The sequence below is a fragment of the Hemiscyllium ocellatum genome, chromosome 16, assembly GCF_020745735.1.
Source record: "Hemiscyllium ocellatum isolate sHemOce1 chromosome 16, sHemOce1.pat.X.cur, whole genome shotgun sequence".
NCBI classification, from domain to species: domain Eukaryota; kingdom Metazoa; phylum Chordata; class Chondrichthyes; order Orectolobiformes; family Hemiscylliidae; genus Hemiscyllium; species Hemiscyllium ocellatum.
In genome coordinates this window covers 6,922,924-6,995,012 of record NC_083416.1, presented here as the reverse complement: position 1 = coordinate 6,995,012, position 72,089 = coordinate 6,922,924, and the positions used below count along the sequence as shown (strand labels likewise).

Sequence of the window (72,089 nt, the reverse complement as noted above, 5' to 3'; positions counted from 1 at the left end):
TTAGAGTAGAATAGAGAGTAGCTGTTTATTTGTCATTTCTACCATATACAACTGATACAGTAAAAACGAGACAGTGTTCCTCCAGAACCGAGGGTGCTACATGGACAGCACAAATGATATAATCATACACAGCATAAAGTGCATAAGAAGTGCAAAACATGCAAGCTCCAGTATAATAGAAAAATGATAAATAATAGACATTTTTCTAGCAGCAATTCAAACTCGTGCAAAGAATTTCAGATGGGAAAGAGTCCAATCACACTGTGTTAAGGAGCCTGATGGCTTGGGGGAAGAAACTGTTGCACACGTTCAGGTGATTAGAATTCAGGACCAGCATGTTCCTGTGAAAATGTAGGATTATGGATGACAAGATTTGGGAATCTTGGATAAGAAGAGAAATTGAGAGCTTAGCCAATATGAGAAAGGAGACACACGTGAGGTTGAGAGAACTGAAGACACACTGAGCCCTCGTAGAGTACAAAGATAGCAGGAAAAATTCAAACATGGAATTTGGAGGGCGAAGAGGGGTCAGTAAATTTCTTTGGCAAACAGGATTAAGAAAAACCCCGAGGTGTTTTATCCATGTATAAGGGCCAAGAAGGTAGCTATGGAAAGAATAACTCCACCTAACGACAAAGGAGGGAATTTATTTGTGGAGCTTGAGGAAGTGACTCTTAACAAATATTTTACATCAGTATTCACTATGGAGAAAGTCATGATTGATGGTGAGCCTCCAGGACAGTATATTAACATAGGGCATGTCAATATAAAAAAAGAAAGAGGTGTGGGGTATTTCAAAAAGCATTAAAGTAGATAAGCCTCCAGATGAGATCTACCCCAGAATGCTGAGGGAGACAAGTGAGGCAGTTGCTGGGGCCTTTGTATCCTCTTTAGTCCCAGAGGATTGGAGAATAATGAACATTGCTGCTTTATTTAAAAAGGGCAATAGGGATAATCTGGGAAATTATAGACCAGAGCCTTACCTCAGTGGTAGGGAAATTATTGGAGAAGATTCTTAGGGACAGGATTTACTCACATTTGGAAAAAAGATGGATATATTAATGATAGGCACCATGGCTTTTTTTTGCGGGGAAGGTTATATCTCACAAACTTGTATATGACTAAATGACAAGGATGCTTGATGAGGCCAGGGCGGTAGGTATTGTCTATATGGGCTTTAGCAATGCCTTTGACAAGGTCCCTCATGGCAGGCTGATATAGAATGTGAACTCACGTGGGATCCATGGTGAGCTGTTAAGATTGACACAGAGTTGACTTGGTCAAAGAAGACAGACAGCAGCAATGTTTTTCTGACTGAAAATCGGTGACCGGTAGTGTTTCACAGGGATCAGTGCCAGGACCCTTATTGTTTGTCATGGTATATAAATGATTTTGATGAGAATGCAGATAGTCTGATTAATAGGTCTGTTGATGACACAAGGACTGGGGGAGCTGCACATATTGAGAAGGATTGCAAGAGGATACAGCAGGATGTAGATGGGCTGGAGACTTGAGCAGAGAAGTGGCAGATGGAGTTTATACATGGATAAAACACCTCTGGGTTTTCCTTAATCCTGTTCGCCAAAGAAATTTAATGACCCCTTTTAGCCCTCCAAAAGCAAGGTGATGCATTTTGGAAGCTCTAATTCAGAAGGGCAGTATACATTAAATGGCAGAACGCTTAATGGCATCAATATGCAGAGAGATCTGGGTGTACAGGTCCACAGTTTCCTGAAAATGGCAACACATCTGGATGAGGTGGTCAAGAAGTCGTACGGCATGCAGGCCCTCTTCAGTATAAAAATTGGCAAATTATATTGCAACTAAACAGAACTTTAGTTCGGCCACATTTGGCATTTTGAAAAGCATTCTGGTTGTTGCACTGCAAGAAGGATGTGGAGTCTTTGGAAAGGAAACAGAAATGGTTTACTAGGATATTATCCAGCTCAGAGGGTATTAGCTTTGGGGAGAGACTGGACCATCCCGGTTTGTTTTCACTTGAACATCAAAGGATGAGGGAGAGACCTGATAGAAGCTTATAAAATTATGAGAGGCATGGATGGAATGGGTAGCCAGAGTCTTTTTCACAGGGTAGAAACATTAATTACTAGGGGATATAGGTTTAAGGTAAAAGAGGGTAGGTTTAAAGGACATGGGAGTGACAAATTTTGTTCATTACGTAGAGGTTGTTAACTGCCTGGAATGCATTGCCAGTGGAAGAGGTGGAAGCAGATATGACATCAACATTAAAGAGGCATCTTGACAGACACATGAATAAGCAGGAAATACAGGGAAATGGACTGTGTAGAGGCAAAAGGTTTATAGTTTAGAAAGGCATCGTGTGTTGGTGTAGTCTTGGTGGGCCGAAGGGCCTGTTCCTGTGCTGTGCTGTTCTTTGTAAAAGACAATGTTGTTATAGATGGAGAGGGAAAAAATACAAGGGAAACAGTTCAATGGCACCAGTGCTCGTGATTAAATAGAGGGTATAGTTTTGCTTTCTAAGTCCTTTAGTTCTCCACGTTTTGCCTTGAAGTTTTTCACTACTTCACAGGAGGCACAGAGTGACTGGATCACGAATTATAAAGTCTCTGATTTAAAGGTTAGAAGTAGCAGCTTACAGCAATGGTGGTGGGAAGAAACGAGCATTATTACTGGAGAGAGACAGAGGCAGTCAAACAGAGAGACACAAAGACCACCTCCACCTCTCGAGAGACCAGAGGCTCTCATTGTAACATACACAGCCACAAACTGTTCTGCTGCCCAGGAGCCAATCAGAATGTTGTCATCAGGCTGATGACCGCTGGTACCTACAACTTATTACAACACCACATAGCAATCAGAAACATATTGCTGGCTGACTCTCACTTTGTCTGCACACTCTGGCACCATGCCGCCTCCTCTTACATCCACTAGCGCCCCCACACTTTGCAAAGCACCACCCATGAGTTTCAGTAACTTGCTTTATTTTAGAAAAAAATACAGCAATCCTTTCTTTTGTCCTTTGTTGCAAAACATTTGCACTCAAAAATCAAGTAAATTGTAAAAAATATTTTCTTGGATTTGTACTGAGCGTAAAGTCACTTGGCAGTACTGAATTAGAGTACAGCTTCTAAGCAACATAAGCTGACCAAAGAGCTTGTCTTCAGCCCATGAGGATAGAATTCCAAGAATACAAAGGAATTAAATCCCACCCAGGGAATATGTGAATTGCTTGTCAGAAGAGCAACCCTCCCATCCATACCCACTGACATAAGCACACTCGGACTTCATTAGGTTCTGACGTGCATATCTCTGGCTTGAATGATTCAGAGACTGGGAAGTTTGGACCATCATATTCGGATGGATCTCCCCATTCCCAAAGGAAACGCTGAAGCAAAACTCTTTACTCAAACCTTTTTGCATTGGAAACAGCACCGTTCAAAAAGCAGGCTGAAGGCATAATTATATAAAAACACACAAGGGTAACAGCAATAATTTTCAATGGCGATTGGAATTAAATACTTAGACTTGTGGCTCTTTACATTGTATAATATGAAAGCAGGAACATGAAAAAGCAGAACAAGCAAGTTCTCAGACCAGCTGTGCATCAGAAAGCTTGTGGTTATAGTGTGGGGACATCTACTGTGGCATGTATTGCATTGCAGCAGAGAGGGAACAAAATTCTTATACACCTCTGTTCAATCAAGTGTCAGTTTTGCTGCTGGCATCTAATGCAATCCAAGGCAGTATCTTCTTCAAAGTTATTGATAATCTGTTCCAGCCAGAGGCAGCACATCATCTCAAGCATAGGTTAGTAGGTTTGTAGATGACACCACAATTGAAGGAGAAGTGGATATCGAAGAAGATTACCTCAGAATACAACCGGATTTTGATAAGATGGGCCAATGGACCGAGGAGTGGCAAATGGAATTTAATTTACAGAAATGTGAGGTGCTGCATTTTGGAAAGGCAAATCAAGTCAGGACTTTTACGCTTAATGATAAGGTTCCAGGGAGTGTTGCTGAATAAAGAGACTGTGGAGTACAGGTTCATAGTTTCTTAAATGCAAAGTCGCAGGTAGATAGGATAGTGAAGAAGGTGTTTGGTTTGCTTGCCTTTATGGGTCAGTGCATTGAGTATAGGAGTTGGGAGGTCATGTTACGGTTGTACAGGACATTGATTAGGCCACTATTTGGATTACTACATGCAATTCTGGTCTCCTTCCTATCGGAAACATTTTGTGAAACTTGAAAGGATTCAAAAAAGATTTACAAGGATATTGCCAGGGTTGGAGGATTTGAGCAATAGGGAGAGGTTGAATAGGCTGGGGCTGTTTTCCCTGGAGTGTTGGAGGCTGAGGGGTGACCTTATAGAGATTTGTAAAATCATGAGGGGCATGGATAGAGTAAGTAGACAAGGTTTTTTTCCGAGGGGTGGGGGAGTCCAATTCTAGAGGGCACAAGTTTAAGGTGAAAGATTAAAAATGGATCTAAGGGATAGCTTTTTAACACTGAGGGTGATGCGTGTATGGAATGAGCTGCCAGAGGAAGTGGTGGAGGCTGGTACAATTACAACAGCGAAAAGGCATCTAGATAGGTATATGAATAGGAAGGGTTTAGAGGGAAACGGGCCAAATGCTGGCAAATGGGACCAGATTAATTTAGGATATCTGATTGGCATGGACGAGGTGGACCAAATGATCTGTTTCTGTGCTGTACATCTCTATGACTTTATAACCTGGAACACGAGAGAGACAAAAAATAGGATTCAAATGCCTGATTATGTATAAAAATCAAAGATCTTTTGCAGAAGGAAGCCATTTAACTTGTTGTATCCTTGCTGGCTTTCTGCAAGAACAATCAACCTATTCCCACACTCCAGTCTTTCCCCATAATCCTGACCAAGTTTTATTTTCTCTGCAGAAAATATTTTCATTTTTGAAGTTCCAAATAAACGTCACCAGAGAACACAATTTGAATTTATCTGTGATATCTTGTATTGTTAAATGACCCATCTAACCACAAATTCAAACTTGCATAAGATGTTGGAGAAGATTTTTAGGTGTTCAAACTTGTACCAGCACCCAGTGCTCTCACTATTACTTTCATGTTCCTGTCCTTTCCTCATATCTTTTAGACTGCCCATTTAAACAACTGATTATTCCAGTTAACACTGTTGTAGACATGGAATCAGGCAATTAAATATGGGAAATCTCCCGGCTTGTCAAACACACATTGGGGAAAAAGTACCGAACAACAAGATCTTCACTCTGGAGGAGGGGTGCAGATGAGTTGGTTTCACAATCTCTATGCTACCTTGATCCCCCCATCCACACCTAATAGTCGCTCATATGTCTGTGCTAATCCGTGAGTCCATCCATCACCATACCCTCTTACAGCCCAATGCCAACCTAGGGAAAACGCAGGACCCCAAGCCACAACCCTTTGTCTTTATAGTTTCTATGTCAACTGAACATCTATTATGGATAAATGTCAGGAGCCATGCCAAAATGAAACATAAAACATTCTAAGTATCTAACGTAGTTCATCATACCCAAAAAAGTTCTGTTCATAAAAGTTATTCAAAACAGTTAAACCGTAAGTACTTCTAAAAAAAAACTTGAGTCAACAATCCAACAATTAATACGTACATAACTTCTGAGCTGTCAACTCTGATATTACAACCCAATTCTCTCTCCTCCCCACTCTGATAATAACGGGCTGTGGGAAGCAGCCAAGCTTTAATAATACTATGATCTAGGAATGTGTTCACAAACAGCTTTTAACTGCTAAGGAAGTTTTCTTTTAGTTTTCAGACACAGTGAGCATTGTTCAACTTTTAAAGGGCAGAGGATTTAAATAAGTTGATAATTTCTATACAATGTATTGCTCTTCAAGAACATTGATGACTTCTCTAAATATTTGTTACTCCCGCATTATGGGTTATTTTCTCATGCGAATATAATGCTGAGTACAAAGAGATGTTAATTTAACTCGCCTCACTGAGTCAGGATTTACAGATATAGGAGTTACTGCCTGTCCCAATTTCCTGATTCAGTTCCTACCCACCATTTTGGAAGATCTTTGAGTCTTCATAGTTTTTAGTCATATCTATTTCAAAAGTCACCTCTGGCAATACATTCGATATTCTAATAAAATTTTCGGACAATATTTCTCCCTTTGTTTCTAATTTAAGCCAAAGTATAACCTTTATCTATTTGTTGCTGATCTTAGAGCAAAAATACTGATTGCAATATTAAATGTCATGAGAATGTAAACTACACTGCAACAAATTAACATTTGCCCATTCAATGTGATACAGGAAATGCAGTGTCATTGTGCATTTGTGACCACACTATTCATTGGCGGTATACATTAACAGGATGCTCAGAATTACTTATGATTAAACTTCTGACCACTTCTTAAAGGAAATAGATATTGTGACTGGAAAAGGTATGGTAATTGTACTGGAATAGCGTGGCTAGGGGCACAATTTTTCAATACTATTTCCTGCAGGCTTCAAGAACCCATAGTCTACAGTGCTTCCAGCTGTTTCTTGGTGTCACATGGTATGTATCAAATTGGCTAAAGGCTGGCATCTGTGATACTGGGGACATCAGGAGACCAGATTGGTTAATCTACTTAGCACTTGCGGTTGAGAACTGTTGCAATTACTTCAGCCTTGTCATTTGGACTGATGTGTTGAGTCCCTCCACATTACCGATGGGATCTTTGTGGAGTGTTCTCCTGCACTGAGGTGTTTAATTGGGGCCGCAACGAATTGTGGATGGATTGCAGATCTTAAATCTGATCTATTGGTTGTGCTTAGCTCAGCCTTTAACTTGCTTCTTGTGCTGAGTCGCACACAAGTACTTCTGTGTTGTAGCTTCACGGGGTTGGCTAATCTCATCTTTAGGTACAAGGACAGAAATTGTTAGAAAAGCCCAGCAGATCTGGCAGCATCTGTGGACAAAAGTCAGAGTTAACTTTTCGGGTCAAGTGACCCTTCCTCAGAATCTTGTTTTTTAGGTACACTGCTCTTGGCATGCCCCCTGCACACTTCAGGGAGGAGAAGGTGAGGACTGCAGATGCTGGAGATCAGAACTAAAAACTGTTTTACTGGAAAAGCGCGCAGCAGGTCAGGCAGCATCCAAGGAGCAGGAGAATCGATGTTTTGGGCATAAGCCCTTCTTCAGGAATGAGGAGGGTGTGCCAAGTAGGCTAAGATAAAAGGTAGGGAGGAGGGACTTGGGGGAGGGGCGTTGGGAATGCGATAGGTGGAAGGAGGTTAAGGTGAGGGTGATAGGCCGGAGTGGGGTGGGGGCGGAGAGGTCGGGAAGAAGATTGCAGGTCAAGAAGGTGGTGCTGAGTCTGAGGGTTTGGACTGAGATAAGGTTGGGGGAGGGGAAATGAGGAAGCTGGAAAAATCTGCATTCATCCCTTATGGTTGGAGGGTTCCTAGGCGGAAGATGAGGCGCTCTTCCTCCAGGCATCGTGTTGCCATGGTCTGGCAATAGAAGAGGCCAAGGACCTGTATGTCCTTGGTGGAGTGGGAGGGGGAGTTGAAGTGTTCAGCCACAGGGCGGTTGGGTTGGTTGGTGCGGGTGTCCAGAGTGTTCTCTGAAATGTTCCGCAAGTAGGCGGCCTGTGTCCCCAATGTAGAAGAGGCCACATCGGGTGCAGCGGATGCAGTAAATGATGTGTGTGGAGGTGCAGGTGAACTTGTGACGGATATGGAAGGATCCCTTGGGGCCTTGGAGGGAAGTAAGGGGGGAGGTTGGGGGGCAAGTTTTGCATTTCTTGCGGTTGCAGGGGAAGGTGCCGGGAGTGGAGGTTGGGTTGGTGTGGGGTGTGGACCTGACGAGGGAGTCATGGAGGGAGTGGTCTTTCCGGAATGCTGATAGGGGAGGGGAGGGAAATACATCCTTGGTGGTGGGGTCCGTTTGGAGATGGCGGAAATGATGAAGGATGATACGATGTATCTGGAGGTTGGTGGGGGAGTAGGTGAGGACCAGTGGGGTTCTGTCCTGGTGGCGATTGGAGGGGCACAGTTCAAGGACAGAGGAACAGGAAGTGGAGGAGATGCGGTGGATAGCACCGTCAACCATGTCTGAGGGGAAATTGCGGTCTTTGAAGAAGGAGGCCATCTGGGTTGTTCGGTATTGGAATTGGTCTTCCTGGAAGCAGATACGAGGTAGGCGAAGGAATTGGGAATATGATGGCATTTTTACAGGGGGCAGGGTGGGAGGAGGAGTAATCTAGCTAGCTGTGGGAGTCGGTCGGTTTATAGTGAATGTCCGAGTTGAGTCGGTCGTCCAAGATAGAAAAATGGAGTGGTCTAGGAAGGGGAGGGAGGAGTCTGAGACGGTTCAGGTAAATTTGAGGTCAGGGTGGAAGGTGTTAGTAAAGTGGATGAACTGTTCAACCTCCTCGTGGGAGCACGAGGTAGCGCCGATACAGTCATCGATGTAACGGAGGAAAAGGTGGGGGGTGGTGCCAGTGTAGCTGTGGAAGATGGACTGTTCCACATATCCGACGAAGAGGCAGGTATATCTGGGGCCCATGCAGGTGCCTATGGTTACTCCTTTGGTTTGGAGGAAGTGGGAGGACTGGAAAGAGAAGTTGTTCAATGAGGACCAGTTCAGTCAGTCGTGGGAGGGTGTCAGTGGAAGGGTACTGGTTGGGTCGGCGGGAAAGGAAGAAGAGGAGGGCTTTGAGGCCTTCGTAATGGAGGATGGAGGTATATAGGGACTGGATGTCCATAGTGGAGATAAGGCGTTGGGGGCCGGGGAAAATAAAATCATGGAGGAGGTGGAGGGCGTAGATGTTATCCCGAACGTAGGTGGGGAGTACTTGGACTAAGGGGGACAGGACAGTGTTGAGGTATGCAGAGATGAGTTTGGTGGGGCAGGAGCAGGCTGAGACAATGGGTCGGCCGGGGCAGTCAGGTTTGTGGATTTTGGGCAGGAGGTAGAAACCGGCAGTGCAGGGTTGTGGGACGATGAGGTTGGAGGCGGTGGATGAGAGATCCCCTGAGGTGATGGGGTTATGAATGGTCTGGGAGATGATGATTTGGTAGTGGGAGGTGAGGTCATAATTGAGGGGCAGTAGGAGGAGGTGTCCGTGAGCTGGCGTTTCGTCTCAGCAATGTAAAGACTGGTGCGTCAAACTACTACTGCGCCACCCTTGTCTGCCGGTTTGATAGTGACGTTGGGGTTGGAGCGGAGGGAGTGGAGGGCTGTATGTTGCGACGGTGAGAGGTTGGAGTGGTTAAGAGGAGTGGACAGGTTGAGGCAGTTAATGTCACGGCGGCAGTTGGCTATGAAGAGATCGAGGGCGGGTAAGAGGCCAGCATGCGGTGTATAGTTGGATGGGGTATATTGGAGGCGGGAGAAGGGGTCATCAGAGGGTAGGTGAGAATCCTGGCTGAAGAAGTAGGCACGGAGGCGAAGGCGGCGGAAGAATTGTTCGATGTCTTGCCGCATGTTGAATTCGTTAATCCAGGAGCATAGGGGAATGAAGGTGAGGCCTCTGCTGAGGACTGATCTTTCATCCTCAGAGAGGAGGAGGTTTGGAGGGATGGTGAAAATACGGCAGGGCTGGGAGCTAGGACCTGGTGTGGGGCTGGAGCTGGGAGTGGGGCCAGGGTTAGGCATGGGGGCGGAGTTGGGCATGGGGGCAGAGATCGACATGGGGGCAGGATTAGGCGTGGGGGCAGAGATTGGCGCGGGTTGGGAGACATATGCAGCATGGTCATTGTGTAGGCGAGTGACTTCACTGGGGGCGGAAGTGGCTATGGCGATGGCAGAAACGGTGTTGTTCCTGGTGGCTGTGGACCCCGCGGAGGCCGCAAACCCCGCGGATGTCGCAAATCTGTCGGCGATGGTCTTCCTGGCGATCGTGGAGGCGGTTGTCTGGGTGGCGATTGCGGAGGCTACATGGTCGGTGGGGGCGGAAGTGACGTCATGGTTCGCGGCGGCGGTTGCTGCAGCGGCCGCGTGATTAATAGCACCCGAGCGGTCCAGAGGCCGATGGAAGATTCTGGAATGGTTGAGGAATCCAGAGTGTGTGGGTAAGTACATGAAAGTTTTTGGTACTTACTGTCTTTAATTTCCGATATGGCGAGGAAGAACTGTTTGTTTAGTGTATGGGTTCTTCTGTGGATGAAGAAGAGTAGAGGTCCTTTGCAGGTCTGTGAGAGTGTTGTCCTGAGCTGGGGCAGGGCTGACTGCAGGGAATATAGGTAACGGTGCATGGCTGCAAGCGTGGAGTGGAGGATCCAGAGGGAGGTCTGTTGCTGGAGGCTTTGGATTTGTTGTAGATACTGGTTGTCCTGGTTGGGTCTAAATTTTGTTGGTCTGAACATAGTCCGGAGTCCATGCGGGGTCAGTCGGTTCCATAGACAGGTGCTGAGGAAAGAGATGTGGCTGTGGTAGCGAGTCTGCTTGAGAACGTGGCTGAAGAGCTTCAGGGCAGAGAAGATGACCTGGGTTGTGCAGTTAGAGAGGGACTCACTGAAATCTTTGTAGAGGGAGGAAGAGAGCTTCTTCAAAGAAGGCATCCTTGCAAGAGGATTCGCAGTAGGTTAAAATCAATTAGGAGAAAGTGAGGACTGCAGATGCTGGAAATCAGAGCTGAAAAATGTGTTGCTGGAAAAGCGCAGCAGGTCAGGCAGCATCCAAGGAGCAGGAGAATCGACGTTTCGGGCATAAGCCCTTCTTCAGGAATGAGGAGGGTGTGCCAAGCAGGCTAAGATAAAAGGTAGGGAGGAGGGGCTTGAAGGAAGGACGTTGGGAATGCGATAGGTGGAAGGAGGTTAAGGTGAGGGTAATAGGCCGGAGAGGGGGTGGGGGCGGAGAGGTTGGGAAGAAGATTGCAGGTCAAAAAGGCGGTGCTGAGTCCGAAGGTTGGGACTGAGATAAGGTGGGGGTAGGGGAAATGAGGAAGCTGGAGAAATCTGCATTCATCCCTTGTAGTTGGAGGGTTCCTAGGTGGAAGATGAGGAGCTCTTTCTCCAGGCGTGGTGTTGCCATGGTCTGGCGATGGAGGAGGCCAAGGACCTGCATGTCTTTGGCGGAATGGGAGGGGGAAGTTAAAGTGTTCAGCCACAGGGCGGTTGGGTTGGTTGGTGTGGGTGTCCCAGAGGTATTCTCTGAATCATTCCGCAAGTAGGCGGCCTGTCTCCCCGATGCGGAGGAGACCACATCGGGTGCAGCGGATGCAGTAAATGATGTGCGTGGAGGTGCAGGTGAAGTTGTGACAGATATTGAAAGATCCCTTGGGGCCTCGGAGGGAAGTGCACACTTCAGTAAATGTTTGAATATAGTTCATCTGCAATATTTTCTAATCTGGCAAACAGTCCACAGTTGAACCCTTAACTCACCTACTTTCTCCAGTCAAATTATCTGATGTACTCAGTATTTCCAACATTTCCATTTTGTTTTACTTTTACTGCACATGCTCATGAGTTGATTAGAATGCAAACACAGAATAACAAAAATACTTAAAGGAAGATCCACATTTATTCTTGAATGACATCTAAATAGATAACATTACAGCAGAAAGAATACAAAGTAGATGAACATTTTCACAAGATAGCCAACATGAAGAACTATTACTGTTAATTTTCTTTATAATCAAAACTTGGGGTTTGTAAGATAACCTCATTTAACTGTTTTAACTTTGGTACTGATCCGATATTTCTTTATGATGCTTGTAACTTTCTTCACCATGTTTCACTGCTTCAGCGTTTACTGGAGAATTGAAGCATATAGTCAAGTCACACAGGAGAAGCTGGGTCCGCACTGAAATGCAATATGATATCAAAAGGGTTAAGCACTGAACATGAAATTCCTAATAGTTTCAATATTCTAAATTTGATTGTGAAAAATATTAATAGTTATTTGCATTAGTAGTAATTTATTTATTTAGTAATTTATTTTTGCTCTTAATAGTTTGAATATTTTCAATAGGGTTCTTGAAATTCTAGTTTAATTAGTGTAAATACAAGGGCATTGCTAGTATTATATAGAAACATGTCCTTCGTGGATGGTATTCAAATGGTGCTGACTGGACCAGGAGGAGAACAACAATCACTTAGGTAATCCTTGGTCTCACATTAATCCTTAGAATACTAAGTCATTTATACTTGTCAAAAAATCTTAAGCTTCCATATGCTAAGATTTTATGAACCCTATGTTAATATTTTAAGTATTATAGAAGAGATATAATAATAAGTACATGACAATTTCTGTAAAAAGGAATATGCTGTTGGACCTTTTTGTCTTGTACTCAGTAGGTACGTGTATGGAATGCATTGCCAGAGGAAGTGGTGGAGGATAGTACAATTGCAATATTTAAAAGGCATCTGGAATAGATATATGAATAGGAGGGACATGGGCCAGAGGCTGGCAGGGGGACGAGATTGGGTTGGGATATCTGGTTGGCATGGACGAGTTGGACGGAAGAGTCTGTTTCCATGCTGTTATCTCTATCACTCTATGACTGACTTAAGAATGCCACATGTTAAAGACTGCAACTTATGAAGTATAGACAAAAGGTTGCATTGGTTAGCAAGCTGACTCTGCTTGGTAGAGGTGTTACCATGGAGAATGTGAGGGGAGTTATTGTCCCCTATATTTTTGTTCAATTTAAAAGAAGTTGTAATAGCTGGATACATTCCTGTTGCCTTCACAGAATAGATACCTGCATCCCAGAAAGCTTTTAGCAAGCCAAACTGAGCCATATTTGAACTTAAATGATAATCTTAACTCAATTGTTAGTATAATTCTGAAAATATTCAGCAAAAGCTATCCAATAAAGAAATCAAATTTGGAATTAATAAGAACAGCAAAGCATGAAACCTATGTTCAGTTACCAATGGAAACATATTTAAAACAATTTTTACCACTTCTTAACTTTGTGGTAGGAAGCTTGACAAAAAAATGCTGCTGTTGAGCGACATCACAAAAAATATATAACTTGGAGGCATTCTTCCAACTTCATGACAGCCATATTTGCAAGATGTAAGGTACCACCAAGAACATGAGGAACAAGATAATGGGAACATTATCACCTTTGGTGATTTATAATTCTTCTGAGTTCATCCCTTCTTTTCATTTACTGAATTACAGCTATTTGTGGGATGTTACTTTTGTTCTATATCATGGAGATGATTGCAAAATACCGTTCAATTCATCTGTGACGTCCTTATTTTCACTATTAATTCCCCTGACTAACTTTCTAAAGGACCAATGATTACTTGATTGATTATTTTCTTTTTAAAATATTTTTAGAAACTTTTATCATGTTTTATACTTTCGGCTGCTTTTTCTTATATTCTGGTATTTCCCTCCTTATTAAATTTTTAGTCATTTCTTGTTTATTTTAATATTCTGTCCAATCTTTTGATGTGCCATCTGTCTTTTGCACAATGGGAAACTTATCTTTTAAGTTTGTTGCTATCTTTACCCAAGCTTCCTATCCAGTATTTTTCAATATTCAGGTGTGAATCTATATCATTCTACAGCCATATCTCTATAATGGCTACCAGAAGACAATTATTTATTTCTAGGTGCACTCTCAATTCACCTGTACATTCCAATAGACAGTTTTGTTTCATCTTTATTCTTTTTGTGAATTACAGTCTTATCTGCTAGTTTACTTTGTACTCTCTAACTTCCGGTCATGGTATTTCAATCTCATGTTTTACAATTTTCTCTTTTGCCTTGTCTGTGCTCTTTGATTCAACAAATCTTCCCAAATATTATTTAGTTTAAAATCCTCTCTACTTCCTGAGTTATGTAATTTGTAAAATCGCTGACCTCAGCAGGATTCAGGTGGAAACCGTCCTAATAGTACAAATCACACTTTCCTCTGTATTGGTGCCAGCATCCTATAAACTGAAACCCGCTTCTTCTACACTGGGCTTAGAACCATTCATTCATATCCTATTTGACTGGCTCTGTGCCAACTGGAACAAGACTCAAGTAATATCCAGAAATGATGCCCTTTGATGCTTTGATTCTTAACTTGGTGCCCGTTTACTCATACTAACTTTGCAGAACCTCTTTCTTTTTCCTGCCTAGGTTGATGGTACCTACATGGAACATGACCACTCGATTTTTGGCCTCTCACTGCACCATCCTCTTCAGCCTTGAGCAGCTCTCCATAATTCTGGCATCTAGCAGGCAACACAGCCCTCTGGATTCCAGCTCTTCACTGCAGAGAACAGTGTCAATCCCTCTGACTAGTCTGTCCCATACAACCACCACATTCCTTTCTGAATGGCTTCCTGCATCATCTGTTGGCTCGTCTCCAAGCCAGTCCCCACTCTCTCTAAACAAATGGGAGCATTCCTGGTAAGGGCTTTGGCTGGGAAATGGATGCATTAGAGTTCTGTGAGTGAAGTTAAAAATCCCTGCTGGGTAAGAGGAACTATCTCAAATAAGTAGTGCAAAAAAACAGAAAGATGAAGCTGGAATCAAAAAAGGGTACATAAGATTCAAAATAAGCATTACCATCTTAGTGGGAAGATGTGAGGCACAGCTACAGTCGGGAAATCAAGGGCCATAAAGGTAATTTAAACCAAGATCACAGCATAAGGAGCCTTGCAAAGCATAATTAAGGTGACAAAAGGAACAATTTTAAAAAATACAGAGTGTAGTAAAAGGTAGTTAGAAGAGCAGGAAATGCATAATTTAAGCCACAGCTCTGATGACAAGAATTTCTTAAGATTTCAGAAATAATGATATATTTAGAAATGTGTGAAAAAGAATGGACTTCATTTATTAGGCCTGAAAAGCAGGAAATTATAAATTTTACCTGCAAGGAGGTGGGAAACCATTACTGGATTGCAGAAAAAGCAGGAAAGCCCTCATTAAGTAGTGTAAATATGCAGCATTATTATTTAACAGAAGTTAACAAAACATCAAAAGAAGGAAAGAAGACAGCATTGTTTATTGCACAAAAGGAAAGTAAAGCAGCATTGCTATTTGCAAAAGCAAATGTACTCAAAGGAAAGTGATGACAGCAGCATTGCAGAATTTAAAACTTTGAAAGTAAGAATAAATAATTACATTAGGAGGATATAGCAGGAGAAATAATGCAACCTGAAAGTTATAGTATCTGATGGACCAAACAGCACACAGGATTGGGCGTCTTGGAGAAAATAGTTTTTAAGATATAGAATTGTTTCAAATTTAAATACAAAAACAGAAGCTTATAAAATGAATGCACAATTGTATTTAATAGAACCTACAGACAATGGTTTTATTAAGCACCAAAATATAAAGAAGGCACAATTCTTTACAATAAGTTCCACAAGCTTTTGACAATTACTTTAAACTGAGGACAATTTTAAAATCTGTCTAATTATCCAGATAAGTATGTCAGAATTGTGCAAAGTCTCCAATTTTAAATCAGAGACTTTTTCATAACGCCTAGGAACAGGCAACTTGCTCATCAGAAGTTCAAAATTCCCAGGCATAGTCCATGTGTCTAGAATCCTGCAGAGTCTGGACATGCATCTTTGAGGGAATGTCTGATCTCTGAGCCACAGAGTAGAAAATCAAGGCCATAAAGCATGTAGAGACTTACTTGATAGAATAGTGGGGAGGAAGATGTTTCTCTTGTCTGGGGTATCTAAAGCAACGGTCTCCCAGAATCAGGGAGTTATCAATCTAAGACAGCAATTAAGAGAAATTCCTTCATTCAGAGGGTCAAGAATCTTTTGAATTCTGTCTCAAACAGCTAAGGATACTCAGTCATTGAAGACAGAGAGAGATTCTCTTAGAATCAAAAACAAATTATCAGAGATTATGAGGATTGCAAGGAACTTGAGTTGAGGTGGAATGGTGAAACAGGTTCAAAGGACCATGTGACTACTCTTGTTCCTATTTCTTACATTCTTAAGTAGTGACTTATATGAAATAATGGAAAGCAAGTGCTGTCTAGCAATCATATGGGTGCAAGTTATCAACACCTTAAGGAAAGATAGGGAAGGGTTAACCTCAACACAGAAAGGAAAATAGTCTAGAAAATGCAGTTGAAATGAAAATCTATTAGATTAGGCAATGGCATCGCCTTCAGAATATCATAGTTACCATACAGTTGGTTCATATCTTCAAACATTGTGCCCAAGTAGTTAATCATGTCATCAAGTATTTTCTGGTCTTCAGCCATGTAGGAATTACTTACAGGTTCCTTGTTCACCTAATTTAACAAATAAATATAAATTACTACCCAAAAAATTTGATGCAATTTTTTTTATGGATAATCATCAATTTTGTAAATGTGGAGAAAAAATATCATGAATATTATAAACACATATCTCAAATTCTCAAGTGTACAACTCACTGTGTGCCAGACTGGAAATAGTGTAATCCAATAACCTTACTGAGTTCAACTTCAATTGTAAACAGCTTACGTTTATGCTATTAATGCTATACTGAGTTTTGAAAAGGTAACAGAGAGCTGATGAGAGGAAGACTGTTGATGTGGTGAACATGGACTTTGAAAAGATGGTTTATACTTGCGACAAAACCGACTTCCGAGGAAAGTAATAAGTCACGGCATAAGAGGAATGTGGATAAAATATTATCTGAGAGATATAATATAAATATTAGTACTTAATGGGCATTTTTCAAGTTAGCAGAAGGTTTGTAGTGAGTCAGTATTGGATAGGGATCCTTGCTCTTTCTGATGTAAATCACTGATCCAGATCTGGGGATGGAGGATACAATTTCAAAGTTTATGGATGACTTGGGTTGAATTGTAAAGCATGTAGAATGGGGTAGAACTTAAAAAGGCATAGATATGTTTGTAGAGTGGAAATATATGCGTGGGTTCAATTCCCACACCAACTGAAGTTACTGTGAAGAACTCTCCTTCTCAACCTCTCCCCTCTCCTGAGATTTGAATATCCTCAGGTTAAACCACCACAAGTCACCTTGCTCTAATCAGAGAGCAGATTTTACTGTTTACCTTAGCTATAGTATGGAATGCAGTGCCTGAAAGTATCATAGAGACAGGTTCAATTAAAGTATGCAAGAGGTCATTGGATGAGTATTTAACCAGAGGCAATATACGGGGTTGCAGGATAAAAGCAAAAAAAAATGAGATTGGTCCCAAGTTACAAAACTCAGAAAGCCAGTGTGTTTCTGCATCTAAGCAATTCTGAGATTCTTTGGCATATTGATTAATTTTAATCATTCAGAATATGGCCTTTATTTTCAATTGAGCATTAAGATTTGTCAAGAAACTGAACTTAGGGTGGCATGGTGGCTCAGTGTTTAGCACTGCTGCCTCACAGTGTTGGGACCTGGGTTCAATTCCACCCTCAGGAAACTGGAGTTTGTGTATTCTCCCTGTGTCGGCATGGATTTCCTCTCATAGTCCAAAGATGTGCAGGTTAGATGGACTGGCCATGTTAAGTTGCTCATCATGTCCAGGGATGTGCTGGTTAGGTGGATTAGCCATGGGAAATGCAGGGTCACGGGTGTGGGATGCTCTGTGGAGGTTTGGTGCAGACTCAATGGGTGAATGATCTGTTTCCATACTGTATGGATTCTGACTGTCGTTTGAACAGTATAACATAGGGAACCCACAGTTTGAGGTTTTTCCATTACATCATGGATATCTGACATCTGTGTGCATCTGACATTAACAACTTGTTCTATGCCCATAAGTCATTGGTGGACATTCTGTCAATTAGGTGGCCAACAATCTGGAGAAAAGCGTAGGCCATTAGCCAATAGTAATGCTTGCAGAAATTGATCCCAGCACCCTGTGGGCCAATTTTCAGGGAAGAGCTCAGAACTGTTGAAGTTGTCAGATTCAAAACATTAAGTGTTTCTTTCTCTGCAGATTCTTCCAGATGTACTGAGTTTCCCCACACTCTGTTTTTATGTCTGTCCTTAAATGCCCTTGAGAAAGTGGTGGTGAGTCACACCCTGAACTGCTGCAATTTGTGTGATAAAGGTACTGTCACAGTGCTGTTAGGGTGGGAGTTCCAGGATTTAATCCAGCTATGTAATTTAGTTCCGAATCAGGATGCTGCATTAGGAAAGGAACTGCACTCAGTCAGGCAAGTGGAGATTATTCTATCCTGACTTGTGTCTTGAAGATGATAGATGGCCCTTCAGGAGTGAACAGCTGAGTCAATTGCTTCAGAAAATTCAGTCTCTGACATGTTCTTGGACAGTACTTACAAAAGTGACTCAGTTAAGTTTCTAGTTAATGGTACCCTTCAGGATGTTAATGCTGAGTATTCAACAAAAGGTATTTGTATTTAATAGATAAATGTAGTTGCAGAAATAAATAAGGTAATTTCAAGACCACTGCATTGGTTTTCTACTTTAAGGAGACTATGAAACAAGAATGCGGAGACATTGTCAAATGTACAGAATAAAGAAATTGCATTTATATTGTGACTTTTACATTCACACTACATCTCAAAATGCTTGACGTCTTGTCATTATTGTTATGTGGGCAACTGTGGCAGATAATCTGCACAAAGCACCACAAATAATAAAGTTTTATTGATCTGTGTTGGTAGTGAAATAAATGTTGCCTGTAAAACCAGAAGAATTCCACACTGGTTTTTGAAAGTGAAATATAAAGGAAGTTTTACATCCAAGCAGACAGTTTACTGTATCTTCTGAATAAACACTAGCTCTGATAATCTCCTGCTGCACCAGTGCCACACTGAGCAAATCTGAATTAAGAGCTGAATTCAATTTTAAAGTCTTTCAATCCACAACCTTCAGAGTCAAAGACATAAAATGTAACCATCTAGCTAAACTAGCACGAAACATTTTAGCTCAGGATCTTCACTTGTTATAATAGTTGTGAATAGCCTGTTTTTAAGAAGGATTTAAAGGTACTGGAAAAGACTATGTAGATTCATTAAAATGTTTTCAGGGATGAGGAATTACAAGTAGAGAACTTTTATTTCATTGAACTGGAAAAGCTGATGAATAACTTTGTAACATTCTTGCAGATTATGAACGGTTGTACTATGTTACTGTGTCACACAAATGAACATTGTGTTGAATATGTTTTTGTTATTAGACTCCAAAATGGTTAGAGTGCTCTACCAAAAACCATATTTAATGGGTGATATTGATCACGAACTTCCTGATAGTCAGACAGCATAAACTCCTCAGGAGCCATGATGCAGGGAGAATTGTCCCAGAAATTTAAACTTTCAACAGGTAAATCCATGTTCCATGAAACCCTCGTAAAATTCTCAAGTTCTGAGTTGGCATCAGTGATTTGAGACAGATCAGACTTGCTTATCTGGACAGTTAAAATATCAGATTAAAACCATGCATAACTCCTGGGTAACGATGCAACTGACTAATCCCACACCCACTCCCTCGAATAACCCTACTCCTGAATCAACCCAGATCCTCCAATTGACAGCCAGTCCTCCAACTCCCCTCCCCTAACCCTCCAATGCCATCCTGAAACCCCCAACCGAACTTCAACACCTACCTCAGCCTGCTGCCTAACACATTATCACTGTGCTACCCTACCCACTTACCTCAATCACTTCATTAATTCTAGCATTGAAAAGCTACTAGAAGCAACCAAAGCTTTTCATTCTGTTTGTGAATGAACATGCTCAAATATAGCAGTTCATTAAATACTTTTATTAGAAAGAAAAATGTGAAGAGTGCAAGAATGGGATCGAACTAAATGACATATGGAAAAAATATCAGTGCAGCTTGGAATCAAACCTGGGTCCCTGGTGCTGTGAGGCAGCAGTGCTAACCACTGAGTCATCGTGCTGCCCCTTTTTTTGCATGTTTCCAGTTTAATAACATCCTTTCTATAGCAGGGAGATCAGAATTGTACACAGTCCTCCAAATATGGCCTTATCAATGTCTTGATAACATGACATCTGAACTCCTGAGCTCAATGCTCTCACAGATGAAGGCAAGCATGCCAATCACCTTCACTATCCTGTCTACCTGTAATGCCACTTTTAAGGAACTATGTAGCTTCACCCCTAGATGTCACAATGCTCTCCAGGGTCTTACCATTAACTAGGTCAGTCCTGCCTTGGTTTGTCTTACCAAAATGCACCTTGCATTTATCTAAACTCCAAGTGTCAGTCCTCGGTCCACTCGCTTAGTTGATTGAGATCCAAATGAATAGGATTTGAGAAAATTCCAAGCTTTGCCTGCCTGCTTCGGGAAATACTAACATTGGTGGGATCTTCTTTGTCTGAGCCTGGATGACAGCTGAAACTGATCCAGTCTGTCTCCACAAAACATTTAGAAAGATGGCAGAGGGTATCACTGCTGTGTGGGCAAACTGTTTAAAATGATTACCTTGGTGTTATGGCACTATGCCCCAGCTGTAAAATAAAACACAGAAAAACCATTCAGGTCTCACCAATGAACCCTCCCCCTCACACATTCACTCTCTCTCCATACTTAATGTAGAGTATCTCATGCTGTCTGAGGACCCTGATTCCAAGGTATAACACTCCCATACCTATCCATCCACTGTACACTGTATTGACTCATTGAATCCTTTTGGGTGGAATCTTCCCAGCCTGTGAATGACATGTGCAATAGTGATTAAGTTAGAAAATTGCGTGAAATGGCCAGTGAGGAACTTCTCAATATTGAGAACAAACAGTCCCATTTTTCCAACCAATGTTAAATGACAAGGTACGATTCTCATTGGTAAGTGGCAAGAGACTTATTTGGATGCACTAACATCTCACTATTAGTTAACCTTGCCTCATTATTGTATAATTTCCAATTCTCCCTAACACTGATTAAGAACCAAGTGGTGTAAATTCCTGACTTTGAGCCTACTTGGATTTTCATGGTGGCTCTGCCTTGCTCGTTTGTCTTTCCTCCCTCAGTGAAGACCTCAAAGGTTCATAGTACTTCTATCTTGACACAAAGCCAGGCAACTTGTCCTGTTCATATGCAATTGGTCAAGGTATTGGACACGTTTTTATACATCACCAACTTTCATTTTTTCTCACATTTGCAGCAATTCGTGCCAAAAACATTGTATGTACTTTAAACAAATGGCCATATTTAAAGGGAATAGCTCTCGGTTAAGAGAGAAACTTTTCAGTTAGAAGGTCCTGGCAGAGTTTGTTAACAGCAACCATAGGATGGTTACAGTGAGGGGAACCGCCAATTTGGGGAGCAGGCCATGTTCAGCCTATAGACCCAGTGCAACCAATCTAGGGATTTGTGGAAAGTCATTTGGGGAGCTGTACAGATATCAGACAAGGCCCTGATCACTCATTGTTCAGAGTTGCCTGGCGAAGTTAGTCAAGTGAATGACAGTCAGTCCTAGGGATGCACTCGCTAACAGTCAGAAGGGAGATTTTATCAAGCCAGTGTTACAGAAGGGAAGCTGAGGAACTTCAGTTTTGGGGATTGAAGTCAGCATGCTGGGGTAGCATGGGTTGGGCTATTCAGTTATGAGGGGGAGGCATTACAGTAATGAAAAGGGTAATGTGTGAGGGGGAGTTCATTGAAAAACAGTAACACTCTGGCTTCAACGGGGGACAATGGATTGCTATATCTGGCACATTGACTTGATTCGCCTGAAGATAGGGGATAAATTAGGAAGTTGAAGGTTTAGACAGACAATTTAAGCGGAAATGTGGGGATGTTCAACCAGAAGATGCGACTGATGGGGAGGACTACCAAGAAGCAACAATATATTTCAGTGTTCACTCAAGGTAAGAGGCTGAGCCTGAGACTCACTGCATGAGGAGCAACCGTTGTTTCCACCCATGGTGCTGTAACTTACAATTGTGATGTGGAACTGAAATTGACTGCTTTGACATTAGGGCTGTTTCCTTCTCAAAGAGAGGGGGCCTCACTTTTCAGCAAAGGGTGTCCCTTCAAAGGTCAACAGAATTACTCAGATACATATTCAGTGAAACTGAAAGACATCTGCAAGCATTACAATCAATATGTGAATCTTAGGCGTGAACTTATTGTGTGGAGTCCAAACCTTGGTCCCAAGCTCTCTTAACCATATTATGCAGCATCAAGAATCAATACTTGCAATAAGTGTGATACATAAGAAGTGTACAACAGCCTGAAAAGATTCATTCTAGATGTCAAAGTAACAAGTCCGTTCCAAGTTTCTATTCACTTCACTCCTTGAACTATAGAACCCTGCACAGCACTCAGGTTGCTAGGTTCTATACTTTCAATGCTGTCATTGTAGCTAGACAACAGATAATGAAAAGTAAACATACATATTAACAATGTAGCATTGTGCATGCCATCTCTGTGCCCTCAGAGGTCATCATCTTCCTACTCCTCCCATTATGTCTCAGTCCCCATAGCTTTGCTGAGTACTAATGGCTACAGTGATGGGGTGCAGGTCTGTGTGTATATTTTGCTGGATGTGGCTCTCCATGGCAGCTGCCAACCTGTCCATGGTCGCAGCCAGAAGTACACACGCAACAAGGGATACACGGGAGCAAGAGAGCAAAATCTCAATGTCAATGCTATCATGTTGCAAACCTTTGTGTTAATTTGTTCAGTCTGCCAGACAAACATGCCCACTACTTCCTGTGTCTATCTGTGCATTTCATGAAGTCATGAACAGCAAACACGTTGGGATTCTCTCTTGCCTACAGCTGAGGAGATGTGTGGTTTCTAGCAGTCCTGAGTGATCTGGAATATTTCCTCAGTCAACTGGGAAATAGTGGCAGCAGTAAGCTCATTAGAAAGTGCTCTCAACTCCAAACTAACTAATGTCCCACCAAGGTGTCAATATCTGATCTGGTGAAGGGTACAGGATGTAGCTTTGGCCTGAATGCTATGAGGCATCCTGCTTATGGCTGTAAGAGACAAAATAGAGAACATGTCCCCAATAAGAGGTAGATGCTCTGTCATGTTAAGAGTATATTCACAGTGGTGATAATTGGAGAGCAATGCAAAAGTGGAAAATACTTCTTGCTTGTTTATGGAACTTTGATATTTTGGTATTCGCACAGGACGAATCCCTGTCCTGGTTGGTGAAGCAAACTTCATATGAGGGTGAGGAAACAAATGTCAGGTGTCCCACCATCCATAGTAACACTTTGAAGCCTGTTGTGTCAATTTTCTCTTCAAATGAAAAGGAGGAAAAAAGTGAGATAAAAGTGGCTAGCTCAACTGTTTGTGCTGGTGGAGTAGAGGAAAGGCAATGAGGTGTCCCATGAGAAGGCAGCACAAAGGTCATGCAGGATTAGTAATGTGTGGGTTTGAGATGAATAAGTAAATAAGGGAAGATATTGAACAGTAGTGAAAGTGGTAACCTTGGTGGAAGATAAAGTGAGTGTGAGTTTGCACAGAGAAGTTAGTGGCACTTACCCTGGTAAAGAAGGCATTAGACAATAGACAATAGATGCAGAAGTAGGCCATTCTGCCCTTCGAGCCTGCACCACCATTCATTATGGTCATGGCTGATCATCCTCAATCGGTATCCTGTTCCTGCCTTATCTCCCTAACCCTTGATTCCACTATCCTTGAGAGCTCTATCCAACTCTTTCTTAAATGAATCCAGAGACTGGGCCTCACTGCCTTCTGGGGCAGAGCATTCCACACACCCACCACTCTCTGGGTGAAGAAGTTTCTTCTCATCTCTGTCCTAAATGGTCTATCCCTTATTTTTCAGCTGTGTCCTCTGGTTCGGGACTCACCCATCAGCAGAAACATGTTTCCTATCTCCAGAGTGTCCAATCCTTTAATAATCTTATACGTCTCAATCAGATCCCCTCTCAGTCTTCTAAACTCAAGGATATGCAAGCCCAGTCGCTCAAATCTTTCAACATAAGATAGTCCCGCCATCCCAGGAATTGACCTCGTGAACATTGGTAGCATGAGAAGAATTTTCTGAACTTGCTTTTCAAAAAGTTCCCTCATGCACACTGAAATGCCAGGAACCAGAACTCTTTTAAAAACCTGGCCTGACTCAATTAAAATTATGGAGGAGTGAGACTTGTTTCCTCCACAGCACAGCTAGCCTGGTCAAGAGTGCTAGGTACAGACTTGCAATCCAAACTAGGTTGCACCTTTAAATAAATAGCGTTGGTGAAAATCAGAAAGCCCTGGTGTCGGGTAAGGATTCTTGAATCAGGCTGCCTCTTTAAAGGGTTTCCAAGTCAAATGAATTTGGTGAAATTCTGCACAATTTTTCTATTTTTTCCTTACAATACAAACATTTCCCTGTGCTTCTATTCCTCCAGAGCAAGATAACAAATAAGCACTGACACAACATGACGGTGACATTATTCCTTGCTGAAGAGCTAAAGTTCTTTCTATTTGACATTAAAGCTGAGACTGAGTTGACTTCTCTCACTCACTACTGCATGCAGAATTTCAGTAACATTGCCAGCTAATTTAAGTGTAATCAATTTCACGTGTGATTCAAACCACTTATTATCTAGCTATCTCGACTGATTTATCTAGATATGGACAATCATAGCAGGCCATGGAGCCAACCTTCCAAATACTTGACATATGACAGGCAATGTCATTCAGTTCTACCACTCAAGTCCATTTCAGATATATTCAACCCAAGGAATTATGTAGTAATAATGATGAACATGCACTCGGTAATTCACAAATAACAGCAATGTATGTTTGATGAAATGATTTAGGTCCAGGAACCTATTGCCTTCAGGGACAAATCATAGCCTCATTCATGAGGGAGTCAAGAGATCCAAACCTCGCAGAGACTACCATAAAAAGAACTTTTCTGAGTGCAGTTAGATTATAAAGTCAGTGGAGACTAGCCATACACATGGAATACCAGCAGAGTATAGTGAAGGAGCGCTAAACACATTATGTTGTACCCTAGATAATGCAGCAAGTCCAAGTAACTCTGCTGTAGAGACTCCATAAACGTAACCGTACTACTGCACGACGTGGTCTCTGTTCCAGATGCTGGCAGTTTAGATTGACAGGGTCATCATAGTTCACATAGTTGTCACCAAATGTGTTATTCCATATCCAGACTCTCCTACAATTTCTTTCTACTGTGTACACAACAGAAAACAGACAGAATCATGTAGTTGTTGCATTATTTAAGATAATATTAAGTTGCAACTACTGCATCATGTAACTCAAGCAAATAGATCGACTTCAGTCCCACAAGGTTCCAGCGGACAGTCAGAACAGCCTCTCAGAAACTGCGAGAAACAGAATAGTAGTTAATTATATCCCAGAGTGCATAAATTGCAGTTAGCACTTAAACATAGAACATTACAGCTCATAGAGGCCCTTCGGCCCTCAAAATTGTGCCAACCTGTGAAACCAATCTGAAGCCCATTCAACCTACAGTATCCCATTCTCGTCCATATGCCTATCCAATGACCATTTAAATGCCATTAAAGTTCGCGAGTCTATTTCTATTGCAGGCAGGTCATTCCATGCCCCGACTATTCTCTGAGTAAAGAAACTACCTCTGACATCTGTCCTTTATCTATCACCCCTAAATTTAAAGCTATGTCCCCTTGTGCTAGCCATCACCATCTGAGGAAAGGCTCTCACAGTCCAACCTAAAAAAATCTGATTAACTTATATGTCTCAATTAGTCACCGCTCAACTTTCTTCTCTCTAACGAAACCTGCCTCAAGTCCCTCAGCCTTTCCTCGCAAGACCTTCCTTCCATAACAGGCAACATCCTAGTAAGTCTCCTCTGAACCCTTTTAAAGCTTCCACATTCTTCCTATAATGTGGTGACCAGAACTGTACGCAATAGTCCAAGTGTGCAGCGTGACCGCAAGGTTCCGAACCTCGATCCCTCTACCAATAAAAGCTAACACACCATATGCCTTTTTAACAACTCTATCAATCCGGGTGGCAACTTTCAAGGATCTATGTACCTGGACACCTCTCTGCTCATCTACGCTGCCAAGAATCTTACCATTAGTCCAGTACTCTGCATTCCTGTTACTCCTTCCAAAGTGAATCACCTCACACTTTTCCGTATTAAACTCCATTTGCCACCTCTCAGTCCAGCTCTGTAGCTTATCTATGTTCCTCTGCAATCTACAACATCCTTCGGCATTACTCACAACTCTAACGATCTTAGTGTCTCCAGCAAGTTTACTAACCCATTCTTCTATGCCCTCACCCAGGTCATTTATAAAAATGACAAACAACAGTGGACCCAAAATAGATCCTTGCATGACACCACTAGTAACTGAACTCCAGGATAAATATTTCCCATCAACCACAACCCTCTATCTTCTTTCAGCTGGCCAATTTCTGATCCAAACTGCTAAATCATTTTCAATCCCATGCATTTTGTGCAATAGCCTAGCATGGGGAACCTTACCAAATGCCTTACTAAGATCCAGATACACCACATCAACCACTTTTCCCTCATCTACCTGTTTGGTCATCTTCTCAAAGAAAGTTTTGCTCAGGAAAAATATAATGATAACAACAGAAAGAATTACAGTATTGCGAGTGTTTTCTTATCAATCTGTTCAGGAATGTTATGGCAAACCTTAGGACAGGTAGAAGCTGAACCCAGGTCTCCTGGCTCAGAGGTAAGGCACTAACACTACACTACAAGAGGCCTCAGATAATATTGCACACCTAGTTTGCATCTCATAAAAGCCTATGTTTCTTCATCAGTTCCTAGACATGTTTAAAGGATGCAAAATTAGCATTGCTGATTTCCTCCTGTACATTAAACTACCAATTTTCACTAAAGCAGTGAAAAGTTATCCTTCTGATGATAATGATGTTAAAGTTCCAATGATTATTTGAATTTATACTGTTTAAATACACTTCCCAACTCCCTAAAATTGTCTGCTCAAAACAACAGAGTCCAATCAATAATTATGAAGCTTTTAATAGTAATAAAATAAATCAGAAGTGTCAGTACAAGTTGAATAATGCTGGATCCACTGAATAAGTAACAAACATTAGTGAGTCAAAAATGGCAGAATACAGAATGCAAAATTTAAATGATCATGCTTTTTTTTTGTGTCAAACAGTTTCTGACTCATTTTTTTTTGGTTCAGTTAGCATTTCCATGTAGTCCTTTGCCACTGACTCTTTGCAGTTCAGATATGCTTCATTTAATCGCATCATTGATTCCACAACGGAAGGGTCTGTACGTAGGATAACTATGTCATAGGTCATACAAGTTGCTTGCACTAGAAAATGTTAACAAATAATTTAATTAGCAAAATGATGGAAAAAGAATTCTTGCCTAATCTAGCAGTTTTCTTAACATCTGCAAAATAAATATAATTACTGTTGCACAATTCAGTTATGCTTTCAATCCTCATTTTCTTGAATATAATTAAAAAGTCTCAAGTCACATCTTTTTTACTGAGCATTTTAGTGGTGCAGATATGAATAACTTTTCTTACATCTTTAATTATTTGCTGTGTCTTCAGATTCTTATGCACAATATACCAATATCCACACTAGAAGCACATTTTCAAGAATGCACAAACCAAGTCTTGAAAATGTACAAATCTTAGAAGTGATTAGGTATGCAATTTGGCTAAGTACCAGACTCAGTGCAAAAAAAATCTTGGTTTTGGATACTCATAGGATTCGTCAGCTTATTTGTTTCGCGACAAAACCACGGCAACAAGTTCCACCATGTGGTCCAAAAGGTCCAGAGTTAATGTTAAAGACAGAAAATAAGTTCCTGCTGTTTTGATGCTCTTGTGAATAGTAGTGCCGGTATTAAAGCTATTTTTGTCCCATCCACAAAAAGGGACAACAAAATTTGAATGCTTTGTGGGTTTATATTTCCAGTGGGATGGCCACCCTCCATCATTTTTACTTAGATTGGTTTCAGAGGAAGACAAAAGGCAGTACAGTCCACATCTGCAATCCCTCTTCCCACCTTCAACCAGTCATGCTCTGCTGCTTCATGAATTTAACCGTTAGGACATTGTGAAAGATTTCTGAGACCATCAACTTTTAGGCTGTTTCTTCCTTTACACAGCATGTGGACTCAGCTCCTTAATGGATGAATACCAACATGTACTCGATGATTGGGTCACAACCAAATCTAGAAACACAGACAAGTTCAACAAAGTACAAACCAAGTGTGTGAAAATGATTCATTAAAAGACTTATGCAGGTGTTGAAAGCAAGATTAAAATTAATGGATGTACATTTTTTTTCCACCAATTGGTTCTGAATGTGCTATGCTCTAGCCTTTTCTTCATCAGTGTTTCAGTCACTTCTACAGAAAAAAGACTGAAAACAGTGATGAAATAGAGTTAATTAGAGAAAGTGAACATCATGCAGGTTGAAGAAAGGGGACATCAGGAGAGACCAATGCAATATCCTGTAAGCGTAGAAGAACACTTTAAATTAGTGCTCAGGGCACAAATGCTTTGTTTTGTTAAAAGACAATGAGAGGACAGAATAGGAGTTTCGGGAACCGTATAGCAGGAAGGAAAATGACAGGTTTAAAAATGTACTGCTTAAAAACAGTAGACAAATAGATGATTAGCAGGGAGATGGAAACCTAGTTCAGCAGGGGGATGGAAACCTAAATTATACTTCCACTTTTCAAGAGGTTGGGAGTAGTGAGGTCAGAAATAAGCTTTCAAGGTCACAAGAGAGCACTGGAAAGCAAGAAGTTGTTTGAAGTGTGTCTACTTCAATGTCAGGAGCATCCGGCGTAAGGTGGATGAACTTGCAACATGGGTTGGTACCTGGGATTTCGATGTTGTGGCCATTTCGGAGACATGGGTAGAGCAGGGACAGGAATGGTTATTGCAGGTTCCAGGATTCAGATGTTTCAGTAAGATCAGAGAAGTTGGTAAAAGGCTGGGAGGTGTGTCATTGTTAATCAAGGACAGTATTACAGTGGTAGAAAGGATGTTTGAGTACTCATCTACTGAGGTAGTAGGGACTGAGGTTAGAAACAGGTAAGGAGAGGTCACCTTGTTGCAGGTTTTCTACAGGCCTTCGAAAAGTTCCAGAGATGTAGAGGAAAGGGTAGCAAAGATGATTCTTGATAGGAGCGAGAGTGACAGGGTAGTTTTATGGGGATTTTAATTTTCCAAATATTAACTGGGAATACTATAGTTCAAGTGCTTTAGATGAGTCAGTTTTTGTCCAATGTGTGAGGAGGGCTTCCTGACACAGTACACAAATGTGCCAACAAGAGGGGTGGCCACATTGGATTCGGTACTGGGTAATGAACCCGGCCAGGTGTAAGATTTGGAGGTAGGTGAGCACTTTGGTGATAGTGACCACAATTCAGTTATGTTTACTTTAGCGATAGAAAGAGATAGATATATAGCATAGGGCAAGCATTCTAGCTGGGGGAAAGGCAATTATGATGCAATTAGGCAAGACGTAGGATGCATAGGATGGGCAAGGAAACTGCAGGGGATGGGCACAATTGAAATGTGGAACTTATTCAAGGAACAGCGAGTGCTTGATAAGTATGTACCTGTCAGACAGAGAAGAAGTTGTCAAGCGAGGAAACCCTGGTTTACTAAAGAAGTTGAAGCTCTTGTCCAGAGGGAGAAGGAGGCTTATGTTAGGGTGTGTTGTGAAGGCTCAGTTAGGGTGCTTGGGAGTTACAATTTAGCCAAGAAAGACCTAAAAAGACAACTAAGAAGTGCCAGGTGGAGACATGAGAAGTTATTGGTGGATAGGATGAAGGAACATCCTAAGGCTTTCTACAGGTATATCAAGAATAGAAGAATGGCTAGAATAAGATTAGAACCAATCAAGGATAGTAGTGGGAAGTTGTGTGTGGAGTCTGAGGAGATGGGGAAGCGTTAAATGAATATTTTTCATCTGTGTTCACACAGGAAAAAGACAATGTTGTCGAGAAGAACGCTGAGATACAGGCTACCAGACTAGATGGGATTGTGGTTCATAAGGAAAAGGTGTTGGCAATTCCGGAAAGTGTGAAAACAGATTATTCCTGTGGGCCAGATTGGATTTATCCTAGGATTCTCAGGGAAGTCAGGGAGGAGATTACAGAGCCTTTGGCTTTAATCGTTATGTTGTCAATATCTACAGGAATAGTATTAGAAGACTGGAGGATAGCAAATGTTGTTCCATGTTCAAGAAGGGGAGGAGAGTCAATTCTGGTAAATATAGACCAGTAAGCCTTGCTTTGGTTATGAGTAAAGTGTTGGAAATGGTTATAAGAGATAGGATTTATAATCTTAAAAATGTGTTGCTGGAAAATCGCAGCAGGTCAGGCAGCATCAAAGGAGAAGGAGAATCGATGTTTTGGGCATACGCCCAAAACGTCGATTCTCCTTCTCCTTTGATGCTGCCTGACCTGCTGCGCTTTTCTAGCAACACATTTTTAAGCTCTGATCCCCAGCATCTGCAGTCCTCACTTTCTCCTAGGATTTATAATCGTTTAGAAAGAAATAAATTGATTAGGGATAGTCAACTTTTGAGAAGGTAACCAAATAGTTGGATAAGGGTAAAGCGGTTGATGTGGTGCATATGTATTTTAATAAGGCATTTGATAAGGTTTCCCATGGTAGGCGATTGCACAAAATACGGAGGCATGGGATTGAGGGTGATTTAGTGGTTTGGATCAGAAATTGGCTACCTTAAAAAAAGGCAGAGAATGAAATATTCCAAGTGGGAAATATTCATACTAGAAATCAGTTACTAGTGGTGGACCACAAGGATCGGTTTTGGGTCCACTGCTGTTTAACATTTTTATTAATGGCCTGGATGAGGGCATAGGTGGATGGGTAAGTAAATTTGCAGATCACACTAAGGTTGTCAGAGTTGTAGATAGTGCTGAAGGATGTTGTAGGTTACAGAGGGACATAGGGAAATTGCAGAGCTGGGCTGAGAATTGGCAAATGGAGTTTAATGCAGAAAAATGTGAGGTGATTCACTATGGAAGGAGTAACAGGAATGCAGAATACTGGGCTTATGGTAAGGTTCTTGGTAGTGTAGATGAACAGAGAGATCTCGGTGTCCATGTAATTAGATCTCTGAAAATTGCCACCCAGGTTGATAAGGTTGTTAAGAAGGCATATGGTGTGTTAGCTTTCATTAGTAGACCGATTGAGTTTTGGAGCCATGAGGTCATGCTGCAGCTGTACAAAACTCTGGTGTGGCCGCACATGGGGTATTGTGTACAGTTCTGGTCACCGCATTATAGGAAGGATGTGGAAGCTTTGGAAAGGGTTCAGAGGAGATTTACTAGGATGTTGCGTAGTATGGAGAGAAGGTCTTACAAGAAAAGGCTGAGGGACTTGAGGCTGTTTTTGTTAGAGAGAAGGTTGAGAGGTGACTTAATTGAGATGTAGAAGATAATCAGAGGGTTAGATAGGATGGACAGTGACAGCCTTTTTCCTTGAGTGGTGATGGCTAGCACGAAGGGACATAGCTTTAAATTGAGGGGTGATAGATATAGGACAGATGTCAGAATTAGTTTCTTTACTCAGACAGCAGTAGAGGTGAGGAATGGCCTGCCTGCAACAGTAGTAGAATCACTAAATTTAAAGGCATTTAAATAGTCATTGGATAGATATACGGATGAAAGTGGAATAGTGTAGGTTAGATAAGCTTCAGATTGGTTTCACAGGTTAGCACAACATCGAGGGTTGAAAGGTACTGTGCTGTCATGTTCTATGTTCTGTAAGTGATGGAAAAAACTTTTCCATAAACTAACTAGTTATAGATGTGACACAGAAAATTTTCCAAAGGCTATTTGACTAAATGTAGCAATGCCCTGGCATGTGACAGTCACCACGTATCTAATAGATGTCTCCTCTTGTTACTTTGATGCACACAATTTTAATTATTTATAATCATTCATGAGATATGAGCATTGCTGGTTATCATTCATTGCCCATACTTAATTATCCTTGAAGGAGTTGCATTCTTGAAATGTTGCAGTCCAATCATGGTGTAGTACAGCCACAATGCTGATAGGAAGCAAGTACAAGGATTTCTATCCAGTGATGATGAAGGAACATAGAACAAACAGGACAACACAGTGTTATGAAATTGAAGGTGTGTACTGTACCTTTAAGAGAGAATGAATACTGTTCTGAACTGAGAGATTACAAGCACCTGTGTCTCTGACTAGATGGCAGTTCCAGAATGTACTGGAAAATTGAAAATATGTAATATTTGGCTATGAAATGGATACCTGAGTTTTGATTGCTGTTTTGACAATAATTTGAATTTAACCAATCATTTAAAATTATGCCCCAGGATACTAAAACCCAATCAAGTTTGAATTTATTGTTTTGCCAACAGCGAAACAAAAAGATGGTCTGATGCTAGGAATATAAAAATGCAGACCTTTTGAAAATTCAGAGAGAGCAATGGCCATCAAAAACAATCCAAGAAATTAGGAAACAATCTTCTATCAAAGGTACCTTTACATATGAAATATATTTGCAGTAAAAATGAAGATGACCACCCAGAGAATTCAGCAGCCAAATGTAATTGTAAAAAGTATATTATTGAAACAGCATATTGTTATGGAGTTGGAGGCAGGTAATAAGCAGTTAGGAGAAAAGGGAGCTTCAAGTTGTGAATATTTGTTGTTTAATGTTCACTTTTAGAGTTAAAAAATAAGCTGATGTTGTTTTCTTTAAATAGTGGAATTTCGGAGTTCTCTGTCACTCATATTTTACTAGATTACAAAGCAAGGTGAGCTTTTCTGGGTGTTTGGTTTAATTTACAGAGGGGTTCACCATGGCATAACAACAAGAACAGGCCTACTGGCCCATGCTTGCACCAAGCATGATGCCATTCAATACTAATCTCATCCGTCTGCACATGATGCGCATCCCTCTAATCACCCCGCTTATTTATGTATCAATCTAAATGCCTTTCAAATATTGTTACTGTATCTACTTATATCACCTTCCCTAACAGCATGTTCCAGACACATACAACTTTCTGTTTAAAAAACACTTGCCTCACATATTTCCTTTAAGCTTCTCCCTCTCACTTTAAACTTATGTCCCTCGTATTTGACATTTCCAACCTGGAAAAAAGGCTCCAACTATCTTCCCTATCCATGCCTCTCATCATTTAAATATTTCTATCTGGTCACCCACAATCTCCGAAGCTCCAGTGAAAGCAATTCAACTTTGTTCAAACTCTCCTTATAGATAAAACACTCTAATCCAATTAACATCTCAGTTAACTTCTTCAAATCCCTCCTAAGTGTGGCAAGTTTTGTACGGCTGCAACATTACTTGCCAACTTTTATATTCAGTGTCCTGATTAACGATGGCCAGCAAGCTTTCTTTATCACTTTGTTCACTTGTGTTGCCACTTTCAAGAAACAATGGACAAGATCCCTTTGTTTGCTGCATATTTGTCTCTTGCATGTGACTCCCAAAACATAACATCTCACATTTGTCAAGATTAAACTCCATCAGCCATTACCTTTCCAACTTTCCAACTGATATGTATCTTGCTGTATCCTTTGACAACTTTCCACACTACCCACAACTTCTTCATTTTCATGACATCTGCAAACTTACTCATCAGGCAACTTATGTTTTCATTCAAATATATAAAATATAAAACAAGTAACAGACGTCCCAGCACTGCTTGGGTTGTGGAACACTGCTGGTCACAGACCTCCAGTCAGAAAAAAAACCCTCCAAAAGTACTCTTTTCTGCTGTGATCAAGCCAATCTTGTATTCAACTTACCATGTGGTAAGTTGAATTACATGTGGTTCTCATGTAATTTAATCTTCTGGACCAGCATACCATTTAGGACCTTGTCAAATGCTTTTCTAAAGTCCATTTATACACTTCACTGCCCTATCCTGATCATTTCGGATAATATCATTTTAACTCAGGATAGTGTGTGGCTTAGTGGGAACATGCAGGTGCTTACATGTATGTTTCCGTGTCCTTCAGGGTGGGAGACGTCATGGCTTTAGAAGTTGGTGCCAAAACAACATAGGTGAGTTCATGCAGTGCATCAAACTGAACTAAAATTACTAAGTTTGGTGATATTGCTGTAATTCTTGAGTTCCATCACAAGATGGTGGTATTGCTAAACTCAATAACAGAAACACATTTTACAGTTCAAGCAAGAATGTGAGTGTTGCACTTCAGGATTTGGAGATGCCAGTGTTGGACTGGGGTGTACAAAGTTAAAAGTCATACAACACCAGGTTATAGTCTAACAGGTTTAATTGGAAGCACACTAGCTTTCGGAGCGTCACTCCTTCATCAGGTTTGGGACATTAACTTTGTTTCTCTCTTTACAGATGCTGCCAGACCGGCTAAGTTACCTTCTGGAGAGAGCTCGGTTATGGAAGCAGCGGTGACGACAAGTGTGGCAGTGGCTAGGACACATGTCAATTGGCGACAAAGTGACTGGCAAGCTTGGATGGAGCTTAGCCCAGTGCTGATGAAAGCATGCCTGGTATTGAGGTGAGTGAGTCGTCATGGGGAAAGCCTAGAGTAGAGCGACTGCAGGCCCATGGCTTCGGAAAGGACTGTAATGTTTAACTTGCAACTTTACAGTTATTCTTAGTATAAGGTAAAAAATTAAGAAATAGTGATGAATTTAGTAGCTTGATTCTTTATTTTCTATTTTTGCACAGAAAATTTTGTACCTACTCATACCTTTGTACTTAAAACAGTGTCGGGAATGGTAACATTGTACACTTTTTAGTGTACGCCAGCAGTTAAGTGCATATCACATTAAAACCTAAATCTAATTCTGAAGTTTATCCAGCATTCTCTGTGCATGTTTCAGATTTCCAGTATGTGCAACATTTTGTCATTAACTGATTGTTGCTTTGCAGAAATAAAGAACTTCCGTTTATAACGTAGTCACACATTCTCAAAAAAACCTTCACAGCTAATTAGTTATTTTTGAAGCCATTTCACTGTTAAGTGGGCAACTTTGGCAGCTAATCTGATAAAGCAAGATCCAACTAGATGACAATCAAGTAGTCTGTTTAGGGTGCTTGGTTTGCTCAATATACCAGATCCCAAATGTGCAGCAGGTGTGTTGTCCCACTTCATTCCCAATACAGGAATTAGTCCAATGCTTTGGGATCTTGCATCCTCTCTTTTAGTGTTATTAACCAGAGGATCACTTCCTCAGAGATGTCACAACTTCAGTTATATAGAATACACAGAATCCTGACAGTGTAGAAGTAGGTCCTTCAACACATCAAGTCTATACCAACCCTCTGAAGAGCATCCCACCTCTACCCACACCCACCCCTCTACCCTACCCCTGTTGCCCAGCATTTCCAATGGTTAACCCACTCAGCCTGCATGTCCCTGGATACTTTGGGCAACTTAGCATGGCCAACCTACCTAACCTGCACATCTTTGGACTGTGGAAGAAAACCGGAGCACCCAGCAGAAACCTACGCAGACACAGAGAGGATGTGAAAACTCCACACAGACAGTTGTGATCCACAATTCCCTGAATCTATCAAACCAATGTTCCAAAATTCTTTCACTCACATGCTGTAATCTGATTAAAATATGGATACTATATTTCTCACAAAACATACTAATATCCAATAACAGCAGTAACAAACTGTACCTGACAACATCTCCAACTCATTTAACATTTCTTCTAATTCAACCCGTGTATCTTCAAGTAATTTTATGATGTCTTCATGAGTACATGGTATGCCTTCTGCCATCTACAAAAAAATTGAGATCACAATAATTCTCAGAAATAATTTAACAATATTTTAGAATACACTTAAGAACTTACCAGTATTAGTGACTGACTATTGTGAATCGTTCTTCTGACATTGTAACAAGTCTGATTGGCACTTTCTCAGTTCTTAAGAATTTTAGTACACAACAATTTTGTGTCTAGGTGGAAATGACCTCAAAAATAATCACAGGCCTCTGGAATTTTTCTTTCTTTTATAACACTCCACAGCAAACATCTCTGGGGTTGCAAATATAGTGCTGGCTAGGACTTGGAGTTGTGTGGGGAGTGGGGGGAATTGCAGGGAAGGATTGTGGTACATAAAATTCCAATGAGTGTCAGATGCCTGCTGTATCAAATATAAAGGTTTACCAAACATCCAAGATACTAGATGATCCTCAATGTAATTATTTAGCACAGAACAAATGAGCAAACCATATGCAAAGTTTATTAAAAAGCAAAACAAACATGTCAACAGATCTTTTTAGAACGTAAATGCAACATCCAAGAAACAGTCCAACTTCTCAGTTCTAATTTGAAATGTGTACTAAAGGAAAACTTCAATTAAAAATCCCATGTTTAGTTCCCTCTCTCACAGAATTTCATTCCTAATCTGGAAAATCTTTCAGGCAATGCCAAAGTTAAATTAAGTGTAGTCCTTATTTTTAACATCTTGACACCGTCCTTTCCCCCTTGGTCGAGGATCTCCCCACATACATTCGGGACACCACCCACGCACGCGACCTCCTCCATGACTTTTGGTTCTCCGACCCCCATGAGCCTATCTGACAATTAATTCTTTGTGGTTTTTCAGAGTCAACGCTTTATTTTTCCAACATGCTTCATCCAACACTACATATTAATGGATCGGCTTTATTTCTATTAAGATTTACACCAAAAATTGAGTTCTGCAAACATTCCAGTGTAAACAAATTTCCATTTACTGTGTTGACCGTGACAGATTATTTGCATTCCTCAGTTCTCTCCGACATTCTCTCTCTCCTTTCAATATACTACATTCAGTCAGCCAGGAAAACCTTTCTAGCAACATATTGTGAGTCTATAGCTACCTTTATAGGCCTTTCAGTAGCCTTGGTTTCTTACAGAACAGCCAGCGAGTTTTAAGCTTGCATCAGGTAGCAGCTTGATAGTGATTTCACAATTCCTGCCCCACTGAACTATCTCCGCATACCTTGACATCGTCCTTTCCCCCTTGGTCGAGGATCTCCCCACATACATTCGGGACACCACCCACGCACGCGACCTCCTCCATGACTTTTGGTTCTCCGACCCCATGAGCCTCATCTTCATCATGGACACTCAGTCCCTGTACACATCTGTCCGCCATGACGAAGGCTTCCAAGTCCTCCGTTTCTACATTTCCTGCTGACTCAACCAGTACCCTTCCACTGACACACTCATTCAATTAGCTGAACTGTCCCTCACCATCAACAATTTCTACTTCAAATCCTCCCACTTCGTTCAGATCAAAGGGCACCCACATGGGCCCCAGCTATGAATGCATACTCATTGGGTATGTGCAACAGTCCATCTTCCAGTTACACTGGCACCATTCCCCATCTTTTATCTTGGCTACATCAATGACTGTATCAGCGCCCTCATGCTCCAACGAGGAGGGTGAACAGCTCATCAATTTCACAAATACCTTTCACCCTGACCTCAAGTTCAACTGGACAATCTCGGACACCTCTCTCCCCTTCCTGGACCTCTCCATCTCTATTTCCAGTAACAGACTCAATGTGGACATCCACTTCAAACCCACTGACTTCCACAGCTACCTGGATTATACCTTCTTCCAGCCCCCACCTGCAAAAATGCTATCCCTTACACCCAATTCCTCTGCATCTGCCACATCTGCTCCCAGGAGGATCAGTTGCACTCCAGAACATCCCAGATGGCCCCCTACTTCAAGGTCTGCAATTTCCCCTCCCACGTGGTCAACAATGCCCTCAGCACATCTCTTCCACTTCCCACCTCTCCGTCCTTGAACACCACCCCTTCAACTGCAACAAGGATAGAATCCCCAAAAGACTCACAGAGGGAATGGTCTCTGTTGAATGCTGAAAGGGGTGAGAAGGGAAATATCTCTCTGGTGATAGGGTCTGACTGTAGGTGGCAGAAATGGTCCACTCTCCCCATCACTCCCGACACTTTCCCTTGTCACTCCATGATGTAAAGAAACTGCACCCACACCTCCCTCCTCACCTCCATCCAAGGTCCCAAAGGATCCTTCCATATCTAGTAGAAATTTTCTTGCACATCCAAAAACCTCATTTACTGTGTCCATTGTACTCAATGTGGCCTCCTTTACATTGGGGAGATAGCTTGCCAACTTGCAGAAAGTTTCAGAGAACATCTCCAGGACATATGCACTAAACAACCTCACTCCCCTGTGGCTGACCACTTCAACTCTCCCTCCTACTCCGCCAAGGACATGCAAGTCCTGGGCCTCCATTACCATTAAATCCTAGCCACCTGATAACTGGAGGAAGAACACCTCATCTTCTGCCTTGGGATCCTTCAACCACATGGAAGCAATGTCGATTTCACTAGTTTCCTCATCTCCCCTCCACCCACCTTAACCCAGATCCAACTCTCAACCCTAGGCACCACCCTCCTACCCATCTATCTTCCTTCCACGTATCTGTTCCACCCTATCACCATCATCCCCCACCATGTCCATCTACCTATCGCATTCCCAGCTACCTTCCTACCCCAGCCCCACCCCTCTGATTTATATCTTAGCCCCCTTGCCTTGCACCCCCGCCACCCCATATTCCTGATGAGGAACTTATGCTCAAAATGTCGACTCGCCTGCTCCTTAGATGATGCCTGATCGGCTGTGTTTTTCCGGTGCGATATGTTTTGAATGTAATGTCACTGAAGAAGTATTCCAGAGGCCGAAACTAATGCTCTGAGACATGGGCTGGAATCTCACCATGGCAATTGGTGAAATTTGAATTCAATAGCAATCTCAAAATGAAAAACTATCTCATAACAACCATGTATTCCTGTAGATATCCATCTGGTTCACTAATTTTTTTAAAAGTCTGCTGTCCTTGTCTGATCTTGCCTCATAGGCTATAGGATCTCCAAACCCATAGCAATGTGGTTGACTTTCAACTGCTCTCCAAAATGGCCAAGAAAGCCACTCAGTTCAAGGGATGGACAATGAATGCTATTCCAGCCAGTGACACTCACATTCCTGGAAAGAATTAAACAAATATAATCTCATTTATTGCTAAAGGGATTTATATTAAATTAATCTGAAATTAATATCTTAATATTACTTCTTTCTTCTTCAAGTTTAACCAGCATGAATTTCAATAAATTTATCTACCAGTTTTTAGAATTACTAATTGGTCGAAATTTATGAATATATGCACATTGATTCATTTCACTAAAAGTCAGGACTGCAACATATATTCCACTTCATTAATATCATTACCAAATGGTCAGTAAGTTGTCTTTGTTTCATCTTTGCCAAAAATGACAAGAACTGCCTCATTAATTGCATCAGGAATATGAAGGGTAGCTGTGTGACACCAATGCTTACATTTTCCATATATTACACTAAGGGCTCTTCTGGTTCAGTGGTACTGCCCCTCCCCTCGATAAGTCAGCAGGGGTTCAATTCCCCTGCTTCAGGTATGTAATAACAGCTGTGAACAGGTTGATTAGAAAAATTATTTTCATATCTGGTACCTCTGGCTTATTTGGTACCCCTGGCTAGTGCTAATTTATTGAATTCTTGTGAGCTCAATTTTATCCTCATGCTTAGTTAACTGGAAAACAATCCTACTTTCTATCTTTACTTGAGCACAATTCTGGAAGTCACATCCAGGAAGTTCAAGTCTCACAAACCAACTTGGCTATTATCCGATTAATGGCGGAATTGGCCAGGATTCCAACTAACAGCGTCCATCTCTGTTCGATACTTGTATATTGTTGTTATTCACAGTTCTACCATTGAATTATTCTGCTGTTGGATTCTTACAGAATTTTCTCTCTTTCAAGTTTGTGGTGTGACATTATAATGCTCAATAGATTCTTTTATGCCCAACATTGACTATACTTCTGGAGACCTCAAGTCTGTAGCTTTCCTTCTAATCAGACGTAGCTCCCCTGTTCATTGTTACATTCATAGTTAGTTATCAGTTTAAAACATTGTTCTTCCTGCAGTTAATCCCTTTACTTCAGAATGTTGTTTCTGCACGCACATAGTATTAATTTGTCACGAGACAGCAGGTTATCAAGCAGCTGTTATCTCCTTTTTCCCAGGAAACACCTTGTTTATGTTGTTTCTTCTCAGGGGTGGTTAATTCACATGTGCTTTAAATTCCTTTTATCTCATGAAACAGTTGATTCCAGAAAGAGTTTTTGCTGTTACTTTCCATGTGAAATGGATTATCTTTGTTGACTTTTTCAATCCATGAAACTATTAAAGTTTTGAACTCTATCACATCACTACTGTTGGGAATAACTACTGCCCAGTCCTAACAGAGATGAAGTCTCATCTTCATTCTGTATTCTGTGGCAAACAGTGTACTAAAATAGGACAGATTTCAAACATCTAACAACTCAAGACTGGGCATCCATGAAGCATTGTGAGCCATCAGTAGCAGAACATTATCCAACCACAATCTGCAACCTCATGGCACAACATATTACACCATTCTAACATTACCATCAAAGAGAGATCAACCCTGTTTCAATGAAAAGTGCTGGAAGGCATGCCAGAAACTGCAGAAGGCACACCTAAAAATAAGTTGTCAACCTGATGAAGCTCCAACACAGAATTACATGCATGACGAATATGGGAAACAGCACGCAACAGAAAGGACGAAGTAATCCCACAACCGATCAGATGTAAGCTCTACAGTCCTGGCACATTCAGTTATGAATAGTGTTGTATAATTTAACAATTAATAGGAGGAGGAAGTTCCACAAATGTCTACATTCTTAATGATGGAGGATCCCACCACATCCTTGTAAAAGACAAGGCTGAAGAATCCAAAGTATATAATAGCTGATAGATATTTTAGTCCTCCGAGGCCCCAGACATTACATAATACATCAATCAATTTATGTGATATCAATGAAATGGTTGAAGAAATGCAAAGGATATGGGCCCTGTTAACATTCTAGCTATCGTACCGAAGATGTATGCTCCGGAACAAACCAAGATACCTAGCCAAATTCTGCAAGTACAGATGCAACATTGGTATCTAAGCAACAATGTGGAAAATTGTCAGGTATGTCCTGTGCACAAAAAGCAAAACAAATTCAACCTGAGAAATTATCAGCCTGTCAATCTACTCTTGACCATTAGCAAACTGATGGAAGAGGTTTTCGACAGTGTTATCAACCAACACTTACAAAGGAACAACCTACTCCCTAATGCTCAGTTTGGATTCTACCAGGGTCACTCAGTTCCTAACCTCATTATAGCCTTGGTTCTAAACATGGACAAAAGAGGAGACAGTAGTTCTCCTTGAGATCAAGACAGCATTTGACCAAGTATGACATCAAGGAGACCTAGCAAACCTGGAGCAAATGGGAATTAGTGGACAAATCCTCTGCAGGTTGGAGTCGTGCTTAGCATAAGGAAGGATGGCTGTTGGAGGTCAATCATCATAATCGCATGATATCAATGCTGAAATCCTCATGGTAGATAGAATGTCTATCTGCAAAAAGACAGAATTCAACTATTGTACATTGATGTTCAACAGTAACTATCAACATTCTCTGATGGGAGTGGGTAATAGGAGAACTAGGGTTACCAGTAACTAAAAATGAACTGGTGTATGACACTATGATCAGACATATGAATATAATGGCTATAAGAGCAGGGTCTATGAACTCTGCAGTAAATAACTCATCCCTGTTTCCCTAATTCCTGTCCATTATCTACAAGGCACAATTAAGGGATGCAACAGAACACCATTCATTTGCCTGAATGAGTACAGCTTCAAATCTCAAGAATCTAGACACCATCCAGGACAAGGCTACAACTTAACTTGTACCCTGACATTAATTTCCTTCATGACTGACACAGTGGCAGCAGTACATATAACGATTGCAATTCTACAGCTTGTACTGGAATAACTCAGCAAGCCTCCTTTGCAAGTGCTTTGCAAATCTATGACCAATACCACAAGGACAGCAGATGCACGGCAACGTGACAATCTGCACGTTCCCCTCCAAGGTGCCTATTGTCCCGGCCTGGAACAATTTTCCTCACTGTTGCTGGCTCCAAGTCCTGCATCTCTCTTCCAATGAGCATTGTGGATGTGCCAATATTTAGAAGACAGCAGCGATTCAAAAAGTAGTTTATCTTCACTTTCAGTGCAAGAAGAGACAGGCAATAAATACTGCCCTAGCCAATGTGCCCAAAACCAGGTCAAAAATCAGGAAAACCATTCTATGTGAAGTGCAAATAATGGTGAAAGCAGAAAATGTAAAATAAATAGATTGCAGAAAATTTCCAGATCTATATTTATAACATAAGAATTAATTAGTAATTCATTAAAAACTGTTGATCATCAGCACATTGGCAATGAAGAACATTTGCATGGCATTTTGACAGTTGTGAAATTATTAATAAGTTACTGATTCAAATAAGTAATCCAAGATGGAAAACGGTAAGAATTTCTGGCTGTAACAGGCTGCTTCTTTTTTGGGGTATTTTAGGTGTTGGAGGTGATTTCCTCAAATTCCAGGAGCAACAATTACTGTTTTGCATTGTTTTGGAACTTTGGAAGAAAAAAAAGTCAAATCAACAGCACTTTTAAAAGAGAGAGGTACAGACAAACGAAGCACATGGTGAGGTCAGTATAGGAGAGATACAGAAAAAGAAACCAACACTGCTAACTGACACAGCAATGAACCTGCACATTTGCCTTTGTTGTTCAAATTCATGTATCGCTGGATATCGCAGTGCATCTAGGAAAATTAACAGTGAAATTCACAACTAATCTTGGAGGAACCTGTTGGGAGAGGTCACAGCACAGAAACAGACAGGTGAATATTTTAATTGTGGCCGTATTGAGTAGAGTGCGTTCTTTCTTGATTATATGTTATACTGAGATATGTCTCCTGATTAAACTGAAAAATATAAGCCAGAAGTATTAAGTTAAGTTGGAGCAATGTTTTGTAGATGAATAAGACAGTGCTATTTTCTGGGTCTGTAGATTGAAAGAAACAAAAATGGTCTTTAGTAGAGTGATATGTTCTTGTTGGATGTGGGCGTGTACATGTTATTGAAAATTATATCTACAATAAATGCTGTTGACTGCAGATCTTATCAGATCAAATGGATCAGTTGGACAGACAGTTAGAGGCAATGAGGAGTTTACAAGAGCAAGGGGACGAGATGGATGGCAGTTATAGGAAGGGTAAAAGTTGCAGATACAGTTACATAGATGGTTTAATTCCAGGAAAGGTAAGATAGGTAGGCAGGTAGTGCAGGAGTCTTCTGTGGCCATCCCCATTTCAAACAAATATGCTGCTTTGGAAAATATAGGGGTGATTGATTCTCAGGGGAACGAAGCACAAAAAGCCAGGTTTCTGGTATTGAGACTGGCTCTAATGCAATGAGCGGTATGCCGGGTTCCAAGAGATCGATTGTGTTGGGGGAGTAGTGCTTTTGATAAGGGATATCATTACAGCTGTACTGGGAGGATATTCTAGGAAATACATCCAGCGAAGTTATTTGGGTGGAACTGAGAAATACGAAAGTGATGATGACCTTTTTTGGGATTGTATTATAGGCCCCTAATAGTCAGAGGGAAATTAAGAAACAAACTTGCAAGGAAATCCCAGTTATCTGTAAGAATAATAAGGTGGTTATGGTTGGGGATTTTAACTTTCCAAACATAGACTGGGACTGCCATAGTGTTAAGGATTTAGATGGAGAGGAATTTGTTAAGTGTGTGCAAAAAAATTTTCTGATTCAGGATGTTTAGTATAGAAGGTGCAAAACTTGACCTACTCTTGGGAAATAAGGCAGTGCAGGTGACTGAGGTGTCAGTGTGGCGAGGGGGGGGAGGGGGGGGGGGCACTTTGGAGCCAGCGACCAGAATACTGCTATTTCTAAAACAATGATGGAAAAGGATAGTCCAGATCTAAAAGTTGAAGTTCTAAATTGGACAAAGGCCAATTTTGACAGTATTAGGCAAGAACTTTCAAAAGCTGATTGGGGGCAGATGTTTGCAGGAAAAAAGGACGGCTAGAAAATGAAAAGCCCTCAGAAATGAGATAACAAGAGTCCAGTGAGTCCAGAGACAGCATATTCCTGTTAGGGCGACAGGAAAAACTGGTAGGTATAGGAAATGATGGATACTAAACAAACTGAGGGTTTGATTAAGAAAAGCAAGGAAGCATATGTCAGGTATACACAAGTTAGATCGAGTGAATCGTTAGAAGAGTACAAAGGCAGTAGGGGTATACTTAAGAGAGTAATCGCGAGGGCAAAAAGGGGAAATAGAGTTAAGGAGAATCCAAACTGTTTTTACAAATACATTAAAAACAAAAGGGTAATTAGGGTGAGAATAGGGCTCCTCAAAGCTCAGCAAGGCAGCCTTTGTGTGGAACTGCAGGAGATGAGGGAGATACTAAACGAGCATTTTGCATCAGTATTTACTATGGAGAAGGACATGGACAATATAGAATATAGGGAAATAGATGGTAACATCTTGAAAAATGCCTGTTACAAAGGAGGAAGTGGTGGATGTCTCGAAATTCTCAGGACCTAATCAGGTGTACCCGAGAGCTCCATGGGAAGCTACGGAAATGATTGCTGGGCCTCTTGCCGAGATATTTGTATCGATAGTCGGGTGTGCTGCTGGAGGACTGGAGGTTGGCTAACATGGTGCCACGGTTTAAGCAAGGTGGTAAGGACAAGCCAGGGAACTATAGGCAGTGAGCCTGACGTCGATGGTGGACAAGTTGTTGGAGGGAATCCTGAGGGATAGAAAGTACACGTATTTGAAAAGGCAAGGGCTGATTAGGGATAATCAACATGGCTTTTTAAATCAGATTCCCAATAGTATGGAAACCGGCCCTTCGGCCCAACAATTCCACATTGACCCTCCAAAGAGTGACCCACCCAGACCCATTCCCCATATTTGCCCCTGACTAATGCATCTCACACTATGGGCAATTTAGCATGGCCAATTTACCTAACTGCACATTTGTGGATTGTGGAAGGAAACTGGAGCATCCAGAGGAAACCCACACAGACACAGGGAGAATGTGCAAACTGCACACAGACAGGTGCCTGAGGCTGGAATTGAACCTGGGTCCCTGGTGCTGTGAGGCAGCATTGCTAACCATTGAGCCAGTGTGCTTTGACCATGGGAAATCATGACTCACAAACTTAATTGAGTTTTTTGAAGAAGTAACAAAGAGGATTGATGAGAGCAGAGCAGTAGACGTGATCTATATGGACTTCAGTAAGGCTTTTGACAAGGTCCCCCATGGGAGACTGGTTAACAAGGTTAGAGCTCATGGCATATAGGAAGAACTAGCCATTTAGATACAGAACTGGCTTAAAGGTAGAAGACAGAGGGTGGTAGAAGACAGACTGGATACCTGTGGCCAGTGGAGTGCCATGAGGATCAGTCATCATGGCAATGTCGATGAGGTGGGCGACTTCGATGTCATTTTGGAACCGGTTCAGACGGTGGCCATGTGGTGGCAGAGGATTATTGACCCAATGGCAAAGATGGCGCCTGAGGATGAGTGACTTTGATGTCAGTTTGGGTCCAGTGTAGATGGTGGCCAAGTGGTGGCAGAAGATTATCAACCCAACAGCAAAGATGGCGCCTGAGGATCGGCGACTTCGATGTGGGTTTGGGTCCGGTCAAGACGGTGGCAAAGCAGTGGCAGAGGATTATCGACCCAACAGCAAAGATGGCACTTCAGGATCAGTAACCTCAATGTCAGTTTGGGTCCGGTGTAGACAGCACCAAAGCGGTGAAAGATAGTCATTGACCCAATGACGCATGAGAATTGGCGACATTAATGTCAGTTTGGGTCCAGTGTAGATGGTGATGAAGCGGTGGTGAAAGGAATGGCAGTGCAGACACTGTTGATGGCGATGAGTTGGCTCAGGAACGACAGACTCTCTTCAAGTTACATCCTTTCTCCTCCTTATTCTCAAATTATTCAGAGCGATGCTGCTTCGTGACGACAAACGAAAGCTTTTCACTGCATTTTGATGTACTGATAATAAAAATTAAGTTTTAAACAGTCCTAGTGTTCAGTTGCCAGCTGCAGAAATATTTTGCAACAGTATGTACATTCCCATCCCATGCCACTGCGTCATTCCAATGCCATCCTACTCATCTCCATTCCCAATTCCCACTGTTTTTATATTATCCCTGTGCCACACACCTTCCAAATAATTCCCCCCTCCCCAGCAAATGCAGACAAAAACATCCCACTATTGTTAGGGAGGGCAATCATCACCAGGTCATCAACATCTTGTGAAAGGTGAGAGAGGGCAGCACGAAATCAACATTAACATCCTGCAACTTGAAGAGGATCCCAAGTGTTGTACTTCAGGACTTGGGTTTGCCAAAGAACTTTCTTGGTTTAATTCATTATTAAGAAGCATGGCAGCATCAAAGAAGGTGGAGTCAGAAATGCACATGAAGGTCGAGAGGGGGTGGGCTTGAATCAGGCAGTGTTTAATCACAGGGCAAGCTGGTTTACTGGATATTCCAGTGAACTGAACTGATTGCAGGGATATCTGGCTCATGTTAACAGGGAATACGACTGCAATCTTGGGCAGGGGCAGTAACTTTGCTCGACAGCTGATTCGGCCGAGAAGAGAGTGAAATGGTCTTTACAAACCGAGGTCTGAGCATTGTCCAGTGTATGTAAGAGAGGGGCAATGCTGTACCTGAGGAAAAGGTGGTGTCGACGGTGTATTTGGTTGCTGGGGGTGAACGGTACTTTTGCGAGCACGGATATTTCGTGAGGGGAAAGTGGCTGCGGTTGGGGATTTGAAGCGGGTGTTGTGTTGGTATTATCTTGTTTTGGGAGCGCTACCTGCGGCCGGATGATCGCCGTGTCCTGGGTATAAGACATGGTGCGCCGCGCTCGACAACCCGAAGGACGCCGCTCCTCCCGCCAAAACCAACCGCCAACCGCCGGCGGGCGCGAGAACGGGGCGGGACCAGGCCGTCAGGGGGCGGGGTCTGCCTGTAAGCGGGCGGGGTCTCCCGGGCACCAGGGAGTCCACAAATAGAGGGGGCGGGACCTAACTGGAAGGGGCGGTGTCTCCCGGAGAGGGGACGGAACCTTAAGGGTGAGGAGGCGGGGTCAGCCGTGGAGCAGAAAAAAGTCGGCCGGAAGGGGCGGGGTCTCCAGGTACCGGGGCGCGGTCTTTCTGGAAGGCGGTGGAGTCTCCGGGGACGGGGCGGATCCTCAGGTGGGAGGGTCGGTGCCGCCTGGGGGACGGGGAACGGCTTGTATGGATGGGACGGGGTCTCCAGACGTGGGGGCGTACGTCTTGCGGTAGAGGGCGGGGTCTCTCCTTGAGGAGGCGCGGTCTCCTCGTTAGTGGGCGGGGTTTGAAGGAGTGGGCAGGGACTTTACACCAGGGGGCGGGACTTCGTTGGAAGCGGGCAGGGTCACGCCTCGATGGGCGGGGTCATGCATTGTTTGGCGGGTCGACTGGGAGTGGGCGGGGCATCATGGTAGTGGGCGGAATAACTTTGAGGGCGGAGTCTGCGCTGAGGGGGCGGGGTCTGCGGTTCCTCAGCATCTCCAGCTGGGAGACATGGCAGAACAAGTTTTGAGCAGTTGATGAACCAAGTCCAATATGTCTCTGGGAACATCCCCAAAGCTCTTACCTGAGGCATTGATGAATGCACACTTTGCATTTTGCTGAGTGTGTTTTTTTTATACATTGCTCCACACAACTTGAAGCTGGTGGGTCGCCATGACAAATGAAATGATTTCATGGCTTTGTGAGAGGCAGGTCATGCCCAAAAGCCTATGAAAGGATGTGACAAAACACACTGATGGAATATATGGATATTAGCAAGGTGTTTGATAAGGTTGCCCATCGTAGGCTCATTCAGAAAGTAAGGAGGCATGGAATACAAGGAAATCTGGCTGTCTGGATACAGAATTGGCTGGCCATAGGGAGTGGTGGTACATAGGAAGTATTCAACCTTGAGCTCAGTAACCAGTGGTGTTCCGCAGGGATCGGTTCTGGAACCTCTGCTCTTTGTGATTTTTATAAATGACATGGTTTAGGAAGTGGAAGGGTGGGTTAGTAAGTTTGACAATGACATGAAGGTTGGTGGAGTTGTGGATAGTGTGGAAAGCTGTTCTGGGTTGCAAAGGGGCATTGACATGACAGGATGCAGAGTTGGTCTTCGAAATGGCAGATGGACTTCAACCTGGAAAAGTGTGAAGTGATTCATTTTGGAAGGTTGAATTTGAATGCAACATACAGGGTTAAAGGCAGGATTCTTGGCAGTGTGGAGGAATCTTGGGGCATATGTCCATAGATCCCTCCAAGTTGCCAGCCAAATTGATATTTTTGTTAAGGAGGTATATGGTCTATTGGCCTTCGTTAGCAGGGGGATTGAGTTTAAGAGCTGTGAGGTTATGCTGCAGGTCTATAAAACCCTGGTTAGACCACACTTGGAATATTCTGTTCAGTTCTGGTCGCCTCAATATAGGAAGAATGTGGAAGCTTTAGACAGGAGAGATTTACCAGGACGCTGTCTGGACTGGAGGGCTTGCCTTATGAAGTAAGGTTGACAGAGCCAGAGCTTTTCACATTGGAGCAAAGAAAGATGAGAGGTGACTTGATAAGGTGTACAAGATCATGAGGGACATTGATAGAGTGGAGAGCCAAGAGACTTTTTCCCAGGGCGGAAATATCTATCACGAGGGAGCATAATTTTTAAGGTGATTGAGGAAGGTTTAGGGGAGATGTCTTTACACAGGTTCTTTACACAGCGAGTAGTGGGTTTGTTGAATGCACTGCTAGCAGTGGTAGCAGAGTCAGATACATTAGGGACATTTAAGCGTCTCTTGGATAGGCACATTGATGATCGTAAAATGAAGGGTATGTAAGTTAGTTTGATCTTAGAGTCGGTTAAACATGCAGCACAACATTGAGGGCTGAAGGGCCTGTGCTGTGTTGTACTATTCTATGTTCTGTGTAACACTGAGTTTGCACCATTTGCATACTAACCTGCAATGCACAGAAAACAAGTGTTTCAAATAAAAGCAAAATATTGCAAATTTTGGAAATATTTGATTTATTATTGTAAAATTGAGTCAGAGTTATACAGCACGAAACAGACTCTTCAGTCCAACTCATCCATGTCAACCAGATCTCCTAAATTAATCGAGCCCCATTTGTCAGTATTTGGACCATATTCCTCTTAACCCTTCAAACTCATGTATCTATCTCGATGCCTTACCATGCCCCTCATGATTTTATACACCATTATAAGCTCACCCCTCAAATTCTGATGCTCCAAGTGTGTGTGTATGTGTGTGTGTGTAATTATTTAATTCCTCTAAAATATAGAAATGTGGTCCACGCTTTCTATCAACCTGAGTCTGAAAATCAGATAAAGTGGAAAGTTTATGTGCGGATTTTAACAATTTTAACTAGAAGTTTAGTGGCAACTCTGAGAATAGCACATTTTGATTTCCAGCACATTACTCCAGATGCAGCATGGGTTCATGAAGGGCAGGTCATGCTAAGCAAATCTGTTGGAATACTATGAAGACATTTCAAGCAAGGTGGACAACATGGATGTGGTGTACCTAGATTTTCAAAAGGCCTTTGACAAGATGCCATGCAAAAGGCTGCTGCACATGATAATGATGCATGGCTTTATGGGTGAAGTATTAGCATGGATAGATGATTGGTTGACTAACAGGAAGCGAAGTGTGAAGGTAAATGAGTACTATTCTGGCTGGCAATGAGTAACTAGTGGTGTGCCTCAGGGATCAGTGTTGGGACCACAATTGTTCACAATTCATGTAGATGATTTGGAGTTGGGGACCATGTTTAGTGTGTCAAAGTTTGCAGATGACATTGAGATGAGTGGCAGAGCAAAGTGTGCAGAGGACTGTGAAACTTTGCAGAGGAACATAGATTATAAAATTGAGCAGGCAAAGGTATTCCATCTGCCAGAAAATGTTCATAAATATGAAGTCATCCATTTTGGTAGAAGTAACAGTGAAAAGGATTATTACTTAAATGGTAAAAGTTGCAGCATGCTGCTACGCAGAGGGACCTGGGTGTCCTTATGCATGAGTCACAGAAGGTTTGTCTCCGGGTACAACAAGTAATTAGGAAGGCAAATGGAATTTTGCCCTTCATTGCCAAAGGGATTGCGTTTAAAAGCAGGAAGTTTATGTTGCAGTTGTACAGAGTGCTGGTGAGGCCACACCTGAAGTACTGCGTGTTTTCTTGAGAAAGGATGTACTGGCACTGGAGGGGGTGCAGAGGAAGTTCACTAGGTTGATTGCGGAGTCTATGGGGTTGGTTCATGAGGAGAGGCTGAGCAGACTGGGATTATATTCATTGGAATTTAGAAGAATGAGGGGGGGATCTTGCAGAAACATGTAAAATTATGAAGGGAATAGATAAGATAGAAGTAGAGAGAATGTTTCCACTGGCAGGTGAAATGAGGCTAAGAGGGCATAGCCGAAATGATTAGAGGGGACAGATTTAGGAACTGAATTGAGAAGGAACATCTTTACCCAGAGGCTTGTAAATTGATGGACATCCTTACCCAGTGAAGTTGATGATGCTACTTCAGTAAATGTTTTTAAAGTTAAGATAGATTTTTTTTGAACAACAAAGGAATTAAGAGATACGGGAAGAAGGTGGGGAAGTGGACTGAGTCCATGAAAAGATCAGCCATGATCTTACTGAATGGGGGAGCAGGCTCAAAGGACCAGGTGGCCTACTCCTGCTCCAAGATCTTACATTCTTATGTTCTTATAGCATGACACTACCTTAAATAACATCAGTAAAATGCCACAAAATTATTGAGTTTGTATATTAGGAAAAATTTTAAAACTAAATGCATTTTTTTACAAGAATTCTTTTGAAGCCAAACAATTTCCTACACATCATTTCCAAGCTTGCTACAATGATTGAATATATGTTTTATATCTTAGCAAGTTTTGAGAAGATTTGTAGCTCAGGTTGAGGTTCTGGATGTAGATTTGCTCGCTGAGCTGGAAGGTTCATTTTCAGATGTTTCATTACCATACTAGTGAACCTCCAGGTGAAGCATTTCTGGTGTTTCCTGCTTTCTATTTATATGTTTGGGTTTCCATGGGTTGGTGGTGTCATTTCCTGTAGTGACGTCATTTCCTACAGTGATGTCATTTCCGCTTCTTTTTCTCTTGTTACAGTTCTTGCACGTAAGTTTTAATTTACAAAATACCATGCAACAACTGCAACCATCACTACATTGGACAAACAGGCAGAAAACTAGCCACCAGGATACTTGAGCATCAACTAACCACAAAACGACATGTCCCTCTCTCACTAGTATCCTTACATACAGATAAGGAAGGACACCACTTCGACTGGGACAACATATTAATCCTAGAACAAGGCAAACAGAGACACGCACGAGTATTCCTAGAAGCATGGCATTCCGACCAGAACTCTATCAACAAACACATTGACTTGGATCCCATTTACCACATCCTGAGAAAAAGAAAAGGAAATGACGTCACCACAGGAAATAACACCACCAACCCAAGGAAACCTAAACATATAAATAGAAAGCAGGAAACACCAGCAATGCTTCATCTGGAGGCTCACTGAAGATGTTACCTAGTATGGTGACGAAACATCTGAAAATGAACCTTCCAGCTCAGTGAGTAAACCTATATCCAGAATGTTTTATATCTATATTCAAAAAAAGATTGTCTTACATTCTACAAGACAAAACTGCCTGTATTACTATATAATGGTAAGTCTAGTCTCTCAGTCAGAAATTGTAAGAGAATTCTCTCTTTCTGTTATGTTTTAGTTTTTTTAGACTTGTGAATTTTTTCAGTGTACATTTGGAGCTTGAAAACATGTGAAAATTTTACTATAAGGAAAGGTAAACTGTCAATAATACAAGTGAAAGCCAGTTTATGACTATGTAGGCAAGAAGTAATTGCAGCAAAGGTAGAGAAAAGGTAAAACTTTAATCTAGATTTGTTGGCATACTTGTTGATCTGTCAATCTTTCAGTTCAGTGATAGCCCATCCGTTTATTAATAAGCTAAAAATCTACCACATCAAGCTATTTTGTTTACTGTTTGGATCCCACTTTATTCATTTACTGGCTTGTCAGTGTACAATATTTACTAATCTATGAACATATTGATTCACTGTTGACTGTACATCAATTCATTCATTAACCAGTGCCCAAGCACCATTAAATCATTTTTTTTGCATGCCTTTATTGATATCCCATTCTTGAATTTCCCATTTGGAAACATGGTTGAAATTAGGAGTTCACTGATAAAATGAGGCTTATCCTGGTAGTTTCACTGGCTGGTTGATCAATCATCTTTCCTTCTGGGCTTCTGGCTGGTCCACACTCAAAATGAATACTTAACCATGTCATGTTTTGAAAGCGTAAGAATTAACAGCCATCGAGTCTTACAATTTGTTTTCAATGAGAACTCTTTAACTATTATTAGTAATATTGTGACCCACTCAATCACTCATCACGATTAATTTATTTACAACACATTATTACTTGTGAAGCAGATGTTGCAGTGACCAACTGGCATTTTTCGTAAAAACTGAAAGAACTGCAGGTGCTATAAATCAGAAACAAAAACAGTTCTGAGGAAGGATCAGTGGAGCCGATGTCATTTCTGCTTCTTTTTCTCAGGGGTTGGTAAATGGGATCCAAGTCAATGTGTTCACTCTGATTCTTCTCCCCAGATGCTGCCAGACTTTGTTTCTGAAACTTTTTATTTGTATATGGCTTGCAAGCATAACACTGATTAAGTGCCCGGCAAACTCACAACATTGTGTACACACTGCATGTGGATTCCTTAAAAGAGGATTATCTTAAAGGGAAGATGCAACACTTCATATCGGGTGGCATGGTGGCACAGTGGTTAGCACTGCTGCTTCACAGCGCCAGAGATCCAGGTTCAATTCCTGCCTCAGGTGACTGACTGTGTGGAGTTTGCACATTCTCCCCCTGTCTGCGTGGGTTTGCTCCGGTTTCCTCCCACAGTCCAAAAACGTATAGGTCAGGTGAATTGGCCATGCTAAATAGCCTGTAGTGTTAGGGGAAGGGTCTGGGCGGGTTGGTGTGGACTTGTTGGGCCAAAGGGTCTGTTTCCACACTGTATGTAATCTAATCATAAAGAACAACAATTGCATTTGAAAGGGGCTAACTGATGGAATTTTAAGATTTCAGCTTACTGACATCAGTTTGTCAAATGTGTTAGGAAAAAATATTATTAATGCATTTATCCTGTAAGTAGAAAATAGTAGCTTCATACTATATACGATTGTTTCTCAATTATAATGACTACCGCTGGAAACTGTTCCAAGTTGAGCATAACACAAACACTTACTTAGTAAGATAATTACCTAGCTTGATGCATGCATTCTCAGAGGGATATCTGAACCTTTGGAATATGAGCAAAAGCTACTCTTTTTGAAAGCCGTTTTGTGGCTGCTGCATTGTTTTGACTGATTTTGATTTTAAAATAGTCCATGATTAATGGTGCTGGTTGAACGGGGTCTCTGTAGCTTCATGGGTTATGTTTGGAATGCTAGGATTAATGGGAACTTTTAAATAATTAGATAATACAGCCCTTACAAGCCCAAGGCTTGAAGTTCGCCTCTAATATTTTAGCTGACATCAGGAAATTATTAGAAGCCCTAAAATCAATACCACTTTATGATGGAAGAAGAAAATCAGCCACAATTCCCATTGTTGGCATCTAATTATAACTTTAATGATAAAGGTTGTCCCTTTACTATACAACTTGTACTTAGTCATAGAATTGTACAGCACGGAAGCAGACCGTTCGGTCCAACTCTTCCATGCTGACCAGATATCCTAAACTAATCTAGTATCATTTTGCCAGCATTTGGCCCATTTACCCCCCCAAACCCTTCCTAATCTTGTGCCTTTCAAATGTAAACTAACAGCAGAGGCAATCAGCTGTGAAAGTTCACTGCTTGGTCCCACAGCTGCGCAGGTCCACTGATCCTTTTCTTCACTTCCCTCATGGTCCCTGCTTTCCTCTCTTGCTTTAAAGTACCTTGTTTTGATCCTCTTTTTCCAAACAATGCAATAGCACATAAAAACAATAATTACTGCTCCAAAGAAAATCGAGGTAAAAAGCTCCAACACTGAAACGAAAACCTCAAAAAAAGGAGCGGCCCTTACACCGGCAACTTCTCCTGTTCTCCATCTTGGATTACCCAGAATCCAATCTTCCAGAATTTCAACGTGGCTTCTCAAAAATTTACATTTCAGTTGACATTGAGTAAAGATACCACGGACTCAGTCCCTCGGATAGGAGCCCGTTAATATTCACCATCGAAGCTCAGACATGAATGTCCCCTCCTTAAATATTTCTGTCCATGCCCAGTTGTCATCACTTTGTTCCAGAATCCCAGTAAACAGTTAACATATTCAAAAGGTTATTGGAAAACATTGCAAAGAAAAGGTCTAATCACATTTTGTTTCTGAAGGAGCAAAAGTGCTTGGTGTTGCATTTGATGTAGGATATAAAAAGCCGAATTGAAAAGTGCAAAGACCAAGAGGGAGATTTTATATTAAATTAGCTGATGATTGCATTCAATTAATTGAATCGTACATCAAAGATACATTAATCCTGCACACTTTCTTATAATATTAAAGTACAGCAGTTCAAGAATTGCGTAAAAGTTTCCATTCACCTTGGCACGCTGAAAATAACCCATGAATAGAGAGCCCCTGTTCAACAAGCCCCATTAATCATATTATTTTACAATCAAAGTCAGTAACAACAATACAGCAGTCGCAAAATGGTTTTCAAATACAGTAGTCTTTGTTCATATTTCAAAGGTTCAAATATCCCTCCGAGAATCATGCATCAAGCTAGGTAATTAGGTGGACAATTAAGTTACTAAGTGATCATGTTCAGCTTCGAGCAGTTTCCAACAATAGTCATTATAATTAACAAATAAGCGTACATAATGTAAAGCTATTATTTTTATAGCCTTTGCAGATTATACTATTCCATTATCACAACAGCATTATATTGTGAAAGTGCTTAAATATGATATGCGGGAAAACCCCATGCAGAAACATTTATTAGATAGATAACATGTTTTTAAAAGTTGGCAAGAATATACCAGCTAATTGCATTCTTGAATATAAATAGTGTTTGTGAAAGGACTTGCAAACAGAATTTAGTTTGCCTTTTGGAAACTATTGATGGATAAATGAGTCACATACCTAGACTGTTTTTCATGGCACAGAGGTATTGGAAGATATCATCGAATCATAGAATTCCTACAGCGTGGAAGCAAGCCGTTTGGCCCATCAAGTCTGTACTAACCCTCTGAAGAGCATCCTACCCATCCATATGGGTGGGAAATGTGCTTTTGTTAAGTATATTCATAACAAATGAGCAAAAGGGCAAATAAAAGGGTAATTTTCTGACTCTAAAGGGTTTTTTAAACTGTTTGGAGCCATTCACAATGAGATAGGTAGGCAGTGCACGAAGGACCAAAAAGTTAAAAGAGTGGTTTTTTTTGAGTGTGTCTTTAACTTAGCCATAATATTAGAGCTGAAAAATGTGTTGCTGGAAAAGCGCAGCAGGTCAGGCAGCATCAAAGGAGCAGGAGAATCGACGTTGCGGGCATAAGCCCTTCTTCAGGAATGAGGAGGGTGTGCCAAGCAGGCTAAGATAAAAGGTAGGGAGGACGGACTTGGGGGAGGGGTGCTGGGAATACGATAGGTGGAAGGAGGTTAATGTGAGGGTGATAGGCCGGAGAGGGGGTGGGGGGGTGGGCGGAGAGGTCGAGAAGAAGAAAAGGTGGGGGGAGGGGAAATGAGAAAGCATTCATTTCCCCTCCCCCCACCTTTTCTCAGTCCCAACCCTCAGACTCAGCACCGCCTTCTTGACCTGCAATCTTCTTCCCGACCTCTCCGCCCCCACCCCCTCTCAGGCCTATCACCCTCACCTTAACCTCCTTCCACCTATCGTATTCCCAGCGCCCCTCCCCCAAGTCCCTCCTCCCTACCTTTTATCTTAGCCTGCTTGGCACACCCTCCTCATTCCTGAAGAAGGGCTTATGCCCGAAACGTCGAATCTCCTGTTCCTTGGATGCTGCCTGACCTGCTGCGCTTTTCCAGCAGCACATTTTTAAGCTCTGATCTCCAGCATCTGCAGTCCTCACTTTCTCCTAGTTTACAATATTAGAGACCCATTATTGGGTTTCCAGAAAGTGTGGACCTCATGGTGACCCATATCTATGTGCTGAAGTCACTGTTTTAAGGGAACCATAACAGAACTGTCAAAAGGCAACCATCTACATAAATATTGAATATAAACTCCCCTTTTCCATTTCTCGAATGGACATCATGCTGCAGGTTGTAGAGTGGTGAAATTAGATGAAATTAACATTATACCATCAAGGCAGGTATATAGAAGGTTCCAAGGGCAAAACCTGAGAGTTGAACATCAAGTCAGCTCTTTGACGTACTCTTGCCTCTGAACCATCTTGTCAGAGGCATTTACACAGTGGAAGGTAAGAAGTTCAAAGCCACACAGTAACACTTGAACAAGGAGCCACTTGCAGTACTGTCAGCACATGAAGCAACATATGCTATACTCAGTAAATACAGGCAATCAATATCCTAGATCTTATAGTGCTTGCTTCCTACTGAAACTTGTGGCTAAAGATGATTCGTCATGATCTCTGATCTTGTTTCACACTCTGTCATCTTCAAACTCTGTGCAAGGACCTTTCTGAATCCTTTCTGTTCTATAGGTTGGTTAGTACATGAAATGTTTAACTGACATAATAGAATTTTACTGTATAGAAATGGTGAGTTAAGTTTTATCCACAGGGTATAAAAGACTGTTCTAGAGAGGAGCTAATGTGTCCTAAGTTTATTATAAATTCTATGTGTGAATATTTCTGTGGTAGTAAAGTGAACCTAGTCTTAGACTGGGCCTGCTGTGTAACAAGAGACAATCAGATGTAACAAAACTAGCTATGAAGCAACATTTAATTAAAAACTGTTTATCAAGATTGGGCTTATATTCTGGCAAAGACTTCATCCAGGTATCCTTCTCCATGCGATATCAGTAGCTTAACCCAAATCCAAAGATGTCTGGCTTTGGAGCTACCCAAAGCTTTCCAGCTCTACAATAACAACACCTCCTGTTCATCTCGCCTGAGCAGGGACTGTTCCTTTGATCACAGAATCACAGAATTATTATGGAACAGAAGAAAGCTCTCAGCTAATAACAGCTGCAAATTTCAAGATGGTGGCGAAGTGGGTAGGGCCGAGCCAAGGGATCATCTGATTCCACCTGTCTTCTTTCTATTTCTCCTTCCTTCTTTTACTTTTTCTCTCTCTTTCATCCTTGTTTCTTTGTTTTCTTTTTTGTAAGATGGCAGGTGAAGGAGGGCGTCTCCAGTGGCAGCAATAGCAGGATGAGCTAGACAGGGTTCCCACCCCAGGCCCGGGGTCTCCCGGCAAGTGAGGAGCAGGCTGAACCTGTCTTCTCCAGGCCGGCTGTATGCTTTATCTCTCCCTCTCTCTGCTTTTCATCTGATTTTTTTGTTCACCTTCCCAACGTCCAAGGAGGCCAGAGCGGTGTCAGTGAGGACTCCTGCCTTCTTAGGCCAGATGCATGGACTCCTGGAATAGGGCTGGAGTGTTGGCTGCTGTGATGGTGGAATGGAGGACTCCTGGCTGTCCTAGGCCTGGAACGGGGACTGTGGTAGTGCCAGTACCTTGAGTGGGGTGTTTCCTAGTTGTGGTAGGCCCGGAGCATGCACTGTGGTAGTTTTGGTACCTGGAGTGGGAATTTCTGAGTTGTGATAGGCCCGGAGCATTCACTGTGGTGGACTCCTGAGTGTGGTATGCCCGGAGTGGGGACCTTGTTGAAGCCCTGGAGCTATGCTTGGATACTGGCCAATGAAGATGAACTCTATTAAAGTACTTTCTTTTATTATTCTTGTACTTCAAAATATCTGTGGTTTGTGGCAACAGAACACTTTTCACTGTATCTGCCCAGATATATGTGACAACAAATGAATAAAATGAGCATTTTTACATAATGCCATTCTTCTACCATGTTCTGCTGGCCTCACACATTTTTTCTATTCAAATAATCACCCAATACCCTCTTGAGTTCATCAATTGAATGTGCCTCCAGCGTACTTCCAGACATTGCATTGCAAACCTGAAACAATTCATTTTGTTTGAAAACATATTGTCATCTCACATTTGCAAATCACTTTAAATCTTTGCCATTTCATCCTTGATTCTTTCACAAGCAGAAACAAGTTTTCCCTATCCACTCCACCACCTCTTTCGTAATTTTGAACAACTTTTAATCAACATGTTCGGGGTTGTTAGCTCACCCACACACACAAATACCTCTGGAACAGGTGGGAATTATACCTTGGCCTCCCATCCAATGATAGAGACGCTACCACTGCACCAGAAGTGAACCCTTTCAATCTAACTCAAGAACTTGCCACATGTAAATAAAAAGTGACTTTGTGACAGGATACTGGCCTGTGTGCAGCTATTTCATCAAACACTCCCTGGACAGGGACAACAAGGGGTTAAAAATAGAGAGAAAGTGTTCCACCCCTTGTCTAAACTCAAAGTATATGAAAAGCCAAGTTGCCCCAATACTGCCCCACCTCCCCCCCCGCCCCCCCCCCCCCCCCCCCCCCCCACCCCACCCTCATCAAACCCTCCCAGTACAGGGACAACAAGGGGTTAAAAATAGAATAAATCTCCCTGGATTCTTTCAGGGTGTTCTGAAATAAGTAATAGTTGAGCAGCTCCCCCATATCGAAATAAGACACAAATGGAAAATTTGAACAGAAACCGACAGAACTAAACAGAAACTTACTTAATCAAAATGATGTCATCTGGGCTGATGATGTACTCCAGCCCCTGTGGTGCCCACCAATCTCAAAATGCATTGACCAAGCTGGTGAGTATCACGTGTCCCCATTACACCCAACACCCTGTTAACCATTTACCTCCTTTGCTTATCAAGAAGCTAAAGTTTCTTCTGAAGAAAGGTCACTGTGAAGATCTAGACCCCTCCAAAGGGGCATCTTGGTTCAAGGTCAGTCAAAAGAATCACTAGGAGGACAGTCTGTTTAAAGCAAGGTTACCAGTTCAATAAAATAAGGCAGCCTGGCACAAGATTTGTCCAGCAACACGGAGGTTTAAAGCTTCTATGTTCCATGGAGAAATGGTGCAATTATATTTGAAAATTACATATTATTTATATGTTTTTTAAGAAATAGTACAGCCTTACTTACAAGAAAAACAATCACATATTAGTTTAGATTAGATTACTTACAGTGTGGAAACAGGCCCTTCGGCCCAACATGTCCACACTGACCCGCCGAAGCGCAACCCACCCATACCCCTACATTTACCCCTTACCTAACACTACGGGCAATTTAGCATGGCCAATTCACCTGACCCGCAATCGTTGGACTGTGGGAGGAAACCGGAGCACCCGGAGGAAACCCACGCAGACATGGGGACAACGTGACATATAATAAGGTGACATGATTTACAGCAAGTTAATCCAATGATAATTCCTGCGAAATACTTCTTAATTACAAGAAAAGTCCAATCAACTGTGATATGGTGACATGATTGACAACAGACTAATCCAATGGTAATTCCTTGGAAAAGAAATCTTATTTACATAAATCATCATGCCATGGTAGGAGTTCAAGCTTAATTTGAATGGTCAATAAATACGTCAGTATTCACTTTACGAAAACTCTATTGTCCTCTTATCTTAGAATTTCAACTTAATTCTGCAAATCAGCAGTACAGATTCACAGGGTTCAATCACTATTCTCAGCCATTTTTATAGTATTCTTTTAAATTGAAAAAACATTTTGTGGTTAAAAAAAAAACTACATATACTTGTTGCCTAAATTCAAATTTTAGATCCTCATTGCTCCCTTTGGTCATTCTATGACCACACCATAAAGGCATGAATCAAATTAATCCAATTCAATAGCAGTGAAAGACTACAATACTTTCGCTCAGTCTGAAGGGGAACCAGGGGCAGGCAAAGATGCTTCCCGCATCATGATTTAAGTGGAGAAGAAGCATTTTATGAGTGGAACCAATATTGTCAATAGAAGTTTTTGAGTGGGAGCAGCAGCGGAAGTAAGGTGAACCAGGAAGGCTACAGCTAAGTAGGAGCGGGAGCCATGGCGGAAGTGACGCGGACCAGAGGTGCTGCCGGGAAGGAAAGTAAATGACCATACATTAGCAAGGCGGCAAAACCTGAGGCACTACAACTGTAGTGTCTCCCACCCGCCCTCCTCCTCTAACCAAGTTAATAAGGTACGGTTCATTTCTAAACTTCCTTTATTGAAAATAAGTTTATTGTTTGATTTTAGATTAGATTAGATTACTTACAGTGTGGAAACAGGCCCTTTGGCCCAACAAGTCCACACTGACCCGCCGAAGCACAACCCACCCATACCCCTACATTTACCCCTTACCTAACACTACAGGCAATTTAGCATGGCCAATTCACCTGACCCGCACATCTTTGGACTGTGGGAGGAAACCGGAGCACCCGGAGGAAACTCACGCAGACACGGGGAGAATGTGCAAACTCCACACAGTCTGTCACCTGAGTCGGGAATTGAACCCAGGTTTCAGGCGCTGTGAGGCAGCAGTGCTAACCACTGTGCAACCGTGCCACCCAATTTATAGCAACTTTATAGCAATTGAACTAAGCTTTCTTGTTTAGTATTCTGTGGGAGTTCAGATAAGTGGGGTATGGATGCTAGGGCAGTTGCTTGCTCCGCCCGCAGAATGTGGCAGGTGAGAGACATGACACATGTCTCTGCTGGCTATGTCTGCAGGAAGGGCATCCAACTCCAGCTCCTTGAAAACCGTGTTAGGGAATTGGAGGTGGATGAACTGCGGATCATTCGGGAGGCTGAGGGGGTAATTGAGAGGAGTTACCAGCAGTTGGTCACTCCTGAGGCTGAGGATAAGGATAGATGGGTTACAGTCAGGGGGAGGAAAGGGGACAGACAGACAGTGCAGGGATCCCCTGTGGACATTCCCCTCAGCAATAAGTATATCGTTTTGGATACTGCCGGGGAGGATGACCTACCAGAGGAAAGTCATAGTGGTCAGTTCTCTGGCACTGAGCCTGATACTATGACCCAGAAAGGAGGGGGCAGAATAGAAAAGCGTTAGTGGTAGGAGACTCGATTGTTAGGAGAATTGACAGGAGATTTTGTGGTCAGGATCGGGATTCCCGGAAGGTATGTTGCCTCCCTGGTGCCAGGGTCCAGGATGTCTTTGATCGGGTGTATAAGACTCTGAAAGGGGAGGGCGAACAGCCAGAAATCATATTACATATTGGCACAAATGATATAGCCAGGAAAAGGATTGAGGATATAAAAAGTGATTTTAGGGAGTTCGGGTGAAAGCTGCAGAGCAGGACGAACAGAGTAGTGTTCTCGGGGTTACTACCGGTGCCACGAGATGGCAAGGCGAGGTACAGAGAGCGGGCGCAGCTTAATACGTGGCTGCACAGCTGGTGTAAGAGGGAGAGCCTCAGATATGTAGATAATTGAGATGCCTTCTAGGGAAGGTGGGACCTGTACATGAAGGATGGGTTGCATCTAAACTGGAAGGGGACCAATGTCCTGGGTGGAAGTTGTGCTCGAGTGATTCAGGAAGGTTTAAACTAGTATGGCAGGGGGGTGGGAACCTGAGCTATACACCGGTGGTGAGAGTTGATGGAGGTGAGGCAAGAGCAAGAGGTAGCGCAGCCAGTGGGAAGGAATTTCCTGGGATAGAACCAAGAGATCGGTTAAAGTATGTTTGCTTTAATGCAAGGAGTATCAGGAACAAAAGTGATGAGCTTAGAGTATGGTTGCTGGATGTTCCAGGGTTTGGAACATTTAGAAAGAATAGGGAGGGGGATAAAGAGGAGGGGGTGTAGCACTGCTAATCAGAGAAAGTATCACAGCTACAGAAGTTACCATTGCCCAGGAGGGTCTGCCTACTGAGTCAGTATGAGTGGAAATTAGGAACAGTAAGGGAGCAATCACCTCATTAGGGATTTACTACAGGCCCTCCAATAGCAGCAGGGAGATTGGAGAAAGCATAGGTCAGCAGATTTTGGAAAAGTGTGAATGTAGTAGGGTTGTTGTAATGGGTGACTTTAACTTTCCCAATATTGATTGGAACCTCCTTCGAGCAGATGCTTTGGAAGGAGCTGTTTTTGTAAGGTGTGTTCAGGAGGGTTTCCTAACTCAGTACGTTGACAGGCCGACGAGAGGAAAGGCCATTTTGGATTTGGTGCTCGGCAATGAGCCGGGACAGGTGTCAGATCTTGCGGTGGGAGAGCATTTTGGTGATAGTGACCACAACAGCCTCACATTCTACATAGCTATGGAGAAGGAGAGAAGCAGGCACAATAGGAGGATAATAGGGGAAAAGGAAACTATGATGCTATCAGACATGAGTTGGGAAGCATGGACTGGGAACAATTGTTCCATGGAAAGGGCACTACAGACATGTGGAGACTGCTTAAGGAACAGTTGTTGCGAGTAATGCATAAATGTGTTCCTCTGAGACTAGCAAGAAAGGGTAAAATAAAGGAACCTTGGATGACGAGAACGGAGGAGCTTCTCATCAAAAGAAAGAAGGCAGCTTACATAAGGTGGAGGAAGTAAGGGTCTTGCTCAGCTCTAGAGGATTACAGGTAGGTGAGGAAGGAACTCAAAAATGGTCTGAGGAGAGCCAGGAGGGGGGCACAAAAAAGGATTGGCAGGAAGGATTAGGGAGAATCCAAAGGCATTTTACACGTATGTGAGGAATAAGTGAATGATCAAAGAAAGAGTAGGGCTGATCAGGGATAGCATAGGGACCTTGTGTATAGAGTCTGAGGAGGTAGGGGAAGCCCTAAGTAAGTTTTTTACCTCTGTCTTTAATAAAGAAAAGGGCCTTGTAGTGAAGGAAACCATTGAGGAGCAGGTAAGCATGCTGTAACGGATAGAGATTGAGGAAGCTGATGTGCTGAAAATTTTGACAAACATTAAAATTGACAAGTCACCAGGGCCAGACCAGATTTGTCCCTGGCTGCTTTGGGAAGCGAGAAATGTGATTGCTTGGCTGCTTGCGAAGATTTTTGCATCCTCGCTCTCCACCTGAGTCGTACCTGAGGACTGGAGGGAGGCAAATGTAATTCCTCTCTTCAAGAAAGGAAATAGGGAAATCCCCAGCAATTACAGACCAGTCAGTCTCACGTCTGTTGTCTGCAAGGTGTTAGAAAGGATTCTGAGGGATAGGATTAATGACCATCGGAAGAGCATGGCTTGATTAAATGCAGTCAGCACAGCTTTGTGAGGGGCAGGTCATGCCTCACAAATCTTATCGAGTTCTTTGAGGATGTTACTCGACAAGTTGATGAGGGCCAAGTGGTGGATGTGGTGTATATGGACTTCAGTAAGGCGTTTGATAACGTTCACCATGGTAGGCTCGTTCAGAAGTGTCAGGAGGAATGGGAAATTTAGCTGTCTGGATACAGAATTGGCTGGTCGACAGAAGACAGCAAGTGGTAGTGGAAGGAAAGTATTCTGCCTGGAAGTCAGTGGTGAGTGGTGTTCCACAGGGCTCTGTTCTTGGGCCTCTGCTCTTTGTAATTTTTATTAATGACTTGGATGAGGGGATTGAAGGATGGGTCAGCAAGCTTGCAGACGACACAAAGGATGGAGGTGTCGTTAACAGCATAGAGGACAGTTGTAGGCTGCAGTGGGACATTGACAGGATGCAGAAATGGGCTGAGAGATGGCAGATGGAGTTCAACCTAAATAAATGTGAAGTGATGCACCTTGGAAGGTCGAACTTGAAATTTGAGTCCAGGATTAAAGACAGGAGTCTTGGCAGTATGGAGGAACAGCGGGATCTTGGTGTGCAGGTACATCAATCCCTTAAAAAGGCCACCCAAGTGGACAGGGTTGTTAAGAAAGCATATGGTGTTTTGGTTTTCATTAACCGAGGGATTGAGTTTAAGAGCCGTGAGATCTTGTTGCAGCTCTATAAAAGTTTGGTTAGACCGCACTTGGAATACTGCGTCCAGTTCTGGTCGCCCTATTATAGGAAAGATGTGGATGCTTTGGAGAGGATTCAGAGGAGGTTTACTAGGATGCTGCCTGGAATGGAGGGCTTATCTTATGAAGAGAGGTTGACTGAGCTCAGACTTTTTCCATTGGAAAAAAGAAGGAAGAGAGGGGACCTAATTGAGGTGTACAAAATAATGAGAGGCATAGATAAAGTTGATAGCCAGAGACATTTCCCAGGGCAGAGATTGTCAACACGAGGGGTCATAGTTTTAAGCTGTTTGGCGGAAAGTATAGAGGGGATGTCAGAGGCGGGTTCTTTATGCTGAGAGTTGTGAAAACATGGAATGCGTTGCCAGCAGCAGTTGTGGAAGTGAGGTCTTTGGGGATATTTAAGAGACTGCTGGACGTGCATATGGTCACAGAAATTTGAGGGTGCATACATGAGGATCAGTGGTCGGCACAACATCGTGTTGTGTGTTCTGTGCTGTACTGTTCTATGTTCTATGTTCTAAGTTAATATTTTAGCAATAATACACTTAACTATAGCAATACCAACAAATGGACTGGAAATCTTGACTCTGCTCTCTCTCCACAGATGCTGCCAGACTTACTGAGTTTCCCCAGCAGTTTCTGTTTGTTTTCCAGCATTCAGCTGTTCTTTGTTAAATTTATCTAATTCTGCCTTAAAAATATTCAAGAATTCCCTTCCTCTAAACACAGTGAAAGTGGAGTTCTTGAATATTTTTGAGGCAGAGATCGATAGATTTTTGATAGCTCTTTCACTGCCTTTAGAGGAAGAGAATTCCAAAGTCACATGACCCTCTGTGAGAAATATAATTACCTTTTTTTAAATGGTTCAGCCCTTATTTTGAAACAGTAATCACTATTTCTAAGTTCTTTCACATGAGGAAGCATCCTTCTCAAAAGTACCCAGTCAAGACCCATCAGAATCTTTTGTGTGTCGATCATGTCACTATATACTCAAAATTTAAGCTGGTACGTAGAGTCATCCAGCAGGGAAACAGACTCTTTGGCCCAACCAGTCCATGTCAACCATAATCTGAAATTAAACTAGTCCCACCTGCCTGCTCCTGGCCCACATCCCTCCATTCCTTTCCTATTTATGTACTTATCCAAAAGTCTTTTCAATGTTGTAACGGTGCCCACATCTACCACTTCCTCAGGAAATTCATTTCACACATGAACCACCCTCAGTGTAATAAATTTGCCCCTCATGTCTTTTTTAAATCTCTCTCCTTTCACCTTAAAAATATGCTCCCTAGTCTTGAAATCCCTCATCCTAGGGAAAATACACCTACCATGAACCCCATCTATCTTACTCGTGATTTTATAAACTTTTATGAGGTCACCTCTCAACCTCCCACGCGCCTCTGGAAAAAGTCCCAGACTTTCCTTATAACTCAAACCTTCCACACCAATCAACATCCAGGTAAATCTCTTCTGAACCTCTCTAGTTGGTCTGTCCATGTTTCCTCACAAGACAACCTTTTTATTCCAGGGATTGGTCTAATAAACCTTCTCTGAACTGTTCCCAATGCATTGACATCCTTCTTTGAACAAGACTAAAACTGCACACACTATTCCAAATGGGGTCTCACCAGAGCCTTGTGTAACTGAAGCATAGCATCACTAACTTTTCACGCAATTCCTCTTGCAATAAATAATAATATATTATCTTTCCCCATCACTTGCTGTTCTTTCTGCTAGTCTTTTGTGATTAATGCACTAGGAGACCCAGATATTTTTCATCTCAGAGCTCTGCAAACTCTCACCATTTAAATAATATGATTTTTTTATGCTCTTTCTGCCAAAAGGACACTTTTACCTTTTCCAATATTACACTGTATGACCCAGATCTTTGCTCATTAATGTAACGTATCTCAATCCCCTCTGATCATAGAATCATTAACTATGTTTCCCATTGAATCCCTACAGTGTGGAAACAGGCCATTTGGCCCAACAGGTACACACTGACCCTCTGAAGAGTAACCCGCTCCCCTACTGCTCTTGAGTTTCCTCTTACTAATGCACCTACCCTACACATCCCTGAACACTATGGGCAATTTAGCAAAGCTGACTCATCTAACCTGCAGATCTTTGGACTATGGGAGGAAACCGGAGCACCCATAGGAAACCCACACAGACACAGGGAAAATGTGCAAACTCCACTCAGACAGTCACCAGAGGCTGGAATCGAACCCGTGTCCCTGGCGCTGTGAGGCAGCAGTGCTAACCACTGAGTCACCATGCTACCCAGCTTTCAGTCATTGTTTCGTTTATATTCTCCCTATGCCATCTTCAACAAACTCCGAACTTAGCATGATCTTCAAGTTTTCATAAACCATTTTAGACTTTGTCAATCAGACCCTTGGAGAAAGTGAGGACTGCAGATGCTGGAAATCAGAGCTGAAAAATGTGTTGTTGGAAAAGTGCAGCATGTCAGGCAGCATCCAAGGAGCAGGAGAATTGACATTTCGGGCATAAGCCCTTCTTCAGGAATGAGGAGGGTGTGCTAAGCAGGCTAAGATAAAAGGTGGGGAGGGGCGCTGGGAATGCGATGGGAGGAAGGAGGTTAAGGTGAGGGTGATAGGCCGGAGAGGGGGTGGGGACGGAGAGGTCGGGAAGAAGATTGCAGGTCAATCAGACCCTTTCCTATATATTTAATCTTCTTTAAGCTCCCGATTCATTCCAATGAGATTTTGCTTTGTGTCAAAAAGAAATCTTAGCAAGATTGCAGCGGGATAAGCTCGTCCACTCTCTCTGCTTTTCTCCTTCCCTTTCCTTTTGTCTTCTTTTCTAGTTTTCTTTTAGCTATTGTTTTTTTTTCAGTATTTTTCCATCATCTTACCTTCTGGAGAGTGGCAGTGATGGTATTGGGCTTGTGAAATTTGGCAACTGGTTAGACATTCCTGATGAAGGGCTTATGCCTGAAACATCAACTCTCTTCAGATGCTGCCTGACCTGCTGAATGTTTCCAGCGCCACACCTTATCGACTCTGACCCTCCAGCATTTGCAGTCCCTGCTTTCTTCTAGTTGGCGAGATGTCTAGTGTGAGGCAGCGGATGACCCAGGACAGTCGCTGAACTGTCGGTGAGTTCACAACACCCAGCATGTAGACCGAAGGCCAGGCTGAGGATCGGTATGGATGGTGAATGGATGGGGCCTGAGATCCCAGGAGCAAGTCCAATGCAGCGATGGAGACCCCCCCCCTCCCCAACATCTGCATCAATGACAAGAGGAGGGGAATTCAAGCCAGCCTCGGAAAAGCGCGCCAAAGGGGAGGTGATTCATCCCTTAATAGGAAGTGTGGCTAAGCATTTGGACTGCGAAGAACATAGAACATAGACCATTACAGCACAGTACAGGCCATTCGGCCCTCAATGTTACACAACCTGTTGAACCCAAATGAAGCCCATCTCAGAGAGTCATAGAGTCTTTGGTCCAACCCGTCCATGCCCACCAGATATCCCAACCCAATCTAGTCCCATTTGCCAGCACCCGGCCCATATCCCTCCAAAACCTTCCTATTCATATACTCATCCAGATGCCTTTTAAATGTTGTAATTGTACCAGCCTCCACCATTTCCTCTGGCAGCTCATTCCATAAACGCACCACCCTCTTGTGAAAAAGTTGCCCCTTAAGTCTCTTTACATCTTTCCTCTCTCACCCTAAACCTATGCCCTCTTGTTGTGGACTCCCCATCCATGCCCCCTCATGATTTTATAAACCTCCATAAGGTCACCCCTCAGCCTCTGATGCTCCAGGGCAAACAGCCCCAGCCTGTTCAACCTCTCTCTATAGCTCAAAAGTTTCTGGCAACATCCTTGTAAATCTTTTCTGAACCCTTTCAAGATTTATAACATCCTTCTGATAGGAAGAAGACCAGAATTGCATGCAAAATTCCAAAAGTGACCTCACCAATGTCCTGTACAGCTGCAACATGACCTCTCAACTCCTGTACTCAATACTCTGACCAATAAATGAAAGCATACCAAATGCCTTCTTCACTATCCTATCTACCTGTGACTCCACTTTCACGGAACTATGAACCTGCATTCCAAGGTCTTTGTTCAGCAACACTCCCTAGGACCTTACCACTTATTGTATAATTCCTGCTAAGATTTGCTTTCCCAAAGTGCAACACCTCACATTTATCTAAATTAAACACCATCTGTCACTTCTCAACCCACTGACCCATCTGATCAAGATCCCATTGTAATCTGAGGTAACCTTCTTCACTGTCCACTAGAGCTCCTCTATTCCATTTACATCCAATGTTTGAACTCTGCATTTTATTTCTTTAATTTAGACTCAATACTAAGAAGGACTATAATGTTTAACTTTTAACTTTGTTCCTTATTTCTTTCTACCTTGTTCTTGAGTTTTTGTACCTGGATACTTGTATCTAAGATGGCACTGTGTGGGACAACATTGAAAACTTTTCAATGTCCTCCTGTTCTTTTGCTCTTGAGTACACGTGACAATAAAGTCTCAATCTAAAATCTGAATCTAAAAAGAGGCATTTTTGTTTGTTTATGAACTCCCAGCTTAGAGCAGATGTGGCCAGTTCCTGAAACCTATTTCTGGAATTTACAGAACATATATCACAGCCAAATTGCTAACGACACTTCAGAATGAGCAGTGTTGCGCATAATTCAGAAAGACTGAGTTACACATGATTTGATTTCTGACACTGTAGTTGGATGCCAGATAATTGAATGAAGTAGACTGATAGGTAAAGGTCAGAAAGGATAGAACACAGCAAAAGGAAGTCATCAATTTTCATCTAAATTAAAATTTAGGGGAGATGTAAAATGAGCTATTTATTTGCAATCTATCACACTATCCTAATGAAGGAACATGTCCTGACATTCAGGAGTTTCTGATCATTCAAATTGATTTGAATTAACTTTCTCAATTTTTATAAATCATTTGTGATCTGTTCCACGTCTAGTGATGTTAATAGATTTTTATCGCCCCTTTGGTTTGAGTATTTCTTTGCAGGAGTTTGAATTGCATATTAGAGGGAATAACAGTACAGTGATATAGGGCTAGGTTTACCAAGGATGTTGCCAGGGTTGGAGGGTTTAAGCTATAGGGGGAGGCTGAATCGGTGGGGGCTGCTTTTCCTGGAGCGTCAGAGGCTGAAGAGTGACCTTCTAGAGGTTTATAAAATCATGAAGGACATGGATAAGATGAATAACCAAGGTGTTTTTTTTTCCCAGGGCAGGGGAGTTCAAAACTAGAGGGCATAGATTTAAGGTGAGAAGGGAAAGATATAAGAGGGACCGAAGAAGCAACTTTTTCACATAGAGGTTGGTGCGTGTATAGAATGAGCTGACAGAGGAGGCGGTAGAGGCTGGTACAATGACAACATTTAAAAGGCATCTGAATGGGTGCATGAATAGGAAGGGTCTAGTGGGATATATGCCAAACTTTGACAAATGGGACTAAACCAGTGTAGGATATCTGGTCAGCATAGACGAGTTGAACCGAAGGGTCTGTTTCTGTGCTGTATGACTCTATAACGCTTCAGAGGCAGTGTTGTAGCATTTCTCATACATAGCAGTTTCAAGGATCAACTCTATGTTCAAGCAGGGACAATGTCTGCTTTGATACTACTATATTGAAATATATTAGGGTCAAATTTGCGGATATTTTGCATATTCCTGCTGTAATTTCAGGAAACATACTTTGGAATGGCCACACAATTGGGATCTTGGACTAAAATAAAGTCATAAATATGAAGCAGAAGTCCAACAGAGCCATCCATGTTACCTCCCATTTTCAGATGAAGATCAAAACTGGAAGGAAACAGAGGAGTCTGATTAGGAATGTGAACGTCCGTCAGAACATTCAACAACTGGGGCACCTAATTGGCTGCTGGTGGGCACTTTAATGGCATTAGGACCCCGAATGAGGAAATCCCCATTGCCAAGAGCTGTGGGCCAATCACAGACTTGAAATTCTAGTACTCAATTCACCGAAGATCCTCAGACAGCACCTTCCCAACCCACCATCATGTCCATCCAGAAGGATGAGGAATGAGGAAATCCCCATATCCAAGAGCTACGGGCCAATCAGAGGCTGGAAATTCTAGCACTCAATTCACCGAAAATCCTCAGACAGCACCTTTCAAACCCATGACCATGTCCATCCAGAAGGACGAGAGCAGCAGATACATGAGAATGTCACCATCTTCCAAGCCACTCACCATCCTGATTTGGAAATATATCGCCATTCCTTCACTGGGTCAAAACCTGGAATTCCCTCCCTAAGTTCACACTTCTGTTCCGTGTATGTCATGCTATACGCCAACTGTAACTAAATATCGTGATGCCTAGACCTCTTCCATTTTGTCCAATCATCTAAATATTACAGAATTTAGCTTGGGGATTATCATCAGATCATCTACATATTACAGATTGCACTCACTCACTGTGTCTCTGCACAAAGTGTGCTATAGGTATAGGTAATCAATGTTAACTCCAATTCATTTCAGCTACTGCAGGACCAGGTCCTGAAGTCTTTTCTCCTGAAGCCCTCCCAATCGGATTCTGAATATAAGAGAACACATTCAGCTTGTCAAAAATAAATGGCTCATAGAAATATTCACTGTGCTCACAGTGCTATCCCATACTTTATGCCTCACAGATAGTATTTGAGAGTTTCTTCAAGAAATGTTCATATCATGAACTGAAAACAAAAGAACGCTGGAGATCACAGCGGGTCAGGTAGAATCTAGAGTCTAAAAGAGTTGCAGAATCATCTAAACTCGAAACATTAGCTTGCTCGCTTCCCATGGAAAAGGCAGAAGTGAGGACAGCAGATGCTGGAAACCAGAGTTTAGATTAGAGTGGTGCTGGAAAAGCACAGCAGGTCAGGCAGCATCCGAGGAGCAAGCAAATCGACGTTTTGGGCAATAGCCCTTCATCAGGAATGGAGGCAGATAGCCTCCAGGGTGGAGAGGTAAGTGGGGTTGGGAGGAGGGGGCTGGTGCTGAGGAGAAGGTAGCAAAGAGTAGCGGATAGGTGGGAAGGGAGATTGGCAGGTAGGACATATCATGAGGACAATGTGGACTTCACCATTTTCCTCATTTCCCCTCCTCCCACCTTACCCCAGTTCCAACCTTCCAGCTCAGCACCATCCTCATGACCTGTCCTACCTGCCAATCTCCCATCCCATCTATCCACTCCACCCTCCTCTGTGACCTATCACCTCCATCCCCACTCCCATTCACCTATTGTACTCTTCGCTACCTTCCCCCACCCTCCTCTCTGACCTATCACCTCCATCCCCACCCCCATTCACCTATTGTACTCTTCGCTACCTTCCCCCACCCTCCTCTCTGACCTATCACCTCCATCCCCACCCCCATTCACCTATTGTACTCTTCGCTACCTTCCCCCACCCTCCTCTGTGACCTATCACCTCCATCCCCACTCCCATTCACCTATTGTACTCTTCGCTACCTTCCCCCACCCTCCTCTCTGACCTATCACCTCCATCCCCACCCCCATTCACCTATTGTACTCTTCGCTACCTTCCCCCACCCTCCTCTCTGACCTATCACCTCCATCCCCACCCCCATTCACCTGTTGTACTCTTTGCTACCTTCCCCCACCCTCCTCTCTGACCTATCACCTCCATCCCCACCCCCATTCACCTATTGTACTCTTCGCTACCTTCCCCCACCCTCCTCTCTGACCTATCACCTCCATCCCCACCCCCATTCACCTATTGTACTCTTCGCTACCTTCCCCCACCCTCCTCTCTGACCTATCACCTCCATCCCCACCCCCATTCACCTGTTGTACTCTTCGCTACCTTCCCCCACCCTCCTCTCTGACCTATCACCTCCATCCCCACCCCCATTCACCTGTTGTACTCTTTGCTACCTTCTCCCCAGCTCCTCCCACCCCAACCCCACTTATCTCTCCACTCTGGAGGCTCCCTGCCTCCATTCCTGATGAAGGGCTTTTGCCTGAAATGTCGATTTTCTTCCTTCTCGGCTGCTGTCTGACCTGCTGTGCTTTTCCAGCACCACTCTGATCT

The 72,089-nt window shown here is 42.4% G+C and overlaps 1 protein-coding gene across 1 annotated transcript; it reads right to left on the bottom strand.

The window, feature by feature from the left end:
- Positions 1 to 26,968: 26,968 nt before the first annotated feature.
- syce3 (synaptonemal complex central element protein 3) lies at positions 26,969 to 44,517 on the bottom strand. Its single transcript, XM_060837471.1, has 3 exons — positions 44,413 to 44,517; positions 35,506 to 35,608; positions 26,969 to 27,138 (listed from the first exon to the last, which is right to left on the bottom strand). Exons 1-3 carry the CDS (start codon positions 44,515 to 44,517, stop codon positions 26,969 to 26,971), a joined length of 378 nt encoding a protein of 125 aa, XP_060693454.1.
- Positions 44,518 to 72,089: the final 27,572 nt, after the last annotated feature.

What these genes read in the sequence shown, in the direction of transcription:
- syce3 (XM_060837471.1), bottom strand. Translation starts at nt 44,517, where the DNA reads ATGTTAGCCAACCTCCAGTCCTCCAGCAGCACACCCGACTATCGATAC. An exon ending in GCTTCCCATGGAGCTCTCGG is followed by an intron (nt 35,609 to 44,412) that starts GTACACCTGATT and finishes ATTTTTTTGTAG; the next exon opens with ATGGCAGAAGGCATACCATG. An exon ending in TGAGTTGGAGATGTTGTCAG is followed by an intron (nt 27,139 to 35,505) that starts GTACAGTTTGTT and finishes AACATTTTCTAG; the next exon opens with TGCAAGCAACTTGTATGACC.